Source organism: Saccopteryx bilineata, chromosome 7 (genome assembly GCF_036850765.1).
Source record: "Saccopteryx bilineata isolate mSacBil1 chromosome 7, mSacBil1_pri_phased_curated, whole genome shotgun sequence".
In the NCBI taxonomy this organism is placed as follows: Eukaryota; Metazoa; Chordata; class Mammalia; order Chiroptera; family Emballonuridae; genus Saccopteryx; species Saccopteryx bilineata.
In genome coordinates this window covers 112402955-112475043 of record NC_089496.1, presented here as the reverse complement: position 1 = coordinate 112475043, position 72089 = coordinate 112402955, and positions in this window count along the sequence as shown.

Sequence of the window (72089 nt, the reverse complement as noted above, 5' to 3'; positions counted from 1 at the left end):
CCTCCTACCCATGGACATCGTCTGTGTCTCCGTTGTCCTCATATCTGTGTGACGCCGAGTCCTCCTACCCATGGACATCGTCTGTGTCTCCGTTGTTCACGCCGAGTCCTCCTACCCATGGACATCGTCTGTGTCTCCGTTGTTCACGCCGAGTCCTCCTACCCATGGACATCGTCTGTGTCTCCATTCACATCGGTCTCCCTCCCTGAAGTCTTTCAAGAAACTTTCATTACTTTTCCTGAATCGTCTCTTTCAGATGTATTCCTTGATATTTTTTTTCAGACGTATTTTCTAAGTGCCTGCCGCTGGGGTTAGAAATGTGATTGAATTCAGTACACTGTTCCTTGTCTGGTCGGAGGTCCCGCCTGCTCGGTGAACTTCGGCCGGAGGCTGCTGCCCGGCTAGCTTCGGCTGGAAGACGTCAAACTCCTCGATCTCCTCCCAAGTCGAATTCCCCTTTTTCTCGAAGTTTGGAGAAGGTGATCCAATGCCCGGCTCCTCCGACAGTCATCTTCATGAGGCTTGAATCCAGAACCTGGCCTGTTACAGAGTCCGGAACACGCTGCTGTCTCCAGCTGCAGAGCACGTAGCTCTGCCTAGAGAGAGAGAGGGGTCAACAGAGAATACGAGAAAAGACAAGAAAAAACCCAGAAAACACTGGTTTTGGCTTTTCTGAATGCCGGTCAGTTTTTTGCCGGTCTGGTAGTGACCAGCTGCAAACTTGAACTCAGCTGGGAGAAATCACCCAGTGAGGGTTTAATTGAGTTGTCACGAGGTTTTTCTCTCGTCGACACCTGCGGCCTTTCAGAGCCTGGAGTAGGTTTCTGAACTTGTCACGGGCTTCTCCCCCCACAATTGCCTTTTCTCAGCATTCAGTTCCCCGGGACTCTCCTTAACCTTCGCCACATTCAAGGGTACGGAGTTGGAGTCGACAGCAGCAACACAAGTCATTGCACGCCCACTACTCCCCACAACACGGCCTGAGAAACCAGCTGCCCGGCCCCGGACACCACACACGGCCGCCACACCAGAGCCCATCTGCACATCACTGATCCCCAAAACTAGACCCGGGGAAGCACCCATCAGTGGGTAAAAGCTCAGGAAGAACTTGGTGCCTGAGTCCCATGCCCATCGCCCCTTGTTCCCTAGGGGCTCCAACCAACAACATACAACTAGGGAGAGGCAAGCAAAACGGTGGGGGCAGCGTGCTGGGCAGGGAGCCCTGCCCCACGAGCTGACCCAGAGGAAGAGGAGACGGAGCCTGCCTGAAGCGAGGCAGGTGCGTCCTGGAGCAAAGGGAGAGCCGGAGAGTGGAAGGTCCCGGAGAGTTCCACACGGGAGATGTGCGTGGAACTCTCTCCACAGAGAGAAGTCCTGTCCGGCTGATGCATCTTCCCCCTCCCATGTCCCTCTGGGGAACCCCCCCCTCACCCACTCCAGCCCACCTGCCCCATGCCTCTCAGGCCAGGGCCCTGCACCCGGCTCAATGCTTCGCTGTTACCATGTTTAAATTCCCAATAAGTTTTTGAATGAGATTATGTTGTTGCCCCCATCCCTGGACTTCTGACCACGCGGCCCTCTGCCCAAGGCTGTCCCTCTGTCTGGGATGTACCTCCCCTTTCTTCCTCTCCCACCCAGGTCTGCCCCAGGGGGCCCTCCCCACCCTCAGCTTCCAGAGCCCCTCTGTGCCCTCTCTCCCTGTGCCGGGAGCCAGGGTGGGCTCTATCTTACCTGCCCAGCTGTAAGTTCCCGAGAGTTCACGGGGCTGGCCTCATGGCAGACCCCGCGAGGTCAGGAAGCTCACAGGAACGTTAGAAATGCAGTCAGGAGACAGAGAGCCTGGCCCCCAAGTCCTTCCTCCTCCACCGCCTGGCTGTGCAGCTGTGGGTCCATCCTTAACCTCTCTGGGCTTCAGATCCTGAAGGGCTGATGACAGCACCCAGTTAAATTCAATGTTATATATAGCTTTTTAGTGTAAGGATGTCCCATGAAATATTTGAGGCATACTTATATTAAAAAAAAATTTTTTTTTAATCATTATTAATCTGAAATTCAAACTGGGAGGGTTTTGGTGAGATTTGCAGCTGCCCAGCAGGCTGGGAGTTGTGCTCTGGTCCCTGCACGGTTGCTATGGACCTGACCACACTTCATCCGGGGCGCTGAGGGGCGCTGGGCGGGTCTGGGCGCCAACTCCATATGTTGTCCCTGGACAGGCCAACGAGAACGTGTGCGACCACTGAACCCCTTGGCCCAGTGCCTGCGAGCACCGTGAACGTGGACATGAGCGACTTCTTTGCTGTTGGAATAGAGTTTCACGGCAGAGAAACACGTGCGGCGGAGCTGTGTGGTGACTATGGGAGACTTTGTGGCAGCTCACTCCTGCTGCACTCCGGCCTCCAGGACACATGGACGGTAGTTTCAGACCTGGTACTGGACATGGGTCAGTGGCGGACGACCTCCCCTGCAGACGCCTCCCCTGGCTGGCGGCCTTGGCTGTCCTGAACGTCACGGGCGGAGTCCCAGCCAGCACCCGCCGACCTCTGTGCTGGGGCTGCCGCATAGCCCGTCTCGTGAACTCCAGGAGACTGTCCTCCCTGACCCTGACCCCCACCCCGGGCACCCTAGCCAGGCTGAGTGAATAAACCGAAGGACACCCAGTTCAACTTGAATTTTAGGTAAATAACCACTTCTTCGGTGTAAGGACACCCCACACATGCAATGTTTGGTGCATATTTATACTAAACTATGGGTGCCGACTGTCTGAAATTCAAACTGAACCGGACATCCCACATTTTATCTGGCTTCACCCAGCCCCTCCCTCCAGGCCCTCATCGGTCTCCTCGGTTTCCTCCCCAGTCATCAGTCCGTACTCACCCGAGTCCACCCAGGCCAGCAGGAAGCACTCCACTCCCTTCTCTCCTGGCTAAGGGGCCTTCTTTGCCCTGAACCGCCCCCACCCCAGCCCCGCTCTTGCTAGCCAAGGCCATCTCCCACCTGAACTGGCCACAGGAAGTCAGACTGCACCTGGGTTAAAAGGGCAGGATGACAGAGGAAGAGGAAGAGCTCAGAGGATGACAGGAGCTCCCTTTGCTTTGCCCGTCTTGGGTGTCTCCTCCCTCCCTCCCTCCCTCCCTCCCTCCCTCCCTCCCTCCCTCCCTCCCTTCCTATTGTTAAGTGAGAGGCAGGGAGGCAGAAAGACAGACTCCCACATGCGCCCCAACCAGGATCCATCCCGCAAGCCCACTAGGGGGCAATACTGTGCCCATCTGGGGCATTGCTCAGTTGTTTGGCAATTGAGCTCTTCTTAGCACCTGAGGCTGAGGCCATGGAGCCATCCTCAGTGCCCAGGGTCAATGCACTCAAACCAATCAAGCCATGGCTGTGGGAAGGGAACAGAGAGAGAGAGAGAAAAGGGGGAGAGAGAAGGGTGGTGAAGGAAGCACATGGTCACTTCTCCCATGTGCCCTGACCAGGAATTGAACTTCAGCATCCACATGCTGGGCCAACGCTCTACCACTGAGCCAACTGGCCAGACTGTCACTTACTTTCTGTTCAGTCAAGCACTTCCCAGATGGAAGCTTTCATCTGTCTCATTGTCCATAGAGCCGTCCATTCTCACAGGAGAGCCCCCCTCATGGCCGCCCGCCTCCACCGCCCCCCAGGTCACGCTGGGAAGCCCCTATGCCTCCATCACACCCTGGGAATTGGCTTTTCCCCCAGCAGTGGCGGACTCCCCGGACATCCGTTTCCTGCCTACACAGAAGTTTCCTCCTGCGCATCAGCTCCTTAGCAGTCCCAGGAGGCCCCATCCACACCACGTGGTCACACCAGACCCATGATCCATAGTTTCCGGAAAGTCACCACCTTACCTTCAACGGGTCTTGTCAAACAGGGGGATTTCCCTCAATATTGAGCAAGAAGGGGCGACTTCATCTCCAGTAAGAATTGTACTTCAATAGTGTTAAGACTAGAGCATCCTTTTTTTTCCTTGTGGATCTCTGACATTAGAGCACATGAGGGTTGCAAAATTAAATTAACATTTTCTTAAACTGGAGATTATCGGTGAATAAGGATGGCTGAATCCCAATCAAATTTTTCATGTCAACAACAGGCCGACATCGAAGTAGAAGAAGGCTTTTAGCTTCTCAGAATGAATCTCGCCTTCAAGCGCCATCACTCCGCAGCTACAGATCATTCCATCACGCAGCCCACGCCATCTGCTCTAACTCGCATTCAAGGCAGAAAAGCCAACAGACAGACAGGAAACCTGGGACCCTGAGAAAGGCAGGGACCGGGGCTGAGCTCTGCCCTCTCCACCTCCGAGTTCCTGTCACTCACTCACGTCCCCAGGACCGACTCTGTGCCAGGCGGGGACACAGACAGTTACTCGTGAACAGCTACAACCGTTCCCTGTGGGAAGATACAAGCTGTGGCTCACGGGGGAGGTGCCTGTTCTCTCGTGCAGGGGTCCCCTGTGATTCTGCGGTGCATTTGGGGAAACTGGACCCAGGACCCTTGGCCAGGAGGGAGCTGTGTCTTGTGTCCAGGAAACCACTTGGTGTTGAAATGCTGTGAAGTGGGCCAGAGAGCACCTGCCACTTGACGCAACAGGGCAGAAGCACTGCGTCCCCAAGCAAGTGACAAGGGTGCTTCGGGTGGGGTTTGCTGCAAACAGGCCTCCTGCAGGAGGAGGCCCAGGGTGGGGCAGCTTACGTCAAAGTCTCCATGCCTGTGTCTAGCGATTCCCACCTTGGGGCAGGGATTTGCAAGGTAGGGATGGATGGCCAGAGTCATCTCTTCTCTTGACCATGAGTCTGCATTCAGTTTAACTGTGTGGAAGGAGCTGCAGATAATTAAGTTACTGAGGACCCTGCCCTAACCCCCAACAGAAGCACAACGAATACTTTTTTATTTCATGGATTGGAGCTCAGCTGAAGGAGCCGCACCTGAACTTCAGCTCCGACAGCAGAAAGCCTGGTGGAAAGCCTGGCCCCAACTGCCTGGGGCGAGGCGGGGAGACACGGGCATGACCACATGCCTGGCCCCAACCGCCTGGGGCCAGGCGGGAGACACGGGCATGACCGCATGCCTGGCCCCAACCGCCTGGGGCGAGGCGGGAGACACGGGCATGACCGCATGCCTGGCCCCGACCGCCTAGGGCGAGGCGGGAGACACGGGCATGACCGCATGCCTGGCCCCAACCGCCTGGGGCGAGGCGGGAGACACGGGCATGACCGCATGCCTGGCCCCAACCGCCTGGGGCGAGGCGGGAGACACGGGCATGACCGCATGCCTCGTCTGTTCAACAGCTCCAGGCACCTGCTGAGTCAGCCTCGGGTCCCTGCCCCGGGTTTACCTGGGCCGTCACCATCTGGACTCCCCCCAACCACTCTGCACCCCATGGGGTCCCCAAGATAACCTGCCTACCCCCAATTCACAAACATAGTCTGCATGCTTTCTTACGAAGTCGTACACTTCTCGTGTGCACAGGGAGCTCTGGTGTACACACAGTTTACACGACACATGAATACCAGCGAAGATGACCGGACGCTTCTCATCTGCACTCCGCTGTGGCGCATCGATCGCCTTGGTTAAATTCACGGAATGAAATGCACCGATCAGCCTGGAACAGGCTTGGATGCACAGCTGGGGTCAAGTTGCTGGTGTCCGGGGCAGGGTTTCTGCACTCACGCTCATGAGGGACGTGGGATCCCGTCTTACTTTCTCACAAGTCGCACTTTCTCCTATGGACCGTGTTCCTCGAGGACCGTCACGGTTCCGACCCAGCGCCCGGGCAAGGTCCTCCTCCTCCATGGAGCCGGGAGGTACTGCTCCCTCCTGTTCCTTCCGGCTTCTCCTGTGAGGTCCTCCTGTTCCTTCCGGCTTCTCCTGTGAGGTCCTTTCAGACCCACACGCAAAGAGAATATTCTTTAATTTTTTTTTAATTTGGGGATTTTTCCTGGACGTATTTCAGTCACTGATGTCTTGCCTAATTCTCTTGTAGTCAGAAAACGTGCTCTCTCCTTTTTCAGTCCTCTTACATGTACTGAGCTTTGGGGGCCCAGACCATCACCGACCTTCAGCAGTGGGCTGCATGGGTCCTGCACCTCTCCCAATGCGGCCTTCAGGGATATCATGTGGGGTCACATGGCCCAGGAATCAGCCCTGGTGGGAATGTCACACCATGGGCACTGGCTGACACGACCCCTCTGAGCTGCGGAGAGCCACTGTCGGCACCCACGATTACCTTTTTTTTTTTTACAGAGACAGAGAGAGAGAGTCAGAGAGAGGGATAGACAGGGACAGACAGACAGGAACAGAGAGATGAGAAGCATCAATCATTAGTTTTTCGTTGCGCATCGCAACACCTTAATTGTTCATTGATTGCCTTCTCATACGTGCCTTGACCGTGGGCCTTCAGCAGACCGAGTAACCCCTTGCTCGAGCCAGCAATCTTGGGCTCAAGCTGGTGAGCTATTGCTCAAACCAGATGAGCCCTCGCTCAAGCTGGCGACCTTGGGGTCTTGAACCTGGGTCTTCCGCATCCCAGTCCGACGCTCTATCCACTGCACCACCACCCAGTCAGGCTGATTACCTTCTTGAACGGCCCACATCCCTGGATTACTTCTCTCTGCAGTGAACGTAGACAGAAGTCCCTGGGACATCTCCAACCCTCCCTCTGCACCACGGAGCTCACTGTCGCCTCCCTCCTGCTTGTGTGTAACTTCTGTGCTCACATGGACAGGCGTGGCTCCCAGTACCTGGAATGTATTCACTTGTTCCTTCAGCCTCGGCACACAAGTGGAATCACTCAGGCTTGTGAACTGTGCCCCTGTGAGGGACACATCTGCCCACGGAGCACGGGCTCCCGTGAGCCCTGCTCCTCTGTAGACATCCGGTATCCGAAGAAGACACCAAGATTATTGAGCTGAGCCCCTGCTGCCCCACGGCAGTGCGGACAGACACGTCACACCTGAGCCTTCGGTGGGGAATGTCTGTCACAGTCTACATTCTGTCCCGGAGTCCCCGGGGTCCAGGTTGATTTTTCTAAATTCGCGTGCAGTAAAGCCCGCGCTCTGCGCTGCACAGTTCCACGGCTATTGAAACACACCCGAGAGAGCCACCATCTCTGACGTTCCTCGCTGGTTGCGGGGTATTCGGTCTCTATCCTGTGGCATTTCCCTGCAGACTCAATAACCCACATCAACCCTACAGCGAAGGGCTCTCAGGGGCATACCGCTGAGCTCTCCTTTGCCTGAAGCTGTCTGTATCGTACCTTCATTCTGAAGAACGTCTTCACTGAACGTAGAATTCTGAACATCTCGGGGTCGGAGGGCAAGGGGGCTTGGCTTTCACGTGTGTGTCCACTCCGCGGTGCTCACTCAGCCTCTCCCTGTCTCACGGCTCAGGCAGTATTCCTGGGGCATTGTATTCAGATATTTTCCTGTCCCACCCTCTCCTTCTCTCCCGACACTCCAATTACATGCATGCTGAATCTCTTGATAGAATGCAGTAAGCCACTCAGACTCTCTTCTTCCGAAAGGACAAAACTGTTTTCTCCGCTGTCTCCTGCATGATTCCCATTGTGTCTTCCGTTTCACTGACTCTCGCCTGTGGCACAGTCACTCGGCTGTCCGTGAATCACACGGATGGCTCTTTTCACCAGAGGTGTTCCTGTTCTGTGCAGAGATTTCCTTTAATTAAACATCATTAAAGAGGTCCCAGGCTTCAGAGGAGCAGACTTTTGTGAATTTCTCTCTTTCTCCCAGGTTCTCACTGAAGATCAGAGAAAAATTCTTACTGATTCTCACACGGGGAGGGGGAGTCTTCATTTGGAAATATGGCCAGGATGCTCTCTTCTCCTTAACCTGGCCTTCCCGCAGAGGGGACTCCTGCACCCAAGCCTGGCCAGTCTGGGGATGGAGCACAGCCAGGCAGACTCGCTACAGAACCGAGCCCTGGTCACAAGACGACAGGGCCCCCCACCCTCCCTGCCTCACCCACGGGCTCCTGTATAATCGCTGGGGTCACAGCTGGAGAGTCGCGCGCCCAGACCCCCTGCAGAGTCTCCAGGGAACCAGAAAGCAGCAGGCGAGACAAGGACAAGGTCTGCAATGGGGGGGTTGGGCTCTGACGCCACAGTGGCAGCAGTGAGCACAGCCCGCCTCCTTCAGGGCAACATCAGGCCGCACACTGAAGAAAGGCTCACCTGCACCGTCCCTTGGCCCAGCTCAACCTGCCTGGCTTGGCCAACACAACCAGGGGGCCGGCTGACGGCACGACCACAAACCGAAGTCTCAAACCAAGCAACCCACCCGGACTCTGGTGCAGTCTGCCACGATGAGACTGGGGGTATTTTCTAAAGGTACGCTCACTATATACTAAGAGCGCTAACGGGAGAAGGGACAGCATAAAGGCCAGACGGGATGACGTACACACCCTAAGAAAGTCTGAGAGGGAAAGGCTAAGAACCAGAAACAGTGTCAGAGAGGCGGAGAAAGCCTTGGACAGGCCGGGCACGGCCACAGAAAAGACTCTGAGCTTGAAGACATGTCAACAGCCACTTCCAAAACTAAGACGCAAAGAGAGAAAAGAACAGAAAGATGAAACCGCGTGTCAGGGACGGTGAGACATCATCGAGGCGCATGACACGTGTGGGGAACAGCTGGGTGAGGTACCGGGGTGGGGAGGGGCGGGAGAGAACAGACTGCATACTGGAAGTGGAAAGGGTGGAGAACTTTCCAGAATGAATAGCAGAAGCCACACCGCAGATCAGGGACTCTCGGGGAACACTGATCGTGACACATTCTTAGAGCTCTATACCTTGGTTTATCACATTCCAAACTTCGGAAAATGAAAGACCAAGAGAAAGATCCGAAAAGGTGCTGGAGATGGGGGTGGGATGGGAAACATCCCAGCTGACAAGAAAGGTAGAATAAGCAACCTTTTAAAAAAATCAAAATCATTTTAAAATTAAAAGTTAAAAATAGGCAGCCCAGGGGCTAAAGAAACAACGGTTTACAACTTGAAGGCGCTGTTATATAGTCTGGCAGCTTCACGGGGACCCCACCCCCCGTCCTCTGTTCCTCACGACACACTACCCTCCCGAGACGGCAGTGCCTGACCCTCACAACGCCGGTGGGGTGTGGGCTCGTCCGGTGCCACCTCTCTGACGGGCTTTGACTAGGAGTTCCCGTAGTAAGGGACCCACAGTGCGGAATTAGAATGCAAATCGTGCGAGACGGCTCCTCCCTGAGCCGTGCACCATGGTTTTGGGAAGTGTTGATGTGTGAGGTATGAGGCATGTTTCCGTGACAAATTAATTTGAAAATTTTCAAACGCTGTAACTATAGTTCTTTTGTGACACATCTTACTATCCAATTGCTAGTTCTGCCTTTCGAAACGCTTGTGAGACTGTTTGTGAGGCTTTATCCTCCAACCTGTGTTACTCACAACGCATCCACCGCACATCCCCTCATTCCTGATCATATTTAGATACACGACCATCTTTGTCAATTGCCAGAGGACTTCTTGTCAAATGCAGCTCTTCGAAACTTCTGACCCCCCCCCCCCCAGCTGGACTGGGTGGGTGTGAAGGAGACTGGAGACGCAGAAATGACGGTCATCTGCTTTGTGAGGTGTGAGCCTGTCATTCGGGGAAGAATCAGGCTGGTCAGCCTTCAGCATTCCCACAGGCCAGTGGGGGGACAGAGCTCGCAGGTCCTGTCCATCTGTGGCCAGGATGGTCCGGTCCAGCGAGGAGCAGAGGAGTGAGGGGGCAAGTCAGGAAACAACAGCCTCGTCTTCGGACCCAGGAATCTTCACGACTGTCGAGAGAAAACCTGATCCTTCCACAGGGTCCATGGACTGTGGGGACAGGACCAGACGGAGTGCAGCTGCGTGATGACCCCTCACGGGTGCTCAGGAATCGTGCCCCGTGACCGAGAGGCTGTGGGAAGCAGCCCCGTGGGAGGAAACGGAGGTCAGACCGGACCTCCTGTTGGGGAGTCACTTTGGGATGGACTATTCCTGCCCTGCTGCCCTGTGGAACAGTTAGCACCCCAGCCTCTGGGCTCTAAATGCCAGTGGAGTCCTCAATCCTATGACAAGCAGCCAGTCCCTGCTCATGGCCAGCTCCCCGGGCGGTGCTGGGGCCATTCTGTAGCAGCAATGAGAGGACTGACGGCAGGCGTGCGCGGACTGTCCCTGCATCAGACGCTGGCCGGCCACCTGGTCACTCCAGCAGCTGCTTCAAGGAGCTGCGTGTGGGCCGGGGGAGAGAAACACGCTTCAGGACTCTGTGTGTGTCTCCTGCAGGGAGCGTAGGGCACATTTTCATGGAGGTGTCCAGACGCTACATGGGCTGAGGATATCTGTGGGTCAACAGCTAGAGTGACCCGTCTACACTGTCCCTCCCCGTAACCCAGAGCCCTGCCGTTCTCAGATCAAGAACAACCAAGCCTGTGACCTTGGCCGCATGAGCTCTGAGAACGGAGCGGGGGGGGGGGGGGGGCCCTGGGGACAGGAAGAGGAGTTCTGCCCCAAGGGGCCCCAGAGCTCCGGGAAGCCAGGCAGAGAAGGACAAGAGGTCGCAGGAGAATGTGGAGCAAACACATTGGGGACTTCAGAAGGACCCTCAGGAGGCACAAAGCCACAGTCTCCCGGAACAGCTCCCCAGAAAAATCCCAAATCCCTGAACTGCCACAGGAAATCCGAGCCCATCGGGTTCAAGTTAGCCTTTTGAGCTGCCTCACGTGAACACATTTGGATCGAGAGGGTTCATCAGCATGTGTCCCTTACCGCGGGGACATTTCTGAGAGGCTCTGCAGAGTTGAAAAGGCTCCTGGGATCCTCCAGGGACGGGGGCTGTGTGAAGAGCCCCTGGCACGCTGCAGACAGAGGGAAGCGTGTGAGTCTGCTCACGCCAGGGAGCAGGGACTGCGCATTCACAGCAGTGGGTCAGACCAGGACAGCCCCCCACGCCCACCCCCTGGTCTCTGCCCGGAGAGGGAGCAGCATGGTCCCGGGTGAGAACGTGACATGCGGAGGTGAGGATCAAAGTCCATCCTGGGCTCCGCTGGCTGAGTTCTGAGCCACCGGACTGGTCACTGGGCGAGGCCAGTGCAGCCGCTGACGTTGAAGGGGTTTCCTGAAGGTGGCCACACGCATCGTTGCTCACGCCCCATGATGGACTGGGCTGGTTTGTGGTTAACTAATGGGACTCAACGTTTGAGGCTGCTGCCACAGCCGGCCGTAAGGACACAGTCTTGCTTTAGGAAAAGGAGGCCCCGTGGAGACCTCCCAAAAATCTTGACTGGAAACTGGAGACCCCAAAGTGTCAGGGCAGATTGTTCAACCCAACTCAGAAGAACAGCATGGATGGAGCAGGAGTCTGAGCGAGGCCAGCTCAGGGCCCGGACCCGCGGTCCGGGAGAGCACACATGATGCGAGCATTGCTGTCTGGGGGTGTCTCTCCCTCCAACCACACTGTCTCAAGTCAAAGGGGTGCTGAGTGTGCAGGGCGGGTCTGCACACAGGTCTATACTTATAAATACACACACATGTGCAGGTGTATATTGTAAGCACACCTACAAGTATGTGTATATAGTAGATATATATACGTTGGAGTGTATATGCAATACAGTATGTACCGATATAAATATACACACATGTGTGTGGATACATGTACATACACGTGAGGCCCTTGTGCACATTAGACATTAACGGCAATGGCTCTTCTCCAAATCCATCACAGACAGAGACAGCCCTCGGCCGACTCAGCAGAGTGTCCCAACGACCCTCCGAGTCCTCAGTCTGCAGGAAGGGGCGGAGGTGACCTCCCAGCCGTGGTCTTGTGCTCACAGTTGATACTTTTTTCTCTGCCTGATTTAAGAAGTTCTGATGAGCGACCCAGCAGCAGAGAGCCTCACCCGCCTCCTCTCGCAGCCCAAAGACGGTGGCCGCAGCCCGAGTCTCTCTCTCTCTCTCACACACACACACACACACACACACACACACACACACACACACGGAAGCAATCGGCATGGCTGCTCAGAGCCCGGCGGTCAGCGGTCAGTGCTTCTGTTGCAGCCTCAACTGATGAGGGAAACGCCACGCTCAGGTTGGTTTTCCCCTGGATAATAAATGAGCATGCCTTCCCCTGACCCTGCCAATAGCCAGAGAGAGAGACAGAGAGAGAGAGAGAGAGAGGGAGGGAGGGAGAGGGAGAGAGATCTGCGGAGTCGGGAGCGTGGCCGGGGTCCAGCAGCAGCAGGCCCTCGATGGGGACCTTGGTCTCCCGCCGCACAACAGAGTCGTATAAATATTTAATATTTTCACTGTGTTTTCTTAAACCAAAAGTTGACTCTTATTCAAAGTAATCATCTAAGTGATCAGTATTTGCACAGCCTGAGGAAAGAAGAAATTTGCATCTGGCTTCTCAGGGCCCAAATTAAACATTTATACCTTGTGCTCACACTGCCACCAGTGGGCCGGCTTCCCATCACGCTCCGCTTTCCCCCAGAAAAACGGTTTCTCTTTGAAACAACATCACCTGCAAACACTGCCCTTGTTCTAGGAATCATCACGTGCCCCTCGAACACCCTCTAAGCTGTCCTTTGAGGAGGAGAGTGCGGGGCAGATGTCCCTGACCTCAGGTGGACGGTCCAAGACGGGACCTCCCGCTGACCGCGCTCCAACCGTCTGCTCGCTGGTCTCGGCGTGGTTCGACCCTACAGGACAACCGCGCATCCGCATCCGGACGACTTCTTCCTCGCTGACAGCGGCGGGGGGGGGGGGGGGGGGGGGGACAGGAAGAGATAGTCGTCACAGCGAGGTCGGAAGGCAGGAAAGGGGACGGAGAGAAGTTGTAGGGCTTCCAACGCCATGGGGTTGGATTCGGGGGTCTTTCACAAGCTGGAAGTGGGAATGCTTGGGTGCCTTTCAGCCTAGAAAAATCTAACTGATGAGACCGCTAGCTATCCATTAACTCAGAATGACCTGTTCCCTACAGTTTCCACTTCACACTCGAAATTTCAAGACCAGGGGTTCCGTGTGGCCCATACACCACACGGCCCCTGCCTCCGCCCAGTCACTCCTGAGGGTCCTGAGGATGGCTGTGCAGGAAGTCCTTGGGACGTGATCTGGTGGGCTATTCACTCTGCCTATGTTTTGTTTTTTAACCATTGTATTGTTCTAAAAAATTTACCTCAATGCACAACAAGCATCGCTGTCTGCTCAATGAGCTGTTATAAAGTATGAGCCATGCATGAGTGCTGTCATGGGAGCGTGATCGGGATCCCTGGAACTTCCTAAGCCCCCTTTCTCAGCCGAGGCTCCACCCTCTCCCCTTTAACCAAAATCCAAACCTTGTTTCCATGGTAACCAATTCACTGCCTTTCTTGTGTTAGCACCACATAGCCCAGGGGTCGGGACCTTTTTGGCTAAAAGAGCCATGAACGCCACATATTTTAAAATGTAATTCTGTGAGAGCCATACAATATGTTTAACACTCAATACAAGTAAATGTATGCATTTTATATAAGACCAACACTTTTGAAGTACAATCAGTCTCTGAATTCTTTTTAATAACGTTGTTATGCTGTTGCTAACCAATGATGAATAAAGTACTTCTTACCATTAATGTGACTTCTGGCACTGCATGGTTTTGTTGATGGCTTTGTAGTCTGGTTCATACATGATGAGGTTAAGCTTCATGTAGGCGTTGAGACTTCCATCTCATAAACGTGATAGTAGGCTGGTCTTAACGTTCTTTAGATGTGAGAAAGACTGCTCACATGCATACGTAGAGCCAAACATTGTCAGTACAGCAATACTCACACGCTGCAGTGTGTGGTATGTGACAGGAAGCGCGTTCCAAGTTTTGACAATCAGCTGGTCCGCGGGTTGAAGTTTTTTTATTTCTCCCCACTTGTGCTCGCCAACTCTGCTTGCTGTCGTGCAAGTCTTTCCAAATCTTCATTTAGTGACTTGAACTTATTCACCCACATGTCTGAGGCCTTCAGGTCAGCAGCTTGTAGCTCAAAATCTCTGACAGAGACACTGGGGATGTAACTCAGGTCGGCACTGTCCACTGCACACTCATGTGGATGGGTGATGAACTTAAAAAAATGAGTGCACTCACAAAATTCTCCAAAGCGCGCTTTGAATGACTGCAGGAGATTAGATGTAAAGCCCGCTAGCTGCTGGAGATCAAGATGTTAAGCAAGGTCACTTGCTGTGCATGCATCTTTAAATTCTCCCAGTTTTTCCAAGTGTAGTAAACGACCTGTTTCAATGTTGGTGATGAAGAGTTCCAGCTTGTTTTCAAATGCAAACACTGCTTGTTGAAGGGATAAGACTGTATTTCCAACGCCTTGCATTTTCACATTGAGCTGGTTCAGATGTTCAGTCATGTCCACAAGATAGTAGAACTTCAGGAGCCACTCAGTGTTAGCTAACTCAGGATGCTCGATGTTTTTCATTTCAAGAAAAGTCTGGATTTCGCTCAAACAAGCTGCGAAATGGCTGAGCACCTTCCCTCTTGAGAACCAATGCACATTGCTGTGCAGAAGCAGACCAGGATAATTATTCCCAACTTCATCCAGCAGTGTTTTAAACTGGCAATCATTTAAAGCTCGGGCAACAATAAAGTTGACCACCCAAATGACCAGCGACATTACCTCACCAAGCTGCTCGCCACACATCTGAGCACAAAGCGCCTCCTGATGTAGGATGCAGTGAAAACTTAGGATGAGTCTCTTTTCATGTTCATGAAGAAGCGCTACGAATCTTCTGTTTTTCCCCACCATGCACGGAGCACCATCAGTACACACCGAAATAAGTTTATCTATCGGTAGATTTTTTTCTTTAGTGAACTCAGTGAAAGACTTGAATAAATCCTCCCCTTTTGTTGGCTCTTTCATAGGCAAAACAGCAAGACTTTCCTCACGTAGTGTGTCACTGACAGCATACCTTGCAATCATGCTAAACTGGGATAAATGGCTTACGTCTGTTGGCTGATCCAAAGTGAGAGAAAAGAATGGTGCTGCATTTATGTCCTTCACTTGTGTTGCCTCAGTTTGATTTGCCATCATGATGGTATGATCATGAACAGTTCTTGCCGACAGAGGCATGTCTTTTATTTGTTTGATTATCTTGTCTTTATCTGAAAAGTCATCAAAAAGTTCATTGGCAACATCAAGCATGAATGTTTTGGCATACTCCCCATCTGTGAATGGCTTTCTGTTTCTCACAATTGCTAAAGCACCAGCAAAGCTAGCCGAATTCCAGTCACCTTGTTGGGTCCAAACACGGAGTTGCTGCTGACTAGCTTGCACTCTGCACAGTAGCTCTTGACATGTTTTCTTCCTGCTGTACCCCACTGGATATTTCGATGCAAATGTAGTACGGCGTGTGTCGAAGTGCTGCTTTATATTTGACCATTTCATTGATGCAATTTTATCATTGCATATTACACACTGCAGAACCTGCTCTCTCCACAAAGGCAAATTCCTCTGTCCATTCCTGCTGAAAAGTACGATACTCCTCATCTTTCTTTCTTTTAGTCATCTTCTTCGTCAAAAGGATTTCTGCAATTAGCTAGCTGACTACTTGATTAAAAGGAGGAAAGTTTACTTCCTGACCTCACAACAACCCGTGTACATGATGCATCCAATAAAAATTTGGTGTCTCGGAGGACAGTTGTGATCGGCTCCAGCCACCCACAACCATGAACATGAGTGGTAGGAAATGAATGGATTGTAATACATGAGAATGTTGTATATTTTAATGTTATTATTTTTTTTATTAAATATTTGTCTGCAAGCCAGATGCAGCCATCAAAAGAGCCACATCTGGCTCGCAAGCCATAGGTTCTCAACCCCTGACATAGCCATTTGTCGGTAATCACGAAGTTTAGTTTGGCTGTAAATGGAACCATCCGCGATGCAATCTTTTAAGAGCCTGGCTTCTCTCTCACCACACGTCACCCCTGCGAGATCCATCTCTAGGCTGAGGTGTAGAGACGTAGTTTCTTAATTTACTTATCAAGTCCATGTTTCAACTGCTTGGAGTTTTAGCTATTGTGAATGAGTGAAGTGTTGGCATGCTTCTGTGTATTTTCAGGTGCATGTGTGCGCGGATCGCGTTTAACAGGTCTTGGAGCAGAGATACGCTGACCCATCTTCCAGTGTGCAAGTGGATCCACACGCAAGCTCAGTTCCCAGTGCTTTTACAGCCTTGCCAACACTAAGTATTTTCTTCAAGGTCTAGCCACTGGGCCCTGATATCCCATTGTTGTTTTCATTAGCAGGGGCAGAATGGCAACATTTTTTGAAACACTTTTCCTGCCTCCTTTTTATTGACTGCCAACTGTGCAGCGCGACTTAGTTGCAAGTCAGGTGATGAGGTGCAACTCTTTCCTTCCAGACTGTCTAATCCAGTGGTTCTCAACCTGTGGGTTGCGACCCCGGTGGGGGTTGAACGACCAAAACACAGGGGTCGACCCACAGGTTGAGAACCGCTGGTCTAATCTGTAACTTCCGCTTATGTTCATCCTCGTGCCAGTATGACCCTGATTCAATTACTGTAGCTTTTCTCTCTGGGAAAGCTACTGTTCCCCTCATTTTTTTGTCTCCAGGAATCCTTTGCCTGATCTTGGCTCCCTTGCGGTAGAGACAGAGCAGAGGAGGGGTGTGGACAATCTGAGAGCAAACAGGTGATGAGTCACTCTTCCCCTGAGTCTGACCAACAGCTGTCCCCTTGTGCTGGCCCACGCTAGTATAGACGGTCCACGTACAACGGCTGCCTCCACGGGCAACATTCATTCGATTCTCCCACATCCTTGCCACTTCCTGTTTTTCATTCTTCCTCGACTGCCTCACATGGGGACCACTGTCTCCTCCTGCCTGGGAAACACCATCAGTATTTCTCCCACTGTGCAGACGCCTGGGACACATCTTCTTCTGGCTGTGTTCACTTGAACCCATCCGGAAGGACAGTTTTGCCAGGTTAGCAATTATTTCCACTCCATCACGTTCCACCCTTTCCTGCTGGTTTGTTAACCGGCTGAGCAGCCGGCTGTCACCCACAGATGTTTCCTCCAGCAGCTTCTAGAGATGCCCTTTGTCCCTCGCATCTTCCAGTTTTGGGATGCATCCTCCTTCCCTCTGTGCCGTCTCCCGGGTTTGTAGACAGACATCGGTTCTCACCCGTGTTCAGCCACTGTCCTTGTCACAGCTCGCTTCTGCCTGTCAAGGTGTCTCTCTCCTCCTGGGTCTGCAGTGTTGTCTGTATTAGCTCCGCTTGCTGTAGCCTCCGTTTCTCCCACCTCCCTGTCTGTGTGTTGGATTCTTGCAGCTCATGGTGACTCATCGCCGAGAGCTTCTTTTCTGAAATATTCCGTTCATGAATTACGCCTTCATCTATGCCAAGTTCGTCGTCAAATGAGTCCACTACGCTTCTTCTCAGGTGTTAATTTTTTTGTTTTTCTCATTTCTAGAATTTCTCATCACCTCTTTTTCAAATCTACCTACTCCTTCATCGTTTCCAGCTCTCCACGACATTTCTGTTTTTGTCTTCTGCGTCTCCTTGAACAAACACACAGAGTAATTTTGCAATCTGTGTCTGATCATTAGTTAATTCTGAAGATTCCTCAGGACTTACTGTGTGGACAATCATGTCTTCTGCAGAGAAAGCAAGCTCGCCTTCCACCTCTCTCACCCCCTATGACTTTTTATCTACATTTCCCGCCACCATGCCCTGGGCAGGGCTGATGGGCCAGGAACAGGCAGCCTCCCCTGGTCCCTGACCTCAGGATAAAGCATTTTTTTATCTGTTGTTAAATGTGATATCAGCTCTTATGTTTTCGGTAGATGCCTTTTATCAGGTTGAGGAAGTTCCTTTCTTTCTGTGTTTGCTGAGGACTTTGATCACAAACAGGGGCTGAATTTTGTGAAATGTCTTGTTGGGAGCTTCCCAGATGGAAGGACAGAGAGAAAGCCCCCACCCCAAAGATGCAAACTCAGGACAAATGATGCCAAAGCAACATGCAAAGCCAGAAGCAACTTTATTTTAAACAACAAAGGAATGACAAGAGTAAACTAAGGCTTTCTTCTAAGAATTCAGGGAAAGAACAGTAAAACAAAATTATAGAGAAAGAGAAAACAGTGCAGTTAAAAGGAGAAAGGAAGGAATAAATCTCTTTAAAGTAGAAGAACTCGTACATTTTCTTTGAGGGTTTCCCATTATGGCAAAAATTGGGAATAAAGAAAAATAAATGAATTAGAAAAACACATGCATTCTAATCAAGCAGGGGGGAAAAGATAAAAATAAAAAACATGAGAAGCCTGACCAGGCGGTGGCACAGTGGATAGAGCATCAGACTGGGATGTGGAGGACCCAGGTCTGAGACCCCGAGGTCGCCAGGTTGAGCGCGGGCTCATCTGGTTTGAGCAAAAAGCTCACCAGCTTGGACCCAAGGTCGCTGGCTCAAGCAAGGGGTCACTCGGTCTGCTGAAGGCCCGCGGTCAAGGCACGTATGAGAAAACAATCAATGAATAACTAAAGTGCTACAATGAAGAATTGATGCTTCTCTTCTCTCTCCCTTCCTGTCTGTCTGTCCCCATCTATCCCTCTCTCTGACTCTCTCTCTGTCCCTGTAAAAACAAACAAACAAAAACCATGAGGAATGGAAACAGATCATCACAGACAGGCAGTAAATTTCACAAAGGTGCATTATCCTAAGAAAATACCTTATAAAATGCAGACTGATTCTCTTGAGGTTCGTAATTTTAGTGAAATCCAAACCTGTAACATTGAAGTACACCCTGATGTTAGCAGCACAAGGTCAGGGTGTTGGATCTCTGTGAGGGACTCACACGAACTCCAGAGCAGAGCCTGACACAGCTCAAGGGCTCGTAAATACTTGAATGAATGAATGGAGAAAAAAATAAGAAGAAACAAAGTCTAGATGAAATCTAAACTCTTTTAAGAATACAAATGTTTCCAAATTTGTTTAAAGAAATGCTACAAAATATAAAAAAACAACACAAGAACCATGAGAGAAATAGCACCAAAGGAAGCTAACGTTGCTTCCATTATAGAGCCCGTTATTCCGTTGTAAAATACAGAATTAGATAGAACCACGTAGATTCACGTGGAAAGATGTCTAAGGTTTATTATTAAAAGGAAAAGGCAAGTTCCATGTTGTCTTTGAATATGCACTCTAGCTTCCGACTTCCTACAAAAATAGAGCAGAGAGGAGAATTCGACGTTTCAGTTGGTGCTTTTCTGGGCTTGGAAAGACACGGAAGACACCGGGGAGGATCCGTGCCCAGAGAGCATGTTTGCTTCCGCGGAGGGAATGGGAGGGGCAGGCAGCGTGGAGGTCGTCAGCGGAGACTTTTGTTTCATCTGCATTGTTACATTACCTAAACTTGTATAACTCGTATTTACTCATATACACCTCATAGTTGAAAATTAATTTTAAAAAATGTTTAAAGTTACCCAAGAAATAATAATCTCATAAATTTGCCAGGTCCAAGCATTTTTATGAGCAAGTTCTTTCGAAACTCACAAAGAGATCATTCTGATGCTGTTTAAATTATTTCAGCACATAAAAATTTGGAACACTTCCCAGTTCACTGTATATATAACCCTGACACTAAAGTTATTTGAGAAGTATAAAAATCAAACTATACAATAATTTTATCTGGGAATAAATACTTGAAAATTCTAAATGAGAGTTAGCAAATATATAATCTAGCCAATCTATCAATATATCTAAAATAACAGAAAATGTTCAAAAATGTTTAATTCTAGGGGAAAAAAGTACATTTATTAACACAGTTTATCATAATAGGCCTAAATGAAACAGAATACGTGGTTATGATAATAAATGTCAAGAAGCAGTTGGCCAAATTCAATAGTCATTCCTGATTTTTACAAATTATTTGTAAAATAAGCATAAAAAATTACTGAGAATATGTTTAAATAAGATTTTTTTAAAAGATTTATATCAAACTATTAGCCGTTCTTATTAAAGCAAAATTTCTCATTAGCACTACTATTTCTGAAGTCATTGCAAAATTTAAAGGTGTGATGTAGCATAATATAAAGAAATTATACTGTAATTTTTTTTTATCTTAGGGAATCAAATTGAAATGTTAGAACAAATTGTTTTCATGTTTGTAATTTTAGTAGACTCCAAAGCTAGTAACAGTACTGTAGCCAATTAACAACCAGGAATAATGTAGCAATACAAAAGATCCCGTTTGCAATACCAGTGAAAGTACAGTATTCCTAGGAACAAAAGTATGCTGGCATGGGCAGGACCTGCACAAAGAATTGTTCCGATTAGGAAAGCCATTGAATGGCCTGAACCAATGAGGCTGTACCACACGTGCAGAGGAGACATTTCAATACCAGGAGGATGTCACATCTCCCCGGCTCACTATATGGATTTAATACAATTTTAATAGAAATTGCAGCTATCACTGGAATATCCAAGTAAGGGAAAGATGACTTATTCAATAAATGATGTTAAGAAAATGGGAAACCAGATGAACATAAAAACCAATGCTTATCATGCATCTGGTACCAGTAGTCACTCATTTCTGATTTAGAAAAGTCAGAAATGAAGGCATACTCAGATTTCTACTTCTACCACAGGCTGGAATCATCATGTGATGAGAGACTGTCAAAATTCTAGTAAAAATGAGAACAGCCAGCACAGCCTCTCTGGCCATAATCAGCACATCCTCTCAGATGTGTGGCCCATGTGCTAACTCATGAGGGGGAGGGGGGTAAGTTTACTTTAATGGGGGGTGTTTTAAAATCACAGAGGGGGGTGCAAATACTGCCACAAATGGAAGTGGCCGTGCAAACTCTCCCGCAGAATTAGAAAGCCTGGGCTGAAGAGTAAACACAGCTACTTAGAGACACTCAGAAAGCAGAAAACAAGGGATGAAAGCCAGAGGAAGAGTTTACGATTTTTTAAAAAACAAAAAACTGAAAGGAGTAAGAATTTGAACTTGCAGTGCTGGGGCCCTAGGGGGCGCTCCTCCACCCCGGGGCTGGCGGCAGAGATGGCAGGCAGGCGGTCTGACTACCTTGGGAGGGGAGCAGGAGGTGCAGGTCAGGACTGGGAAAAGCAGCTGGAATTTTCCAGGCGAAACCCTGGCAGTATGAGTACTGAGAGTGAAATATTTATTTATTTATTTATTTATTTTGAGAGTGAAATCTTTAAAACCAAACGTCAGCCCACCCAGATCACTGGCAGGCAGCACAGATGGGCACCAGCACAGGCCAGGGTGGGGCACCCCCTGCGGGGAGGGCTGCACAGCTGAGACCTGTCTGTCTGTCTGTCCGTCCACTGCTTTGCTGGCTGAGTGCGTCCCCCAGGCCAGCAGCTCAAGGGGCAGGAAGCTCTCACCTCGAGGCTCAGCATTCAGAGGACAGAGCTGCTGGTAACCAGGGGGACCCCTAAGGGCAGGGAAGAGAAGCCACAGAGAGGCTGGGCCCCGTACCTGACGATAATCACCCCGTATCTCTGATGGACGGCCAAATCATTTGTGCACAGGTTAATTGTCCAAACATGTGAAGAGCTATGGAAAATTGATTTTAAAGGATTACAATGAAATACAGCCTACAAGAGCAGGCAACCTGGTCGAAGCCAGAACACACGAACACAGAGCAGAGTTCTAGCAGCTGCACAAAACAAACACACCAACAAAAGCCGTTTGTAATTTGAAGCCGGGCAGCTCAACTGCATGTGTGAACAGAAAAAAATAAATACTCAGAACACAGTGGACGCCAGAACCTGTGCACCACACCATCTTCTAGTTTTTAAGCCGAAGTTACTAGACATGCAAATAAACAAAAGAAATGTCACCTATACCCAGGAGAGAAAGGCAGTCGATACAAAGTGGCTACAAATGACCTGCATGTTGGGTTTAGCAAACAGAGCTGCTTCAGAGCAGCTCCTATAAATGGAATTAAAAGATAAAGGAAAAGATAGTCTTAATAACTGGAGAGATAGGAAATCTCTACTGAGAAACACAAACGATAAAAATGGCAACTCCACAGCTGAAAAGTACGAAGCTGAAACTTATAAATTCACTAGAAGGGCAGGTAGATCCAACAACCCAGGGGGGGGAAAACCCAGTTAAATTGTATAAAGGTCAATAGAAATGAACAAGTCTGTAGAATAACAAGGAAAAATACTGAGGGCCTCGAGACAGTATCAAGCCATCCATCACACACGCTCCTCGGGTCCCATGGGGTAAAAGGAGAGAAAATGGGACAGGAGGAAACACACAGAAACTGCCCAAAGGTGAGAGGAAATGTGAGCCTGCAGCCCAAGAACAGCTGTGAACTCACCAACCAGCTCAGCACAGGAAGGAGGTCAATGCAAAAACCCACAGCTCAGTCTCCTGCGAAAGACTCAACGTTGCCGAACAAGGCGGGAGGGTCTGTTCTCACCCCTCCGCTCGGCTTCTACTGGAAGTCATGAAGGAAGCAATGAGCAAGAAAACGAGATAAAAGGCCTACAGGTTGGAAAAGAAGAGTGAAAGCTGTCTTTTATTTGCTGATACTGGGTTGTATACATGGGGAATACCGAGGAACATATCTCAGAGCTGCTGGAACTAATCAGTGAATTCAGCAATGGTCTTAAAAGCAATGTCAATATAGAAAGTCAATGGCGTTTCCACGGACAGGCATCAGACAACTGGAATGAAGTAAACAATATGTGATTTACGACAGCACGCACAATTATGAAATACCTAGGGACGAATTAAACAGAAAAATACATGAGACCCACGCACTGCAAGCTACACACCATCGCTTAAAAAAAAATTAAGACCTGGAGAAACAGAGAGATAGAACCTATTCGGTGACTGGAAAGCTGAATACAGGGAAGATGCCAGTTCTCCTCGACTGGTTTTTCCATCCAACACCAGCCCAATCAAGACTCCAGCAAGTTATTACTGTTCACATTTGCAAGATGAATAAAAAGTGTAAAGGGCCAATTAACTTGTATTAAAAGATAGAATAATTGAGTGTTTACCATCCTCCCAAGTCCTCTGAGAAGCAGATGCAGGGGGTGAGGATTGGAAATGCCTGTGGGACAGGAAGAAGGGAGGGAGTGAGGAGGGAGGAGAGGGGAGGGGAGGGAGGGGAGGGGAAGGAAGGAGGGAGGGGGGAGGAAGGAGAGGGGAGGGGAGGGAGGGGAGGGGAAGGAGGGAGGGGAAGGAAGGAGGGAGGGGAAGGAAGGAGGGAGGGGAAGGAAGGAGGGAGGGGAAGGAAGGAGGGAGGGAGGAGAGGAGAGGGGAGGGAGGAAGGGAGGGAGGAAGGGAGGGAGGGAGGGAAGGGAGGGAAAGGGAGGGAAGGGAGGGAAAGGGAAGGAAGGGGAGAGGAGGGAGCTGTAGAAGATGGTGCAGGTGGACAGGGAAGCAGCAATGAATGACCCAGCTGGAGGAGAAACCCTGGCTGCCAGGAAGTCTAAGGAAATTATTCAAGGCCAGGGTGTCCTCAAGCCAAAGCCACCATCAGTCAAGTCCTCGGCCTCCCAGGACAGGCCCTGCAGTGCTCAGCACTGGTGGGGAGCTCCTCCTGCAGACACAGCTGGACTTCTGAGCACAGCAGGCCACCACTGGGGCCCTGAATCCACCCCCTCCCTGCAGTTCGAGGCCTGTGAGCTTGTCCCTGAGGCCACCAACAGAAACAATCTGAGCATCAGACTTCCTGTGAGGCTGGGTGATGGGGACAGCTCGGTGTTGGTGGGAGGACAGGTACAGGGACCCACTGAGCAGCACAGGGAGCCCAGAGCTGACCTGTGCATGCGGCTTCCACTGACATTGGACAGAGGAGCCATGGCAACTCAGTGGGGAAAGGAACACATTGTAACAAACAGGCACCCTGGTCAGCCGGAAAGTTTCCATAGACCGAAAAGTAAAAACGAACATCACAGAGCATCCAGAGGGAGCGCGGGAGAATGTCCTTGCCCTCTCCTGTGTTCCAGGATTTTTTAGCAAGGTCGCAAATACCTCACAATTTTAACAAACCCGTGAAGCCGGTCCTTGACTACCCCCTGGGTAAATGTCAGGAATTGACTACGCAGACAAGCTGAGAACCCGCCCAAGTTCACATCCCCAAGGCCGTGGGGATGCGCACAGGGCCCCGGCCGCCCAGGGGGCACCAGGCTGGGGGGAGGGGCCGGGAGAGCACCGTAGAGCCTGAGTGAGGACCCAGCAGGATGAAGGGCGGCTCCCACATGGGTGCCAGTTGCACAGGGACAGAGATGTCACCTCTGGAAGACGTGTCTTGTCTGCCACTCCAGAGGGTGTTCAGAATCAGAGTGAGTCACTGGAGGAGTTGGTTCATTCTGCATTGAGTTTGCTGAGGGGTCCCAGCTGCCTGTCTGCACTCCACTCGGTGCTGTGTGCGGGAGGGGGGCGGAGCCCTGTGACGGCTCCATGATTTCACCAGGAAAGAACTTTGGGAGACCACAGGACCCCCAAAACAGTGGGGTTTTTTTTCCTGAAGGAATGAAAATGGTATCCACGATTACCTGCGCCCAAGGCGGAAGTGACGGGGGTTTGGGGCCACAGGTCGGTCCCCCCAACTCCAACTTTCCTCTGCTGGAATCCTGTTTTCCCGCGGTGAATAAATGTGACCATGAACACCCGAAAGAGAGGGCCCTTGTTTACGTATCCCGAGTTGCTACTCTGCCTTCAAAAAGTAAGGCGCACACTCAAAACAAGCCACAAACGAGGGCCCTGAGCCTGCTCGGTGACAGCGGTCACAGAAAACAAACCAGCTCCAGGAGCTCCCTGTGCCGTAACATAGCCCATACCTGGCTGACACGCAGGTGACGGGAGGAAATTGGTCCCCGGTGACAGCGAGCAGGACTGTATCCTAATGAAAGGACACAGACGGTCAGAGGACGAGGCCATTGTTACAGTTCAGCCCAGACGCAGCCTGACGAGCAGAAACGAGATGCGGAGGAGCCCATGACCTGCAGGCACCGGGGCTCGGTGTGCGCCCACTAGTGGCCATGACCAAAGTTTCCTGAAACGCGGTGCTCCTAAGAGTGGGGCTGAGAGGCCACTGAACTTGGAACCGCAGTGCAGGCACGTGGCCAGTGCTGAGCGAACGGGCAGGTGAGTGAAGAATGAACGAGTGAACGGACCCACCCTGATAACCAGGCGTGAGAGCTGTTCTGTTCCCGGAGCCGGCCGAGGCAGCAAGTGCACAGAGTGGCTTCTGAGGAACCCTCATGCCCCTGAAGAGCCTGTCCCTGGCCAGTGGCCCCTCAGTAGAACATTGTACAGGGATCCCTGACCCTCACAGGGTGTCTCAAGTGACAGCCAACACACAATGTCATTCCAGCCCCAAGGCAAGAGCCACACAGCTCTCTTGACCTCGGGGGGAGGGGCGTTGTGGTGGGGCCCCCCATCCTTACCGGGCTGCACTTCAGGAGTGTGGGTTCAGTCATCCCAACTCATCCCCTCTGAGTCCCGTGTCACGGCCTGTCCAGGTACCGCTCTGTGGAGGCGGGTCCCGGGGACCGTCCACCCCACTGTCCTTGGCCTGCTGCTTCCTCCCTACCCCGGAAGCCCACACTCAGCGCGCCTGTCCACCAGAGCCCACACCTTCCCCCTGGGAGAACGCTGCCCCCGTCGGAGTCAAGCGAGGCTCAGGGACCCCAGACACAGCCCAGAGCCCGTCCCTCCATCCTTTGCCCGGTGAGCCCGTAGCCAAGCTTGTGGCTGAGTCTTCCCGGAACGCATCTCGGCCATTTCCAGCAAACTCTCCGGCCATCGCTCCCTGTCAGCTTGGCCCAGATGTGCATGAAAAACGTCAGCTGCAGAGAGCTGGGTTTTGTCTGAGAAGGACGCTGTCTGCTCCTCTTGTGTCCGGAAAGGAGCACACTCAATCGTGCAGGAAGGATGAGGCTGTCTAGAGGATGCCTGGGCTCGGGATAGCACCTCTCACAGCCCCGCTTGGAGCTGGTGGCTCCCAGCGGCTGCCCTCCTGGTCAGATGACAGCCTTCTCCCAGCCGCCGGGAGCCTCTGTCTCTGTTCTGACCACAGTGTGGGCGTAAAGAGTGAGCACCTTTCTCTCGGTAATACTTCCACGGAAATGTAAATCACCTCCTGTTTGCTGTGTCCTCTCAGAGATAAATAAGCCCTCTATTCTTCATGGCCCAAGACTGGAGACAGCTCTCATGCCTGGTTATCAGGGTGGGTCCGTTCACTCATTCATTCTTCACTCGCTTTACAGGGAGTAAAGGAGGGAGGGAGGGTGGTGGGAAGCACTCAGGCTTACAGGAAAGGTCTCCTGTACCAGGAAGCGCCCCTCCCCCCCTGTTTGGCCATCCAGCTTCCCGTGGACCCCGACGTGCTGCGCCCACGCTCACTCAGCTGCATGTCCTAGTGTTAGGGTGTCAGAGGGCATCTGGGAGGAGCCAGGGATGCCACCCACCCTTTGAGATCTACTGAAGACCAAGAGTACACAGGTGCCCAACTCAGGACAACTCGGAAGGGTGGCCCAGTCCCAGCCTTCCCCCGAGTTTGGAGGGGACACAGCCTGTATGTCTGGAAAATCCTCAACACTCTACAGATGAATTACAAGAGTTAAGAGCCTGGCAAGTCAAGGTCAGGAGGTCATATCACTTGTACGATATTTCTCTAGGGCAGTAATAAAAAGATGCAACAGGAATATTTTAAAATAACATTTGTTACGGTATCAACATGACCAGGTGCAGCGTCTTAGAAAAAATCTAGCAGAAGATATAGAAGACTTCCGTAGCAAAAAAATAATAATAATAATTTTTTTTTTTTTTTTTACATTTTAAAAGAAAGAAATGAAGACTTAAGTCATGGGAAGGGAATTGTAAAGTTGACAAGCTTCTCCAAACTTGTCTCTTAATTCAGTGCACTGACAGTCCACACCTCAGCCCGTGCACGGAACCGACAAGCTGACCGTTAGGGGCGTGCAGGACTGCGGTCCGTGGAGAGCCAGGGCTCAGGTGAGGGAGAGCAACGCAGGAGCCATGCTATCCCAGAGTCCGGCCGCGTCTTAAGCTCCGAGAAGCCAGACAAGGGGGGACGGGTACAGGGAACCAGGAACCACAGACAGCCCCACAGCTGTGGGCTCTTGACTTCTGACCAGGAGCGGTGAGCTGAGGTTGCCTTTTAAATACATCGTGCCGGAACGGTCGTGGGAAAGATTAAATGGGCACCGGACCCGCACACCATATGCAGAAATCAATTCCAAGTGAGTAACAAAGGTACATGTACAAAGGACAGCAACACACTTTTGGATAGAAATATGAGTGCTACCTTCAATTCTTTGGGTAGAAAAATAGTCCATGAACAAATACACAGAAGAAACCTAACCACAGTGACAATATCCGGTCACTTGACTACACTAGAATGAACAGCAGCTCCCAACAGGCCACCGCCGTCATAGATAACACTCTTGCCCTGCCTGTTAAAGATTCAGAACATTTTAATATCTGTTGTTGGTCGAGCTGGAAGAAAAGGTGGAAAGAGTGGAAATTTTCTGGGACACGGACCTCCTGTGGGGTGAGGGTCTGAGCAGTAGTGGCGAGTGTGGGCGGGTCTGGCCTCGGTGTCATCAACACAAAGGTCAACAAAGGAGACATAGACGCCTCCGTCCTGGGGCCTGGCTTGGGTTTGGAAATGGCCCCAGAACTCACGGGAATAAGAGGTGAGTGGCTTTGTGAGTATTTTTAAGCCAGGGAAATGTGCTTCCGATACAATTCTTTTAAAAAGAAACACTGTTTCTAGGATCTGAAGTATTGGCAAGAGGTTGGTGCCTCTTGGTTCTAAAATCTTTGGTTGCGTATTGATTTTTCTGGGCCTCTCCTATCTCTACACTTTCCTCTGGGGCTGGTGTTTTCGCACCGACGTCCTCGCGTGAGATCACAGGTGTGTCCCTTGATGTGGGCCCTATCAGGAGAAAATAAACCACAGGCACATCCCGAAACCCCCCCTGACAGAAACTGCCTCTGGGTGTGCCCCGATCACGACCCCAACACATCTCTCAGCGGCACATCTGCAAGGTGGCAGCTCCTAGCCCAGCTGCGGAAGACACATCTCCACAGGCAGGACACAGGGCCGCCTGCTCTGGCCCCTGTGCGCATCAGACCTGAGGAGGACCTGCTGGCCCAACACGGCCCCTCGGGCAGCACAGCCCCACCTTGTATTCTTGTTCACATCCTTCCTTCTCTAGTGGGGAAATTACTTGTGGTTCCAATGGATTATAAATGTTATGACAGTGGAAAAAAATAAAAAGAAAGAAAAATAAAGACTTAGCACTTCCTATGTGACCCCCTCCAGTTGTGGACACATCTGTTTAGATCTCAAAATTAAAATTGCACGCCTACAAAATCCTCCAGAACATGGCAAAGGGCACCACAGAACCTCACTTCACGATGGAAAAACATTCAATCATGCCTATATTATGCCACATAAAAGTGAGCTGCTTCGTTAATTTGAGTCATCAAAATTTATTAATCGCGTATTGTGTGCAGGGCGTTGTTCTGGGGCCGCGGTTGCAGCCGGAATACAGAGAGGTGGGAGGCACGCTCCGTCTCCCATGGCAACCCCAGGTCTACCCCGGAATCTGCACAAGAGCGATTCCACTTCATTGAAATCCAATATGAGGTCAGATAACTTAAGAAGTATGTCCAAATCAGGGAAGCCAAGGAAATGCAGCAATTAATGATGAAACAAAAAAAAAGGGAAGATCTGAGCAGAGAGATAACAAAGTTACATTTCTCTCCAAAGCTCCTCACCCAGCCAATACAGTTTATCCCAAAGACAGGTGCGCCGGCCACCACGGGCCAGCCATGGCCCAGAGCATCTTCCTGGACATCCTCTCCCCCGGTCCCATGTCTGGTCTGTCACCAGGTCCTGCTTCCCCGTGCCAATCCTCCATCCAGCTGCCACTAATCTACTTCTGGTTCCTCCCATCTCCCACCCGGACTGGCCCCCACCCTCCAGGCTTGTTCCCCTGACCACCCAACCACGGAGCAAATTCTAAAAACGAGTTTGACCATGTCAGTAGCTGGACTGAAACCATTCGACAGCCCCATATTGCCCTCAAGATTTTAGTCGAGAGTCCTTACTGGTCTCTGTGGTCTTCTCTCCCTGCTCACATCCACATCATGAACATCCCTCAGCTGCCCACAGGTGCTCTGCATGGCTCTATGCTAGAAGTCTCTGCCCTGCCCCAACCTTGACTTCTCCCCATCCCACAGTGTCCAGCTCATGTGTCACCACAGAGGTCACATCCTCTGTGATCCCCAGGTCTGGTGGTGCGGCTTCCTGCATCTGTCTGCCATGGCTCCTCACTTGCCTCACCACGGTGACTCCCTCATTGCCTCACAATTGTCTGACTAGATGGGGCTCTTAGAGGCCAGAGACAATGTCTGCTCAGGCCACCATCAGCAGCCACCTAGCACAGTGCCCGACCCCTCCTAGATGTTTAGTAGATAGATAGATAGATAGATAGACAGATAGATAGATAGATAGATAACAGATAGATAGAAAGATAGATGATAGATAAATAGATAGATAGATGATAGATAAATAGATAGATGATAGATGGATAATAGATGATAGATAAATAGATAGATAGATAGATAGAAAGATAGATAGATAGATTATAGATAGAGATAGAGATAGATAATAGATAGATAGATAAATAGATGAGAGATAGATAATAGACAGAAAGATAGATAGATGATAGATAGATAAATAGATAATAGATAGATAACAGATAGAAAGATAGATGATCGATCAATAGATAGATGATAGATAAATAGATAGATGATAGATGGATAATAGATGATAGATAGATAGATAGATAGATAGAAAGATAGATAGATAGATTATAGATAGATAGATGATAGATAGAGATAGAGATAGATAATAGATAGATAGATAGATAAATAGATGAGAGATAGATAATAGACAGAAAGATAGATAGATGATAGATAGATAAATAGATAATAGATAGATAACAGATAGAAAGATAGATGATCGATAGATAGATGATAGATAGATAGATGATAGATGGATAATAGATGATAGATAGATATATAGATGAGAGATAGATAATAGACAGAAAGATAGATAGATGATAGATAGATAAATAGATAATAGATAGATAACAGATAGAAAGATAGATGATCGATAGATAGATGATAGATAGATAGATGATAGATGGATAATAGATGATAGATAGATATATAGAAAGATAGATAGATGATAGAGATAGATAATAGATAGATAGATAGATAAATAGATGATAGATAGATAGATAGATAGATAGATAGATGAATGGATGGAAGCAGAAAGGGAGGGAAAGTCTTCCCCCTGACCTGAGCTGTGAAGCATTAACACCTGACACCCAGAGGACACTGGGAAGAAGCATTCAGCAGCATGTCTGTCTTAGTCCTCTAAGGCTGCTATAACACAATACCATGGACAACGGAGATATATTTCTCTCAGCTCTGAAGGCTGGAAAACCCAAGATCAAGGTGCCAACATGGTCACACCTCTGGTGGAATTTTACCTCTTGGTTCATAGCCAGCACCTTCTCATTGGGTCCTCACATGCTGGAAAAGGCAAAACCACTCTCTGGAGCCTCTCTGACGAGGGCACTAATCCTCTTCGTGCGGGCTCCACCCTCAGGATTCAATCACCTTCCCAAAGCGCCACCAACTAAAACCATCACATTGGATGTTAGATTTCAACATATGAAGTTGGGAGGGACATAGACATTCAGATCGTAGCAATGTGCAAAGCTTCAAAACCAGAAAACATGCGCCCTCTACGGGAAATTTCAAAGGTAGGCGTTTAACGAGACATTCCAGTGGAAAGGCAGGCGGAGGCCGGATCCTAGAAAGCCCTGAATGTCAGGCGAAAGCAGCAGGAGACAGGACTTCTGCCACCATGGCCCCGGATGGGACTCCCAAAAGGACACATATAAAACAGCAGTGTTCAAGGCACTAGACCTCAGGCAAGAGTGTCTACACCAGGAAAGAAGAAAGGTCCAAATCAAGGCCCTCAACTTCCTCTTTTAACATCAGAGAAAAGAAAAGCAGATTAAAAGTAAGCATAATAAAAGGAATGAAAAGCAACATGAAAAGGAAATTAGCAATGAATAAAACCAAAAGCTGGTTCTTGGAGAAGATTGACACAATTGATACCGTGACAAAGGGACGGGGAAAAGACACAAATCGCCAATATCAGGAGCCAGAGAAGAGATAGCACGATAGATTCCACGGGGATGAAAAGGATAATAATGGGATATTATGAACACCTTTAAGCCTACTATACATCCAAATATGTGGATTAAATAAAAGATTTCTGGAAAGACATAAACTACCAAGAAAGGAGATTATGTTAACAGCCTTATATTTATTAAAGAAATTGAATCTGCAGTTCAGAATATTTACCCCACATTCCCTGCCCCCTACCCACCCACACACACAAAGAAACCTCTAGAACCAAATGGCTTTGCTATTAAATTACAGCCAACACTTAAGGAAGAAACCTATCAATTTATCACCAACATCTATAATATTGGAGAGAAAGGACACTTCCCAGGTCAGAGGCCAGCATCGCCCTGATTTTAAAATCAGATCAAGACATTCTCAGAAAGGAAGACCAGAGACCAATAGCCCTCACAGACACAGATATTGTTAAATCTAAGCCAAGTTTCATTTTAGCAAATTATCCACCAATACTATAAGAATAATAATATATCGTGACAAAGGAAACTTCTTCCCAGAAATGCAAAGTTTGCCCTAACATTTCAAAATCTATCAATCAATGCACGTCACCATATTACCAAACTAAAAAACATAGAACCATACGATCATCTCCAATGAACAGAAAAGGCATCCTACAAAACCTAACATCTGATCCCCCCTTAAATACTCTTGAGAAAACAGGAAATAAAAGTGACTTCGTGCTCAACCTGATGAGGAATATCCGTGAGGAAACTCCAGCTACAGTGACACCTGAGGGTGAATGTTTCCCCGCAGGACCAGGACCACGGCAGGGTTGGCCACCCTCACTCCATCAGTGCCCCCTGGAGATCTGTCCAGTGCACTCGGGCCAGAGGAGAAGGAGCAGCGTGCATGTGGGCAAGGAAGAGGCAAACTGCCTTTACTCTGCAATGACACGGTCGTTAGTGACCATAGTTCAATGAAATCTATAAACACTCCCGGGACAGATAAGTGAGCGTAACAAGGCTGCAGCGTAGAAATAACACCCAGTCCCCTCAGATCAATTTTATTTGTACATCAGAAATAATCAGAAACTTAAATATAAAAACGATACCATTTACGATACCATTAAAAACAGGGAAAATAGATAAGTCCAACAAAATATGCCTGTAAAATAAAATGTACAAAATATTGCTAAGAGAAATTAAAGACAAGGAGATGGGGAGATACAGGCTTTGTTCAGAGGTCAGAAGACACAACAGTGTTAAGATTGTCAATTTCCCCAAAATTTATTTAGAACTCAAACAGAATCCCATCAGAGCTTTTTGCTGAAATTGACAAACGGATTATAAAACTCACATGGAATTGCAAAAGGACCTAGAATAATGAAAAAAAGAACTGCTGAAAGAGAAGAACCCTGGAAAGGGAGCACTGCCAGACCTGAAGGCGTGTTATTAGGTCCGTAATTAAAACCATGCTTTATAATTTTCAAAATAGACAACTAGGTTGAAGAAACAACATAGAGATTCCAGCAATAGACACACGAACATGAAGACTGACTTTTGACAAAGATAAAACTGCAATTTAGTGGAAAAGATTAGTGTTCTCAGCAAACGGTGCAAAAGAAAAAAAAACCCAAACAAATAAACAAACAAAAAGCTTTGCAAGTTGCCTCATGCAAAAATACCATATACACAGTACATACACCACATACAAAGCATAACTCAAAATCTGTCATAGACCTACAAGAGAAACCTAAATTATAAAGCTTCTAGAAGAAAATAGAGATAAAGAAAAATATTTGTGACTTTCTTTAATTTAGGTAAAAATTTCTTAGCTGCCCTGGCTGGTTGGCTCAGTGGTAGAGCGTCGGCCTGGCGTGTGGGAGTCCTGGGTTCGATTCCCGGCCAGGGCACACAGAAGAAGCGCCCATCTGCTTCTCCACCCCTCCCCCTCTCCTTCTTCTCTGTCTCTCTCTTCCCCTCCCGCAGCCGAGGCTCCATTGGAGCAAAGTTTGCCGCAGCCGAGGCTCCATTGGAGCAAAGTTTGCCGGGGCACTGAGGATGGCTCTGTGGCCTCTGCCCCAGGCGCTAGACTGGCTCTGATTGCGGCAGAGCGACGCCCCAGATAGGCAGAGCATCGCCCCCTGGTGGGCATGCCGGGTAGATCCCGGTCGGGCGCATGCGGGAGTCTGTCTGACTGCCTCCCCGTTTCCAACTTAAGAAAAATACAAAAAAAAAAAAAATTCTTAGCTACCACACCCAAAACAGAATCCACAAAAGAAAAGAATTAACAATTGGGTGTTCATAAAATCTGGAAATTTCTGCTCTTTGAAAGATACTTTAAGAGAATGAAAAGATATGGAAGAAAATATTTGCAAGTCATATACTGTATCTAATAAAGAACTTGAGTCAAGAATATACTAAAGAAACAACACCCTTACAGCTCAGGAATAAAAAACAAGCCAGGAATCAAAGCATTATCATGAAATTTACATAAACATTTCCTCAGAGAAGATATACGAATAGCTAATAAGCACATGAAAAGATGCTTAATACATTCGGAAACTACTAACTAAAACTGCCATGAGCTTCCATTTCATATTTACTGGAATGGCTGCAATAATTTTTAAAAGACCACAAGAAGTGGAGAGAATGTAGCAAAATGGGACCCTCGCAGGTGGCTGGTAGGAATGTAAAATGTTGCATCCACTTGAGAAAAGCTTGTCAGTTTCTTAGAAAGCTACATATAAACGTGCCCTATGACCCAGAGAAGTGAAAATATACATTCACACTAAAGCCTCCGCTTATTTCTTTGATGTATGTTATGAACATTCATTCATAATACCCCCCAGATTGGTGACCACTTTAAATGCCCATCGATTGGTAAGGAGAGAATGGAAGATCATTCTGCAGTGAAGAGGAACACTGGCCTATCGTCTGCAGCGCGGGTGACCCTCACGGACATCACGCCGAGTGAAGACGTCAGACGCACAGCCTGTGGCTTGTTGGGTAAGAAACACCTAGAACAAGGCCACAAAGACCAAGCAGGTGAGCAGTCGTCCGGTGTGGGTCAGTGTGCACAAGCCACCCGGAGTGTCGGGGCATCACAAAGGTCCTAACACCGATGGGTGGCAACGGCTGCACAATGCGGTCCATTTATTTTAACATGTTAAAAACACATTTTAATGTACATTTAATGTTTAAATGTGTATTTTAAAATCACACCTAAATAGGATGACATATATGATAGGCAAAAAAAAAAAAAATGTCACTGTCCTGATGTGTTAAAATAAAGCAGAGAAGTGGTTCATGTCCCCAAAGCATTACACGTGTCCCTAAAGTTTTTGAGGATCTGTGATCAAAACCATATTTCAGGAAGAGAACACCTACGGTTGTTTGAAGGACGCATCAGATATGTGAGTGTGACAGAATGACTATATACCAAACCTTTTGGTCAAACACGCAGGTGCTATAAAAATATCTCCCATAGAAAAAAAAAAATTAAAACCCTGAGGTTAATCAGGCCCATTTCAAAAGCTCACATCCCAGAGCAGAGAAGAGACTGCTTGCTGCACCAGCACGACTCCCTGAATAAAACTTCCCGGCCCATCGGCCAGACAGAGAGACACACACAAGTTCGGGTCGTGGGGCGATGGCTTCCGCCCCGCACAGCGTCTCCTCTGCTCCGACACCTGACAAACGCGAATGCCCTGTTGGAATCACACTCCTGGTGCCGCAAGTCTGGTTCCTGTCCCAGCACATCCTACCCAGTGACAAGTTGGAAATGTGACAGGGCTGACGTTCAGTGCCAAACTCCATTCAGCAGGTGACGGAACTCCCGTCCCTGTCTGAATGCCAGAGCCATCTGCCAGCTGTAGGCGGTGACTCCTGAGGACCCCGGCGCGGAGCCTGAGAGAGGACGCTGTACCTGCTAGCCCTGCGGCGGACGGCGGACATGACCACCTGTCCAGCCCTCATGCACATGCCTCCTCCGAGTCAATGATACAGTTTGGGTTTTGTTTTTTTTTTTGCAACATCAAGGCTCCTACCAGGTAGAACAAAGGGGGTTTGCCACCCCCCACAACTCCCAGCTCACACCTCTAGCAGAGAATCACCCCTCAGCTTCCTCTTAAAGTCTTCCCTCAGTGCAACACGGCCTCAGAAACCTTGTATCCATTCCTGTTCCCGGTTTGTTCTTCACTGCCTTTAGCCACACGGGTTCTAAGCACCGGCTGCACCAGGCAGGTGACACGGCCATCCCGTGTCCGCTCAGGCTAATGTCACTCTCTTGCCATCACCAGAGAGGAACCAGCCCGTCCATTTGTCTGAAACCCGACTGCCACCAAGGGGGCATCGTTGTAGGTTGTGTTGAAGGCGAAAGTGAGCAGGAAACAGTGGAGCTTGGCCGTGGGCCCCTCCTCCGTGCTGTGGAGGGCGGGTCGCACCCCGCAAAGCAGTTCGAATGATGACGCTGAGCGCGGTGGACAGGCTGCAGAGGGACCGTGACCGGGAAGGACAAGGGCATGCCGGAGCCGACCGGGAGTGCCCAGGGGCCCGGCATCAGCACGGGAAGCCCCATTCGGTGGTGTACACGCTCAGGCTGAGGGAGGAAGCCATGGGGGGTTGGGCAAGGTGGCCGGAAACACTCAGGAGGCCCTTTCTCGTGTCCAGACGGCGTGCGCTGCGACAGACAGACACCCGTTGGAAGCGAAGTCACCATATGAGCATTAGATAAGGCAGCATGGGAAAGAATGGCCTTCAGTGACCTGTAATGTCCCTCAGCACACACGCTGTGACCCAGGCGTGACCGCCACGGCCGCCCCCTGCATACGTTCTGTCATTTCATGCTCATGATAAACCCGGACACTAAGTCAAGATCGTGCCAAGTCTGGGTCCCCGGAGGAACAGAGGCACGCACTCCACGTTATGATGATACGTAGAGCGTACTAACATCACAGTTCACATTGTTAAAGAGGCAAACCAGTTACTGGAGACACATACGTATAGACCGTGGCATGCCCAAGGATAAACTTACTTTCTACGATTATACAAGACAATAGTCAAAAAGGTGTTTGCCTCCAATAACAGAGATTCTTTACCTAAGGTATGAAACTCTGTAAAATTTAAGACCAATGTTGGTATAGACTTTTGCTTATTTTTCAACAATGAAAATCTGTTCAGTTTCATCAAATCTCTGCATCAGGATTGCTGCTCGGGGCAATACAGCACAATGGGTCATGCCAAAGTCAGCCTGCATCGCCCTGTGACTGTGGGGACCACGGGCTGTCTTCCAGGAGCCGGTCCACACGCTGTGCCCCACAAGGCTGCAGTGTGCCCACCGCCCGACTATAGGACCACGAGGAGCCAATGGCAAAGGACGAGGAAGGCTCATCCTTTGGGGTGGGGGGCCCACAGGGCCAGCAGTGAGTACAAGGTCTGGACATGGAGTTGGGGTGAGGGGATGGACACGCTGAATGTCCCCAGAATCACCACAGCTGTGACAGAATCTGACCAGGATGGCCACAAGGAGCAGGGCCAACACTTTGCCCCCTGCCCCCACCTCCGAAGCCGACGGGACTTCCTCCTTCACCCAACCCCATTCAGAAACCGCACAAAAGAGGGGGCTCTGGGATCACGTTCGAGTCAATGTAGCCAATTTCCCACAGAGCAAAGCACCATGCCATGTTTCTCCTGCCCCGGATCTGAAACTGTGGGGAAGGTATAACAGACGCTTTGTTGAGTACGTGCACGACCTTAAGAGAAATGACAAAAACACAAGGAGGCGACAAAGCTCACAGAGGAGATGAGGTGAGTGCCCAGACTGGTGGCCACCCAGGGTCACAGGATGACCTCCAGTGACTAAGGGTTTCCACTGTCCATCCCAGCAGGGTGACAGGAAGGCTATAAATCCAGAATCCTGACTGCAGAGCTCAATGGGTTAGAGCATCGACTCGAAGCACAGGGGTTGCTGGTTCAGTTCCCGATCAGGGCACAGGCAGGCACATACAGGAACAGATCAATGTTCCTCTCTCTCTCTCCCTTCCTCTCTCTTCGCTAAAATCAATCAATAATTTTTTTTTTAAATAAAGAGAATAAAGGTGGAGGGACAGTGAGTCAGGCAGGTTGTCAGCAACAAGGGTACCAGGAAGATGTGGCCTCAGTCCAGGCAGGGACACCCCACGGACTCCCAGGACAGAGGGCAGAGCAGCCGGGCAGCAGGAGACACTGCGGCAGGACAGGGACACCCCACGGACTCCCAGGACGGAGGGCAGAGCAGCCGGGCAGCAGGGGACACTGCGGCAGGACAGGGACACCCCACGGACTCCCAGGACGGAGGGCAGAGCAGCCGGGCAGCAGGGGACACTGCAGCAGGACAGGGACACCCCACGGACTCCCAGGACGGAGGGCAGAGCAGCCGGGCAGCAGGGGACACTGCGGCAGGACAGGGACACCCCACGGACTCCCAGGACGGAGGGCAGAGCAGCCGGGCAGCAGGAGACACTGCGGCAGGACAGGGACACCCCACGGACTCCCAGGACGGAGGGCAGAGCAGCCGGGCAGCAGGAGACACTGCGGCAGGACAGGGACACCCCACAGACTCCCAGGACGGAGGGCAGAGCAGCCGGGCAGCAGGAGACACTGCGGCAGGACAGGGACACCCCACGGACTCCCAGGACGGAGGGCAGAGCAGCCGGGCAGCAGGGGACACTGCAGCAGGACAGGGACACCCCACGGACTCCCAGGACGGAGGGCAGAGCAGCCGGGCAGCAGGAGACACTGCGGCAGGACAGGGACACCCCACGGACTCCCAGGAGGGAAGGCAGAACAGCCAGGCAGCAGGAGAGACCGCAGCAGGCAGGGAATACAGGGCACTCTACACTGACCGCTGGGCCGATGTCCTCTGCTCACCCAGCATTGTTTGGTGTTTTCCCGACCTCCTAGGAAGCCCAATGCCAACACTGCTCCGAGGCCCGACTCCTGACTGGACAACCACCTAGAGCGTGCCATGGAGAAATCTCAGGGGTGCCCCTGGTCCCAGAGTCTGCGGGCGCTGCTGCAGGAAATGCCAGTTTGTGGAAAGGAGTGAGGTGTGGGAGGGGGCTCAGCCACCTTCCTCCCCATTCAGAGCAGAATCTCTGGCCTCCCCCCACACACACCCCTCTCTGCGTGTCCGTCCCAGGGTGTGCCCAAGCCCATCAGTGTGCTGGCTCATCTTGACAGGGCACCATGGTAACTCTCAGCTTTCAGAATGGGCGCAACTCATTGGGGTGCCAGAGCCCTCCCCCCCCCCCAGAACGACGCAGGCCAGGCAGGTGGGCACATTTCCCTGAGTCTATGACCACAACCGACACACATAGCCCTGGCAACTAAGAGGAAAGACCGAGAATGTTTTGCTCGATTTAGAGTCTACTGGGTCTCATTTTTATGTCCCACCTATGTATGGAATCCTATAGTTCTTAGTTTTTTCTGATTTACTTATTTCTCTCAGTATAATGTTATCAAGGTCCATCCATGTTGTTGTAAAGGATCCGATGTCATCATTTCTTATGGCTGAGTAGTATTCCATAGTATATATGTACCAAAGCTTTTTAATCCACTCGTCCTCTGACAGACACTTGGGCTGTTTCCAGATCTTCACTATTGTGAACAATGCTGCCATAAACGTGGGGGTGCATTTCTCCTTTTGAAACAGTGCTATGGTGTTCTTAGGGTATATTCCTAAAAGTGGGATAGCTGGGTCAAAAGGCAGTTAGATTTTTAATTTTTTGAGGAATCTCCATACTGTTTTCCACAGAGGCTGCACCAGTCTGCATTCCCACCAGCAGTGTAAGAGGGTTCCCTTTTCTCCACATCCTCGCCAGCACTTATTCTGTGTTGTTTTGTTGATGAGCGCCATTCTGACTGGTGTGAGGTGATATCTCATTGTGGTTTTAATTTGCATTTCTCTAATAATTAGTGATGTTGAGCATTTTTTCATATGCCTGTTGACCATCTGTATGTCCTCTTTGGAGAAGTGTCTATTCATTTCTTTTGCCCATTTTTTGATTGGATTGTTTGTCTTCCTGGTGTTGAGTTTTACAAGTTCTTTATAAATTTTGGTTATTAATCCCTTATCAGACGCATTGTCAAATATGTTCTCCCATTGTGTAGTTTGTCTTTTTATTCTGTTCTTATTGTCTTTAGCTGTGCAAAAGCTTTTTAGTCTGATATAGTCCCATTTGTTTATCCTGTCTTTTATTTCACTTGCCCGTGTAAATAAATCGGCAAATATATTGCTGCGAGAGATGTCGGAGAGCTTACTGCCTGTTTTCTTCTAAGATGCTTATGGTTTCACGGCTTACATTTAAGTCTTTTATCTATTTTGAGTTTATTTTTGTGAATGGTGTAAGTTGGTGGTCTAGTTTCATTTTTTTGCAGGTTGCTGTCTGATTTTCTCATCACCATTTGTTAAAGAGGCTGTCTTTACTCCATTGTATGCTCTTACCTCCTTTGTCAAATATCAATTGTCCATAAAGATGTGGGTTTATTTCTGGGTTCTCTGTTCTCTTCCATTGATCTATATGCCTGTTCTTATGCCAGTACCAGGCTGTTTTGAGTACAATGGCCTTGTAGTATAACTTGATATCAGGAAGTATGAGACCTCCTGCTTTATTCTTCCTTTTTAAGATAGCTGAGGCTATTTGTGTTCTTTTTTGGTTCCATATAAATTATTGGAATATGTGTTCTATATCTTTGAAATATGTCATTGGTATTTTAATTGGTATTGCATTGAATTTGTAAATTGCTTTGGGTAATATAGACATTTTAATAATGTTTATTCTTCCTAACCATGAGCATGGTATATGCTTCCACTTGTTTGTATCTTCCTTGATTTCTTTTATCAATGTTTTATAATTTTCTGAGTACAAGTCTTTAATCTCCTTGGTTAAATTTACTCCTAGGTACTTTATTTTTTTGTTGCAATAGTGAAGGGGATTGTTTCCTTAATTTCTCTTTCTGACAGTTCATTGTTGGTATATAAAAATGCCTCTGATTTTTGAGTGTTAATTTTATATCCTGCTACCTTGCTGAATTCATTTATCAGGCCCAGTAGTTTTTTGACTGAGACTTTAGGGAAATGAATGGAGAATAAATGTCCCAAATTTAAACCTTGCAAGGGACAGTTTTCACAACAGCTGGGCTCAGTCTCATTTCGGACCCACTGTGGCGAGGAGTTACTGCTGCCGGGGGGACAGTGACTGGGATGGGGCCGCCCAGGCCACACACTCTGAAAAAGAAGCTCTCTCTCTGATGGTCACCGGGAGGGAAGGGGCGTTAATGGCGAGTCTGATGAAATGTGACCACACAGCGCAGGCCCACCGCCTCCTGGAAGCTGCACTGTCGGTCGTGCGGAGATGCCGTGCGGCCCAACGGCTCACTGGGGCGCTCAGTGGCCCTCCTGTGGTCCAGCCGTGGACCTGGGGCTGGCAGCCCGGTGGGAAGCAGGACGCGGCCCCCACACATCTGGTATGCAGCCGATTGCAGGGTGTCGGGAGGAGCACCAGGAGGGGTACCCTTCTTCTGCTCGCCCAGCACAGCCCGGGCTGGGGGACGGACCCACGACCAGACGAGCTCACGCAGCTTCCTGCACGCTGACAGCCAGCAGGTGAGGCAGGAAAGGGGCAGATGCACACAGAGAGGTTTCCTAAAGGGGTCACAGCTGCTTTACCACTCAGCAAGTTCAGTATAAAGCTGTCCCGGACAGGTCTGGCCTGGGGTGGCGCAGTGGATAAGGCATCAACCTGGAACACTGAGGTCGCCGGTTCGAAACCCTGGGCTTGTCAGGTCAAGGCAGGTTTGGGAGTTGATGCTTCCTGCTCCTCCCCCTTCTCTCTCTCTCTCTCTCTCTCCCTCCTCTCTCTCTAATAAAAATGAATAAATGAAATCTAAAGCTATCCCGGACACAGCTCAGACAGCCCTGGAAGTGATATTTTAAGCTGAAACTCGCCCAAGCCCACGGGCACAGGAAACACAGAGCCTTCCGAGCAGAGAGCTCAGCAGCTACGAGGTCTCCCGCAGGCACAGGGGCTGGGAGACGGTGGCGTGGGGGCAGCACAGTGAGCGGGGGGCGAGGCACCGGAGAAGCGGACAGGGCTGCCACCCGCGTGCTCAGGGTGACGCGGCGACACAGGGTTCTCAGCCGGGCGGCGGCCACCCCTCAACTGGACTGCCTCACTCGGGGCTGCCTGCTGGGGTGTCCAGGGGTCAGGGCGGCTCGCAGGACGCAGACGGGACCACCCACGATGGTCCAGGCAGGGCTGGAGTGAGCGTGGAGACAGACCCGACGCGGGGCTGGTGTCTGACCTCAGCAACGGCAGTCCCCGTGTGTTCACTGATGGTGGGGCAGAGGAGGGACAGGCGTCCCCTCTGGGTCTGCTCGGTGCCTTGTTTGGGGTGTTCACCATCGATGGAGGGAAACCAGGGGAAGATGATGAACTTAGTTTCAGAGACATTTGGTTCACAACTCTGGAGAGACTTCCCACAGAGGTGCCAGCAGGCTGGTCACACCAGCTCAGTGACGGAGGGCCAGTGGGACACAGCCCCCGGGCGGGAGACAGGCTGTTCCCATGAGCGTCCAGAGCAAGTCTCTGGCCAGCTCCTGCCTGACCAGCCCAGGGCACAGCAAGAGGAACGGGCATATCTACAGAGAGCTCACGACGCGGCACATGTGGAAAGTCTTAGAGTCCCATGCTGAAAAGGCGCGATTTTTACCTTCACGATTCCTAACATCAAGCAGAAATAAGAGCTTTTAGGGTCTCAGAATTGACCAGTGAATGACACAGCCGCCATCCCTGAGGCCCGACTCCATGGCATTTCACACCCACAGGGAAGGGAGGGCGGGTTGGGAGCACTTGATGGACATGGTCACATAAGTCACTAGGTTTTTAAAATATGGCCACTGGCCACACGGATGAGTGACTCCAGTGTCCACCACCCCTCAGGCCCTCTGATTCTGACCCCTGATGAGTCCACTTGCTGAAGCCCACTGGTCAGTCACTTCAAAGTCCGCTCCTAGCCACTTCTGGCCCCTGGCGGGACTTCCTCTTTTCCCAGGCCCCTCCTGGGCGGCCAGGGGACACACTCACCAGATACCCCTGAACTGGAATGCCCGAGGGACAGGGGGCAGGCCATACACACACCTCGTTTCCTACCACATGTTTACCTAAAAGGAGCAGACGACGTACAGACGTGAGGATGTTCCAAGAAGCTTAGGGATCACGGGTCCCACGGACGAGCTATGCCAAAGAGCCGAGGTCCGCGTCCGTGGGGCCATGAGGCAGCAGCCAGGACAGCGGTGGAGCGGCCACGCTTTCTGGCCTGTTTACACCTGGCTGTCCCTGGGCGTCCCCCGCTGCCCGTGGGAGATCTTACAGAGTGAGGTGACCTCCCTGGGGAGTCCGGCTCCAGCCCCACGAGGGAAGCAGAGGATAGAGACTTGGGGAGAGTGACCCTTCCATAAAAGAGTCACATTGTTTTTTTCCATTAAAATTCAAGGGAAGGTCCTGTCGCAGAAACATGGTGTCCTGCCTCATCTGAAGTCATTCAAATAAAGCAGAGGGTGCAGGCCCAGGAGCAGAAGTGGAGGCTTTGGGGTAAGGACTCCCTTGCAGGGGACAGAGCACCCCCCATAGGCACACAGCAGCCCAGGGGTCTCCATCCACCTGGCCGTGGGCCTGAGGCACCCCTGGTGACAGCGACAGACAAATCCCGCCATCCCCACACACCCCTCCATGCTCTCTGCCAGGTACCACAGTTCCGGGAACCTCCCCTGGCCAGCTGACAAGATGGCCAAGGGCCACCGGGCCTCCAGGCCTGCTGCAGAGTCAGGTAGGAACAGGTGAGCGCCCCCGGGGAGGGGAGCTTCCTGGTGGCCCCACCAGGTCCATGCTTCAGAGGCTCTGCGTGTCGCTGTGGAAAATTCAGAGTAAGCTTCCCCTTTAAAAAATAAAAAAGAGAAAGGTTTTTAGAAGGACGCGACTAAAGGGACTTGAGCCCAGTGGGAGGAGGAAGCCAACAGGCTGGGGTGCTCCCTCTTGGCCCTCACAGCTCCCCACCCCCAAACTCTCAGCCGAGGCGTGTGACAAGGAGGCTCTCCGGGACCTTTCCAGCTTTTAAAAATTCCCAGTGAACCATGCCACTCTCTAAGATGGAAGCACAGCTCATCTGTGGACTAGAGGGCGATTTAAAAGGCACCACATTTATTTCCAGAAAAAAACAATTCTTGGCCACTTTGGGGGGGGCAGAACTCATAGTCCCCCCCCTTTCTCTGCAGGAAGATTCGCTCCTTCAGGCGAGGAGTGAGCACCCCAGGGAGCTCATCTCCCGTGGGGACAGACAAACACGTCCCCAGCCTTCGAGCTCCGGGGCCAGTCGCATGCTCCCACTTACTTGTCTAACAAATCCAGTCGCATTTCTCATAAAGACTTACAGGATCAGGGCCTTCCTGAATTAGTTTCCGGAAGAAATTAGTATGGAAATAAATGCTCCTTTCTGCCGTAACGTTATCAACTTTGATTTCTAACAGGAGGCAATCAGTCGGGATTTATTTTGGGAGAACGGCTTTGGACCTGATGTCATTTCAGAAGTCCTTGGTGCCCTCCGAGGGGACGTGTTCCACTTCAGTGTGGCCAGGATGAGGTTTACCTGGGAGGGCCACCGCTCCTCATCAGTCTGGTTGGGAACTCGACAAAACGCAACCTGCCGGTCGCTAGGGAGGTTCCCAGGCATAATGTTTGCAAGCATGCAAATCACAGCTCCCGTGACAACAGGCAGGGGAATCGCGGCCCGCGGTCTCCGCCCCGAGTCTGGCCCTTGCAGCCTGCAGTCCTCGCCCCCGAGTCTGGCCCTTGCGGCCCCCCGCCTCTCTGTCCTGGGGCACAATGACCAGCTGCAAGCAGTCCCCAGCACTCTGGGTGGACCTGCTGTTGGGTGTCCAGTGCCTTGACCGGCCCCATCCTGCTGGACATGGGAACCGGGCAGCGGGCTCTCCATTCGCAGATAGGTCAGAATGACACCCCGGGTCCCCTGACACCCCTTCACGGTGTCCTCCTCTGCACACGTCTCCCGCCTGTAATTAAACTACGACACGTCATTGCTTGATCCGTGCCCGTCTGCCCACCAGAGGAGGTCTGTGACCGCACGGACTGGTCTCCTTCATCTCATTATCCTGGCAGCAAAGCGGCATCGGACACGGAGGCCACTCGATGAACGGTTGGTGAAGCGATCAATCAAGCAATGACTCAGTCCATCCAGCAATGTTTGGGGTATCGACGTTGAAGCAGGTTGGCGGAGCTGTCGGCGAATGGAGACTGGGACGCATTCTCCGTGAGGCAGTCACCCATGTCAGAGGGGGTGCACGCATTAGTTTGATGACCCCATGCGTCTGAATCCCAAAGGCAATGCCCCCCCATGACAGTGGGCGCCCCTGTGACAGTGGGCGCTAGACTCATCTGAGAGGCAGAATCCACAGCCAGGACGGACCCTGCTCCTTGGTCATCCTTGTGGGGGGGTGCAACCTGTGATGGCCAATGCAGGCCAGGGGCCGTGGGCTGGTTCTGAACTGCACTGGGTGCCAGGCCCCCACTCCCCGCAAGGTGCACGCCACACACCCTCTCCCCCCAGTGTGTGCTGCCTCCTGTGTACACGGCAGCCGAGAGGTCACAGATCTGTCTAGGAATTATAAAATTTACAGCGTAGCAAATAAAAAACACAAAGACCTTCTGTTACCCAAACAAAACAAGAAATGCCAATTTCTTTCCTCAGAAGAGGAAAAGCTATTTCCCAGCTGTCTCCATACGAGGACCGATATCACCGCTGGGTGAGGGGTTGGAAATGGAGCTCCAGTCATTAGCATATTGGCAGGTGACTCGCCCATCATGGGACGCCTCGGCCACAGAAGGCCCACACAGGGACACCCTTCAAGTGCCGCAAAGGAGCAGGCGGGGGACGCCGGCCTGGTGAACGGGTGCCACTCACGTGCCTGGGGCTCCAGGAAGAGCTCACAGTGGGGACCCTGTGCCCTGTGTGTGGAGCAGAGGGGACGCACGGTTCAGTGGGCGCGCAGTAGGTGGAGCCCACCGTCACCACACGCCGGCGTGTCATGCCCTGTGGTCCTCATCTGTGTCATTGTGCTGTCCTACTCCTGCTCGCCTCCAGCAGAAGCCCCGGTGTCCCACCAGTGGGCACTCTGGGGGGGGAGGGACACGAGAATGCCTTCGGGCCAGCGACCTCCTGCCCGAGCACACCTCTGCTGTGGGAGAGTCCCACGGGTCACACTCCCTCACCAGCTGCTTGAGACTCGAGAGGTCCTGACATTCACGAGGAGGAACATGGCTCCCTCCCTGAGAACACACTAAATATGCACAAGTGAGAAATCACAGTGCTGGGAGCGCGCGACGCTGAGAACCTAATAACAGGAGGTTAATAACCATAAAACACTCTGACCCATTTTCCTGCGGGACTCGGAAACAATACCCACCGTTCCTGCTTCCGGAAGTACGCTGGGCAGGGCAGACATGAGCCCTGGCATGCAGCAGGCGCAATCTCCCGGGGGGGGGGTGGATGTAGAGGACAGTGGGGTGGGGGCCGCTGGGGCTACGGCACCGATAACACACAGACACAGAGCAGGACAAGCCGAAAGAATGGTAATAATTTATGGAAAACCCAGTTTTGCTAAATCACATTATTTCCAGGTTTCTAAGTGTTTCCAACAAGCCCAGGAGAGTGCCTGAGGCTAGCCTGGGCCCCCGGCTGAGGCACCAACATGCCCCTCTGGCACCTGTGTGAGAGGCACCCAGCCCTGCCTGGACCCTGTGTCTCTGGCCTTGTGTGTAGGGTGACCAGGCCTTCATACTGACCAACGACAGGTACCTGCACACCCTCTGGCATTGTGTCTACACGGGACAAATCATCACAGCCGACGTGAGACACAGCAGTAAGGACACAATCTTTAGCAAGCCTGCTCGCATTTGATCCCCGAACGGCTGATGCTCTGGCGTTGTCTGGGAAGCTGTGCCCCCGCCCTCACAGAGGCGAATCTTGGTCCTCTGAGGGGGGATGGAAGGGGGCCCCAGAAGGGGGAGGGCCAGGCACGGGGGAGAGGGGCGCTGTGCCAACAGCAGGGGCGCATGAGCTGTCGGGGTCAGGCTGGCAACGCTGGGAATTCCCCCCCAGCTCATCCACAGAGGCAGCCGCCCAGTCAGGCAGGTGCCTCGTGCTAAATCCTCAATGCCCTTAGCCATGAGGGTTCCGGTGTCTTTAATGAAAACATTCTCTGAAAACCGTGCACAGTGCCAGGAGGAAATGGTTGACGGCACACTATGTTTGCACATGCACACAACACAGACACACCACACAAACACACAGCAGTACACACCACACCACACACACACACAACACACAAATACACACATATACACATCTATGCACAACATGGCTTATACATTGTACACATGACACATGCACGCAACATACACAGACTCATAACCCATACACACACAAACACACAGCATATACACAACATACCTCACACACATACAACATACAAATACACATATATACACATCTATGCACATGGCTTGTACATTGTACACATGACATGTGCATGCAACATACACAGAATCGCAACCCATACACACACAAACACACAGCATATACACAACACACCTCACACACATACAACATACAAATACACACATATACACATCTATGCACATGGCTTGTACATTGTACACGACACATGCATGCAACATACACAGACTCACAACCCATACACACACAAACACACAGCATATACACAACACACCTCACACACATACAACATACAAATACACATATATACACATCTATGCACATGGCTTGTACATTGTACACATGACATGTGCATGCAACATACACAGAATTGCAACCCATACACACACACACACACACACACACACAGCCCTGTTTGGGGATCAGGAGCAAATTCAAATCTAAAAGCACAATGTTAAGGTGACATCACCCCCCCTACCCCCAGGAGCTTAAGTGTGGGCTATGCACGGTGACTTCCTCCAGGGGAGGACATGTGGACGGGAAAGCAAGAGTAAGTTGACGTGGAGACTCCTGACAGACAGGATCTCGGGCAGGTGACCAAGGTCAGCATCCCCAGCAGTTAGTTGCATCCAAACTACACCTCCCTGACATCGTGTGATAAGAGCGGTGCTTTCTCCGGGGTCTTCCTTCTAAAATCACATTACCCCCGTCTAACCTGGAGAAAAACATCAGACAACTCCCAGCGGGGGGCGGGGGCAAGCATTCTACAAATTAGCTGTTGCAGACTCTTCAAACTGTCAAGGTCACCAGTCGTAAAGAACAGCTGAGCACCTGTCACCGCCAAAAAAAAGCCTAAGGAGACATGAGACTAAACAAAATGTGACATTTGAGGTCACGTCCTGGGACAGAAAAAGGACACTGGGTAAGAATAAAGCATGGGTTTTAATAACAACGTATCTGGATTGAGCCTTGGTTATGACAAGGCTGCCACGGAAAGTAGGGTGTCAATAGTGGGGAAACAGGGTGTGGAATGTGCTGGACCCCTCTGCCTACATCTTTGCCCCTTTCCAGTAAATCTGAAATGAGGCTAAAATGATCAGTTAATGAAAAATTTTTTAAAAAATTAAATCCTAATGACATTGTTTGCTGTGGGTGGTTTTGGAAGCCGGGAGTCCTCCGCCTCCTGATTCCGCTGGAGCCCGTGTCCCTGAGCGTTTGCTGGTGTCGGGTTGGCATCCGCAAGTTGACCTCTCCCGGGTCTCCCGGGTCATTACCGGTTGTAGAGTGGACTCGGATGTACAGTCGGCAAATTATAAATATGATCACTTAAAGTGAAATGGCTGCGTCGTGATGAAAGCCAGCAAATCAGATCTAAATAGCAAGGCAGTCCGTACCCACCACTGCCCGTGTAAGGACTCCAGCAGGGCCAGCCGGAAGCCTCGCCCACTTCTGCTCTCTTCCACTCGGACGTGCGTTTCCTCTCCCCCTGCTCCCACAGCACCTCGTCCCCAGCGAATCGGGGTCTACGCAGCACACCGCACCATTCCTCATCCTCTCCTACGTCTCCGCACAAGGAATGTGGATACTAAACATCGAGATTCTTTTTATTTCCGGGACCGTAGGGCTCTAAGTGACAAAAATAATTTTTGCCTGGATTGAATTTTTCTACATTATGACAGGTGCACACAAGTCCAACAGCAGAAATATTACTCTATATTGTCATAGATACATATTAAACACACACACAAATAACATTTTATTTAAAGCACATTATTTAATGAAATGGGGCTGAGTCTTCCAAATGGCCTGTGTGCCCTTGGATGACTCCAGTACTGATTACTAGATTGGCCCAGGGGTCACAGACTGGTTCTATTTCTATTTATTTTTATAAAAGTATAAACCGAGAAAAGTCGTTTACCCAAAACGTGTAGATAAGGATGGAGGGTTTTTTTGTTGTTGTTGTTTTTTGTACAGTGTATCGCTCAAAGCTTTGAACTTCTTCCCAGATACATGCTGAAAACCACATCGCCCGAGCTCTCTCCCTGGAGCACGCCACGCCTGTGCCCACCCCTCCCCGCTCAGGGCGCATTCCTCTCCCCTCTCTCTCCTCAGCTCCAAGCGCCTGAGCCCATCTCTTCCTCTTCTGTGACTTTCTAAATAAACTTTTGCTTGTAGAGGCGCGCGCGCGCGCACACACACACACACACACACAGCGAGCTCTCAAGCTCTCATATAAGTAAGTTGAACCCCGGGTAAACAAGTAGATCAGATCTTTGTTCCATTTGTCTGGAAACCCAATGATTGCAACCATTTCACTTGCAAAAAACAAAAACAAACAAACCCAGCTCACTCCTTAGCCTGTTTGTTTGCCCAACACTTCCACAAGCTCTTCAGGTCCCCGGACCAGCTGCCGGTCTTCTCACCTGGGTGTGTGACCAGGTGAGCCCCAGGAGGCTGAGCCCCCTGCCAAGGCCCACCTTCACCACGCAAGGTGAGATGGGCGAGTGCTGACAGGGAATGGCACTTCACAAAATCAACAGGCGAGGGAACAGGGCGGGGGTTCCGTGGACTGGGCTGAGGCTGGCTCACAGGGGTCTGGGCAGAGCGGGAGCATGGTGACCCACCTCCGCCCCAGGGCTGGTGACCCAGCTCTGACACTCGCCAAAGGTGGACTATTTCACCTCCTCCCCAAACTCAGAACCGTGGTGCGTGAGTGAGGAGAAGGGAGCCGGTGTTGTGTGAGTCAGGACCTGCCAGGACGTGGGCTGGGGTCCCCCTTCACGGGGCACACTCCTGCAAATGAGCTTGTGTCCATTCCTCTGTCCACGAAGCCTGCTTCCTGAGAATCCTACACATGAAACCCTGTAAATAGAGCAGGTGCCACCCTCCCCTCCCAGCCGTTTTCATGAACAGGGGCATTGGGTCATCAGGGGACCTGGCTCAGGGCGCAGCAGAAGGTCAAGTGTATTTGACCAGTGGTCCTGGACTTCTGCTCTGGGCCAGGTCTATAAATGACTCAGGCATAGCCCCGTCCTGGGGGTCAAATGCCAGCACCTCCCGCAGACCCTGGAGGCGGGGTCAGCAGTGGCCTCACTCTGAGCGGACATGGTGCCCATGGCTCCTGAGGTGGCACTGCCCACTCCTGCTCCTCCAGGGCACACTCGGAGGACATCTGCTGGCAGAGCTGCGGCCGCCCGTGGGGATGCACAGACTGCAGCTCGGCCCCAGACAGAGGGGCTGCAAGGGGGAAGTGTTCCAACCCCGAGCCCTCCGCTCCCTCTGCATGCAGGGACAGCTGGGTAATCACCACCTAATTACAGTTGATGGTGAGTGGTTCTGTTTCTGGAATGAAATGCAGTCGTGGTGCAGGCTTCACGGACCGAAGAGTGGACACAAGCTCATTTCCAGAAATGTGCCCCGTGAGGGTGGAGCCCTAGCCCACATCTGGCCAGAGGCTGGTCCCTGGCAGGCCCTGGGCTCACACAGCACCAGCTGGCCGTATGCCGAGGGCAGGGCCCTCACTCAAGTTTACAGGCCGAAGGGCACAGACCCACCACTCATAACAACAGACCAGCCGCCGGGGGGCCAGGCTTGCACATTTCGCAGGATCCTGGGGGTCTCTCTGGCTGACAAGTGGGGGTCGCTCATTATCATTTCTACTCATCAGCCCCTCTCTGCCAGGTGAAGGCCCCAGACACACAGCGGCACCAGACACACACTCACTTTTAGCTGAGCTACAGGTGCAGCCATGGCTGCATGAAAGCCTCCCCGACTCCGGGGCCCAGAAGAACCAGAGGACGATGACCGACCGAAAACAAAACACCAGAAAGGGCCCTGGCCAGTTGGCTCAGTGGTAGAGCGTCAGCCTGGCGTGCAGAAGTCCTGGGTTCTATTCCCGGCCAGGGCACACAGGAGAAGCGCCCATCTGCTTCTCCACCCCTCCCCCTCTCCTTCCTCTCTCTCCTTCCTCTCTCTCTCTCTCTTCCCCTCCCACAGCCAGGGCTCCATTGGAGCAAAGCTGGCCCGGTTGCTGAGGATGGCTCTATGGCCTCTGCCTCAGGCACTAGAATGGCTCTGATTGCGGCAGAGCATCGCCCCCTAGTGGGCATGCCGGGTGGATCCTGGTCGGGCGCATGTGGAAGTCTGACTGCCTCCAGTTTCCAACTTCAGAAAATATAAAAAAAAAAAAAAAACCCAGAAAGGAAGTTTATGCATATCGGTCCCTTGCCACAGAGGTCTCTGAACAGGAACAGGGCTGGAGGGACACCGGGAGAATTGTTGGGTTGTATTTCCACTGCCCTGTGTCCACATCTCTGGACTGCGCAGCCCTCTGTCTGTGCCCTGAGCCGGGGCCTGGACTGTTGAGAATGTGGCTGCTTCCCGAAGCGCCCCTGGAGTTGAGCGCTGCCGTAATTAAAATGTACAGCAGCTGCGACCAGAAACATGTGATCTATACGCAGAGCAGACACGGCCGAACAAAGAACCCGCACCGAGCCTGGCTAACCGCTACGGAACATTTCAAACAACGAAACAAACAGAGAAGAGGAAGTGGTGCCCCTCCACCAACAGGACCAGGAGATGGTCTTGGGGAGCAGGCTGGTCCCCTGCCCTCCCCCACTCAGGCTGGCGGGGAAGGGCCCAGCCGAGGGGGAGCCCTGCTCCATGCCAGCCGTCCGGATACACCTCAGAAGAAAATGGGAAGCTCTAGCCTTGGCCGGTTCTCTCTGTACCCCCCACGCCCCCCCTCCACAGCGGATCATGAGCCCGCAGCGGTCCCAGCCCAGCCTCCCCGGGAGGGCAGCCCATGGACAACAGTCACGTGCTCACAGGGCTCCTGGTTCTCAGACCCTGCCACCTGGCAGTGCCACCTGCCGAGTCTGCTTTGGCAGCACTGGTGTCAGTGGCATGGAGAGTGAGAGGGGACAGGGACGCTGACCCCAAGGACCCCACAGGTGGCTGCTCAGCCGTGGGTCCACAGCAGGCACTGATCTGGCCATGGGCCTCCCATTTTCCATATAAAACTCCCCTTGGGGCAGTGCCCAACTGACCCCAGTGCGGCCTGTGCTGTGCCCACGTTGAGCCCTGCACCCTCCTCTGCCCGCCAGAGGAGTCTGCCCCTACACCTGTCCCCAGGCCCCAGCAGGAGGACTGGAAGCCTCGCACTCCAAAGAGGGGTCAGTCTTTCTGGAAACGACAGCTGATGGTTCTCCCAGCTTTCACCATGGGGTTCAGATAAGTGCGTCCATTTGGCTTAACGTGCAACCATTAACATTTGTAAACATCAGTTCAAATAGGTGCTCCAGGATCAGGCAGCAGGAGGCCTTCCTACTCACCCTTCCCCTGTGGACCCTCACCACTCCTGCCTTAGGCCAGGCAGACCACCGGGAGTCTGTGTCCACGTCTGCCAGGGTTCCGTGGCCTCCTCACTGGACCCTCAGTGCCCCAAACAGCGCTCCACCAATACTGGTTGAGAAGGAGACAGATGGCTGTTTGGCTGTTCAGCCCCCGGCACCGCTGCCCACGGCACAAGCAAGTGTTGTGATGTCCGTTCCAGGGTGGCCTAAGCCGAGGTGACCCACGCCCTCCTCCTCACAGCAGCACTGACCCCCCTGCCCCATGTCCTGCCATTCCAGGACACTTAGGTGCTTCCTAGGCTGCAGCAGCACAAACTGTCCGGTTCTATGGATCGAGCGGGACACGGATAAGCCCCAGCCGAGTCACCAGTGCCAACCACACTCCAAGGCTCACCAGGGCGGGCTGCCCGCAGGGCCACGATCACAGCTCCCCAACGGGCCTCTGCATCCACTGGCCCGGTGCTGGCTGCCCCAGAAAACAACTTTTTCTCAAGCAAACAACGGTGTCCAGCCCACGCGGTGGATGCCTGCAGCTCCTCCCCTCACGGGCAGGCGCTGTTGACTGCCGGCTCCCACTGCATGCAAATGTGTCTGTGAATAGAGATACAATCACGGTGCATAATTGAAATTTCAAAATATTAAGAACTTCGAGTTTTAGGGATTTGGTTTTATAATGGAAATAAATAAAGCCTTGCCATATTGGCAAATAAAAGCTGACAGTTAAGAAATTAGATTTGCATACCAAGTGCTTCCTATCACGAATTAATCGGCAGCAAGCTCTGCTCTAAGTCAGCCCGTAATTGGGGTGGGGGTGGGGCTAGGCATCGACCCATAAAAACTTTCTACCTGAGATGGCCACAGATGTGGAAGACAGCTCTTCCCCACCTCCCGCCCCTGAGAACCCCAGGCGTGGGGAAGCAGCCAGGCTGTCACTGTGTCTTGAGGACAACGGAAGGAGGACATCTGAAGTGGGGTTGGCTTTTCTGCACCCGGGAGGAGTCCACAGTCAACCTGGACGCGCCTAGAAGAGCTTCTGGGCGCTCGCGCAGGGGCCCAGCTGACGAGGGCCATTCAGAGAGGTGACAGGACTCTGAGGGCACAGCCAGGAAGCTGAAGGGACAGGGAAGTAGCAGAAGTGCCCCCTTGACACACACCCCTCCTCTACACTCCCTTTCCATCGCCCACGGTCTCCCTGCACAGGGCAGCTGCCTCTGGTCACCTGGAGATAGATGCTCGCTCTGTCCCTGCAGCTGCAGGACACTGTGGCAGCCTCCAGCAGGTGGCCAGTTCTGGTCAGGTGACCAGTGACAGATGAATCTCATCCCCACCCTCCGTTTCCCTCAAGCACAGACGGGAGTCAGCACCACTTCCTCACGCAGGGGCGCCGCTCACAAAGCATCGGCATGAAGGGTCCCACCTTGAAGGGACGGAGGGGGTAGGGGACCAAAGAAACAGGCAGGTGAAGTAAGTGGGGGGTGGGGGAAAACTGGGATGTCACAAAATGTGTCCTTTTGTCACAGGAGCGGAAGCACATGAACCTTGTCACGGATGGAGGTGAGTTTTTATCTTCCTGCGGTTCAGTGGGGAGAGGAGACTTCACAGGGTTCCGTTCAGACGGCACAGGACAGCAGAGACCGGGGTCCTCCTCCCAGCAGCTCCCGTCCTCCCCCGGGGTCCTCCTCCCAGCAGCTCCCGTCCTCCCCCGGGGTCCTCCTCCCAGCAGCTCCCGTCCTCCCCCGGCGTCCTCCTCCCAGCAGCTCCCGTCCTCCCCCGGGGTCCTCCTCCCAGCAGCTCCCGTCCTCCCCCGGGGTCCTCCTCCCAGCAGCTCCCGTCCTCCCCCGGGGTCCTCGTCCCAGCAGCTCCCGTCCTCCCCCGGGGTCCTCCTCCCAGCAGCTCCCGTCCTCCCCCGGGGTCCTCCTCCCAGCAGCTCCCGTCCTCCCCCGGGGTCCTCCTCCCAGCAGCTCCCGTCCTCCCCCGGGGTCCTCCTCCCAGCAGCTCCCGTCCTCCCCCGGGGTCCTCCTCCCAGCAGCTCCCGTCCTCCCCCGGGGTCCTCCTCCCAGCAGCTCCCGTCCTCTCCCGGGGTCCTCCTCCCAGCAGCTCCCGTCCTCCCCCGGGGTCCTCCTCCCAGCAGCTCCCGTCCTCTCCCGGGGTCCTCCTCCCAGCAGCTCCCGTCCTCCCCCGGGGTCCTCCTCCCAGCAGCTCCCGTCCTCCCCCGGGGTCCTCCTCCCAGCAGCTCCCGTCCTCCCCCGGGGTCCTCCTCCCAGCAGCTCCCGTCCTCTCCCGCGGTCCTCGCGGCTTGTGGAACTGGACTGAGCTCCTGAGCAGGGGCCTCAGGACACGCGGGGCAGGGGGAGAAGACGAGGCGGACACCCCAGGCCTTCCCGTGCCACACGGCACCTGACAGTTCACAGGGCATGTCCCCGGGCCAGCTGGGACAGAGGAGGCAGGTGGCCCACATGGAGGGAGGCCAAGTGGGCAGTCCCCAGGGAGAAAGGCCTCTCTGCCACATGGCGGGTTAGCAACCGCCGTCCCCACCCCCTAAGCTTGCTGTCCTCGCAGGCCGTCTGGCCAGAGTCTGGCGGACCACCGGGCAGCAGAGAGGAAGTGCTGGGCTCCATCTTCTGCAGTCCCCAGAGCTGGAGAGAGCAGAGCAGAACGAATCCTGGGCCACGAAGGTCACATTTTGTGCAGGAGGCCGAGGACATGCCGTGCGCGTGCCCAACAGGCAGGTTGTGGTTGTGCATCATGGCTCCGTGCTGGGGGGTGGGGGGGACAGGCCAGTGAGGGTTCCACGGGAGAAGCGCAAGCCTGGTGGGCTCAGTCCAGCCAGCTGCCAGGGTGCGGAGAACTCTAGACAACTGTGAGCACTGCAGACAGAGGGGCGGAACGTTCTTGGTCCCTGGTGGGGTGCCCACTTGGAGCTCCCGTACTCCTGAGAACGGCGGCAGGCCTGGGGCTGGGGGCTCAGCAGGGAAGGGGGGCCAGCTTGGGGCGGAGAGGGGCCCTGAGCCGCGCCATGAGCAGCCCAGCCCCTCCCTCAGGACCGCAGCTTCCAGCAGCACACGTGGGCGACGCAGTTTCCTGAGCGTGCGTGTCCACGTGTCTCCGCTCCTCCCCAGGCGCCCTGGGTCCTCATCCCGCACACGGGCCGGGTGCCCTGGCTGCTCTGCGGACCGTGAAACGCACAGCCTGTCCCGGTATCGCACCAAGGGGTGGACCACGTGGTCCCCTACTCGGCAAAGAAACAGCTCCACTTCTGTAGAAGCCTCTGACGGAACGACTCTTTGGGGGTTTTCAGGAAAGCGGATGGGGAGGAAGGAGGGGAGATGCCAAGCAACACCCTTGGCTGGGCGGGGGGAGAGGGAACGACAGGGACCCCGGGGAACGCAGCCCGGAAGCCCAGACTCTGACGCCCAGCAACCCCGTGAGATCAGGGACAGAGAGGCAGTGACGACTGAACGGTCTCCCCGGCATGGGGTGACCCCTCCCGCCACACTCAGAGTTCCCAGTCTCCCCGGCATGGGGTGACCCCTCCCGCCACACTCAGAGTTCCCAGTCTCCCCGGCATGGGGTGACCCCTCCCGCCACACTCAGAGTTCCCAGCCTCCCCGGCATGGGGTGACCCCCCCGCCACACTCAGAGTTCCCAGCCTCCCCGGCATGGGGTGACCCCTCCCGCCACACTCAGAGTTCCCAGCCTCCCCGGCATGGGGTGACCCCTCCCGCCACACTCAGAGTTCCCAGCCTCCCCGGCATGGGGTGACCCCTCCCCGCCACACTCAGAGTTCCCAGCCTCCCCGGCATGGGGTGACCCCTCCCCGCCACACTCAGAGTTCCCAGTCTCCCCGGCATGGGGTGACCCCTCCCGCCACACTCAGAGTTCCCAGTCTCCCCGGCATGGGGTGACCCCCCCGCCACACTCAGAGTTCCCAGTCTCCCCGGCATGGGGTGACCCCTCCCCGCCACACTCAGAGTTCCCAGTCTCCCCGGCATGGGGTGACCCCTCCCCGCCACACTCAGAGTTCCCAGTCTCCCCGGCATGGGGTGACCCCCCCCGCCACACTCAGAGTTCCCAGTCTCCCCGGCATGGGGTGACCCCTCCCCGCCACACTCAGAGTTCCCAGTCTCCCCGGCATGGGGTGACCCCTCCCCGCCACACTCAGAGTTCCCAGTCTCCCCGGCATGGGGTGACCCCTCCCGCCACACTCAGAGTTCCCAGCCTCCCCGGCATGGGGTGACCCCCCCCGCCACACTCAGAGTTCCCAGTCTCCCCGGCATGGGGTGACCCCTCCCCGCCACACTCAGAGTTCCCAGTCTCCCCGGCATGGGGTGACCCCCCCCGCCACACTCAGAGTTCCCAGCCTCCCCGGCATGGGGTGACCCCTCCCGCCACACTCAGAGTTCCCAGTCTCCCCGGCATGGGGTGACCCCTCCCCGCCACACTCAGAGTTCCCAGTCTCCCCGGCATGGGGTGACCCCTCCCGCCACACTCAGAGTTCCCAGTCTCCCTGCCCTGGCCCTCCACACGGCAAAGCTGCCTCTCTGTATGGTCCGTCGTCGGTTAACTTCCTGCAGAGGCAGATGATCAAGTTGATGGTCACTTGAAGACACATTCAAAGTGTTTGGCCAGCAGCACACGAGCCTGAGTCGACTCTCTCTAATCACCTCCGCAGGCGGCCTGGGACCCAGCCCCATTTACTCAGGAGCTCTGGGGCCCACGAAGTAGAGCGGACGCCTAGTTGAAGTGCTGGGAGGAAACAGGGCGTGAAACCAGAACTGGAGAGCTTAGCCAAGTGAGCTCAAAATGGAAAACTCACCTTTCATTCTCATTTTTCTAAAAAAAATTGTCTTTAATTAAAACATCCCCTGGAATATTTTTTTAAATAACTGATATTTAAAAACAAATAAAAGAGTCAGAATCTAATTCTGATACCTTGGAGGAAATCAAAAGCCTGTACTCCTGAAGCCCCCTAGAGAACAGTGAACACGCCATTAAGTCCAATCTCAGAGGGCTCTTCTTCCAGGAAGCCTTCCAGTGCCTCCCCAGTCTCAGCTACTCTCCCCAGAGATCCGAATCCTGTCTTGGACAGCAGGTGTTGTGACATATGAACCTTGGCTTTCTCAGCCTGTTAGCACATGGCCATGAGGTTGGATAATAAGAGGTATTGGTCAAGAAGAAGAAGCCTCCACAAATGGAATCACAGTGCTTTTAACAGCCGGCGGCCATGATGGAAGGAGTGGGCTGGTCCCTCCTCTGCAGCCACCGCTCTCACCGCTGAGGCCTGCAGGAGCAGCGGCTGGTGGGGAGGGGCTGTCATTGTGTAGTCAGGCCGGGCACTGTCTTCAAGGTCTTGTCCAGGGCCAGACAGGGACACGCTCCTCCTCTATGCCCTGCTTTGGGAATCACAGGCTCACCTCTTGGGTTTAAAGACAGAGAAAGGGGGTTGGGGACCAGGCCATGTGCGTCAGGATGGAGGAAAGGGGCCAGCACGGCAAGGGGGAGGCCCAGACACTGGTCCCCACCTGCACCGGCAAGTGCTGCGTCCCTGGGCAAGGGGGTCACTGTCCCCACCTCGAGTGGAGGGGGAAGGAGACCACCACTGGGGGTCCTGCCTGCTCTGGGCAGAGATGGCTGCAAGCAGAGCCCGCAGGAAGTGTCTGTTACCATAACGTGGGCTCTGCTTCCTTCACAGGAAAGAAGAAAGATGAATAGATGCCCCTGGGCTGTACCCCGGGGCAGAGCGCCAGGTGCAGGGGCTGTTTATGAATATTTACTACTCTTCCTGCTATTTTTAAAATTTAATTTTATGTTCTTTCTCACAGTAAGCATAGATTACTTTCATAATTACGAAACAACATAATTTTTAAAATTCATTCATTAGGCACAAGACGAGTGAGTTCTCTTAAATTTAATTAGCAACTCTATTAGCCATGATTTGCCAGCAAAACTACCTGAACATTCATTTGGCGGCTGCTCTGTGAGCGCGTGGAAGGTCCCGGGAGCCTCCTCCGTCGGAGAGGCTTGTCCGGCGCACAGGGCGGGGCTGCCCATCTCTCCTGCCCTCTGCTCCCCCCCCACCCCTGCCCCAGAGGCACGTGCCATCTCATCTGAAATGTCCCATCACCTGAGTGCCACCCTCTGCACGTGGCGAAGTCCAGCAATGAATCCGGAGGGCGCTGGTGCCCGAGGAGGGCGTAGCCAGCCAGCTGGGGTCCGGGAAGACAAAAGCCCGCATGCTCCTACTTCTGAATGAGCCCACGCCCCACCGGCATCAACGGGAGCCCGCAGTCTCCCTGGCCTGCTGCCCGAGGGGAGCACCAGCGAGCAGCTGAGCGAGCGGACAGATGAAAGCAGACAGCCACTCCTGCTTCACACCTTCCCAGCGTCGGACTCACAGCCCCTCCAGAGGCAGCAGCACCCGAGACCCCCAGAGTGGCCCAGGTGCTGGAGCCAGGCTGGGAGCCCATGCCTGACCTCACCCAGGACCCACAGATGATGGGGACAAGAAGCAAATGACCCCAAGTCCGTCCACCCCCCGTTGAGAAGCTCCTCTCTGGCCCCAGGACGAGGCTCACCATGCAGGAAAGCTCCAGGGATGACCGGCATGCCGACCCCACCACACTCACAGTTTTGAGTGACAATGCGGGTGACACCAGCTGCCAGTCACTATGCCCATCTCATGGGACTGGGATGTCAACCCTCTTAGTTTAAAAGTTACGGACACAGTTGTTTGTCTGCATTTATTTCATGTGATGGTTCAGACCTGTGGTTATGGGGAGGTTTTGGTCAGAAAGGAGGTTAGAAATGAGAGCATGCTCTTCAGAGAGGAGACTCAGCGTGCTCAATGGCGAGCCACGTTACAGCAAGTCTCTGCTGCCTGCTAGGGTGACAAACGGCCATGTGTCACTTAGTTGTCATTTTATCTAATGGCATGCTGACTTCAGTCAACTGTTTTTGCAAATTTGATCCTTTAATTGGAGCATCTGTCTTTTTCATTATTTTTTTTGCAAACATGCCCATTGAGTGCCAGTCAAATGAAATTGGGGGAATTGGGCTAATCGCAAGTTAACAGATGCTTGTCCAGTACTAGACAACCTTAATTTCAACAGACACATATCCCTCCAACACCCCCCCCCCGCCCCCGAAGCTCTGAACTGGCGTCTCTCCACACCCACACAGAGCCATCAGGTTAGAGGATGACATTCTTACCATCTCCGGTCTCCATCCTGCAGCTTTAATTAGTAAGCGAAAGCCCCACGACTCTGAGAACGGCAGTTAATGAACGCAGGCCTCCACCAGACGCCTCACACAGGATGCGGTTTCCCGGCGCTGTTCCTCCACTGCCTCCCAGGGTCGACACCTTCACTGTCAGCCCACAGCAGGCGCTCCGAGCCGTCCACATGGGCTGGGGCACAGTGACTAGCAGCAGACGCGACGGGCAACCACGGCCAAAGAAGGTGGTGTCTTTGTTCCCGCCACAGACAGTGGGCTTCCTCTGAGTGCGTCACGCTGGCCTCTGCCTTCTGCTGCAGAGGCTCGTGGGAAACAGTTAACACCCAACTGCCCCTTCCGTGGGAAAGTGGTCTCTCTTCTCAGAAATGTTGTGACCCTGGGGCCTGTGTCTCCCCCTCCCCCGCCACCAGGGCTGGCTCTGCGTCACGGGTCTCAAAATGAAGTGGACTTTGAGTAAGAGTGAGGCCTTTTCTAAAGGACACAATGTGAGAGAAATTACATGGAGAATGAATGGGAGAGCCCTTCGGCTAAGGAATGAGATCATTAGAGCTATGAGAAAGCCCTGAGCTCACAGCGTCCCGGCTTACACCGCAAGAGCTGTCTCCCCAGTGTGGGCACCTCATGGAGGTGTTCCCCACCATCGTGCTGGAGGAAAAGCACTCTTTCTTGATTTCCTACATTCACCAGCGGACGTGACTACCGTCCCCACCCTGGTCTCTGACAACCACGGTGAACCCGGCACTCGGGGGCTGCCGTTGGAAGCCCCTCTGCTGAACAGCACCACTCCCCTTAGCAGCTCTGTGATGGGGGGCACCCTGGTGACCTCTCAGATCCTCAGAGCCTTTATCCCCAAGAGGAGGACAGTCTGGCACCTCCCTCCAGGGGTACCAAGGGGGGGAAATGAGATGCCAGGTACCAGTGCCCAGTGACAGCTGCTGTCACTTCTGTGGGAGGGTGACCCTGGGAGGGGCCACCAGACATGTCACAGGACCTGCAGGCCCTGCCATTCTGTGGCCCCATGGCTCCCTACCCCACCTCTTGTGCAGCCTCAGAACTACTCACAACCTCACTGACTACCCCACACACTTCTGTCATCAGGAACGAGGGACACTGAAGTAAGTGTCTATGGTCACACCATCTAGAAGGAAGAGATGAAGATGGTGGGAGCTCCTGATGGGCTTTGTGGCATGGTGGCACCTGTCACCTCTGCAGGGGTGCCCATGGGCCTCATCCATGTCCCTGTCTCTGTAGGATGGTGTGCAAGTCTGACACTTAGTCACATGGGAGACTGGACAGACAGCCTCGTCGGGAACAGCTGACCCTCCAGCCTGACATGGACACGTGCAAGAGGGTCTCCATCCTCAACACCCTTAAAAAAGACTCTTGAATCACATTAAATTCATTCTGAGGTGTTTTTTTTTTAAAAAAAAATCCCTATAAAGAATATCTGAGTCAATATTGAAACAACACTTCTTAACTTCCTTTTAAGTAACCATGGAAACACAGAAATGGAAGAAGAAGAAAACTACTTCTAGCAGAGAACCGAGGAAAGAACCGAAGCTTTGGAAGCCACACGAGCACCAGCGAGAGCCCACGGCCCGCCCCAGGGGACAGAGAGGGTGCTCGGCAGGCGCTGGCGGCTCAGCCGACTTCCCGGGAGACTGCCAACACGCGGGCGTCATTTGTGTTGTTAATATTACTTCCCAAGTATGCATTTTTCAAAAAAAGAATGTAAATGCCACCTTAGCAAGTGACATGAGTGTCACCTGACATGCCACCTTCTGCATTAGAACATCGGAAAGAGAAGAGCCTGAGCGGCTGCCTCCACCCGGCGTCAGGAGAGGAGAGCGCACCTGTCCGAGAAACGGGCGACTTGTAGGATCGCATCCTTCTGTCTCCAAGAGCCACCTGTCAGCGCTCCAGCAGCAGAAGGAAGCCTCCATGTTAGAAGCCGTGCCCTCAGGGTGCCCACTGGGTAGGGGGATCGCAGTGAACCCCAAGACACAAGCTGCACAGAGCACCCTGGCCTGCACTCAGGACGCCTGGACCCAGCCAGCTGCATGACGGACAAGTCTGGGACTGGGCTGTCCCCGGGCCTGTGGTCTCAAAGTCACCTTCTTGACTCTCATTTTGAGGGATCGATGCCCAAAACCACCACCATGACGCATAATTTCAGACTTCCGCAAACATCTCAGCTGAGTTTTTCTTGAGCCCCGGGAAGGGGTCATTAGGTTCCCAGAGGTAGCAGTTTATAAAGAAAACTGACACACTTCCACTGTCCCCAATCTGGCTTTCTACCCAGCAACTCAAACGCTCAAGTAAGTGAAACACGCTGATTTTCCTTCAAAAAAGTTAAAGCAATCATTCGAGCTCATTGATAAGAACTTCCTGCTGGGCCAGAGACCATGTGAGTGCCTTCTGTACATTAACCTGTTTAACCTCACCACTAGCTAGCTGAGTATCCAGAACCCAGGCAGGGAGACTGAGCCATGGGAATGTGGACATTCTTAGTGGCGGCTATGGGTGGGAGGGGAAGATTTGGATCGTGGGAGCCTATTTCCTACATCTTATGTCTTCACAAATACTGTGAACTGTCTGTCGCCAGTGTGGCCATGGATGGTGGGGGCAGCGCCCTCGCTCTGTTTAAATACCATAAAGATAGGAGTCGCCTCCTGCTGTCACCCAGCAAAGGATTATGTCATCTTTCAGACAGAAATCAATCTCCAAGGGTGAACGAGAGCTTCGTGCTCACACAGACCCGCCAGGACCACCACGTCCTGTCTCCTCCTCTCTCTACTATCCGTAATGCTCTGCTCTGGCCCCGGGATCCAAGCATGTTTACTGCTTTGCTTGACCCTAGGGAAAAAAAAAACACTCCGAATTGCTAAACCATGTTTCTGTGAGAAGGAGCCCCTAATGAGTTCACTTACTGCTCAGAGTTGCTTCTTCTGCCTTCAGCCTGAGACACGGAGTCCAGCGCATGCTCAGTCCCCCAGGCCACCAGCCCCATGTGCCCCTCGGCCTGTGGTCCTGCCCGCACACTCTGCATTCTAAAAAACCAGTCACTTTGTTTATTTTCTGTCTGTGTTCCATTCAAAACGACCCCCATCCTTGTTGATGTTATTCTATTTTTTTTTTAAGTAGATAAAATATTAAGTCTGGCTCCAAAAGTGTGACCTGCACCGTGAGACTGGCATCTCCTCCCACCCCCCACCCCCAGTCAGCACCAGATTCAGTCTCACTCCTTTAATCATGGATGAATGCAGGGGTGTTTGCTCATTTCCCCATTTTCCTCACACACCTGCTACCGCCTCCTGCTCTTAGCTTTTCCCTATGTAACAGTCTGCCCTGGGGAATCGCTCGGCAATAGTTTATAGAAACCTCTCCATTATGTTTAATGCTGTAAAGTAAATACTTCACAGTTTGGATTGTCAGGGATGACTCAACTATTCTCCTACAGTGAGCATTTAGGTTGTTTCCAATAGTCACAATTATTAACAGTGTTGCCATACTAACTTGGTAAATGTGCAGTTTTATACTTTAAACAATATTGCAATAGTAACTTTGTAAACGTGCAGCAGTTACAGTGGTAAATGTGTCGAGTTATATTTTTGGAAGTGTATCATCAGAGTGATTCCCAGAATTGAAATTGCTAGGCTTACAGAGGAGCACACCAATGGAGTTTTTTTCAGCTATTGCTGAATTCCCTTCCATGAGGGTTGTAACGATTTGCCTTCCCACCAGCATTGTGCAGGGCGCCTGCTCCCCCACAACCCAGACAACTGAATATCCATGTGGGCAATTTGTTTCTGTTAACATTTTTGTCGATCAATTAAGTGTAGTTTAATATTTCAGTCTTGCTGTAGCTTTAATGTGCATTTATTTCATTAACGTTGAATAGTTGAGAAGATTGTATCTTAGACTGCAAAATCTCTCCCCATTTAGGTAAGTCACAGGTTGTAGCACTAACTACAACATATGGACTTTGTGTCATGATAAAACTATTTAGCTGGTTATAATTAAGTTGTAGCCAGGTTCGTTAGGTGGTTCACGGCATAAAATGAAAGTCATTAGGAGTCGATTGAATATAGGCAAAGACACTCACAGCAAGCTAAATAACACAGACTTCAATTCACTCACAGGTAAGACCAGTGGCCAGCTGAGTCTAGGTCCTCGCTTCAGTGGGGCCCCAAACGAACCTGCTTGGAGGGGCGGGGTGCTTCGCAGCAGTTGCCAAGGGGTCGTGGTGGGCGCCATGGAGTCTGCGCTGCAGTCTCAGGAAACTGCCCCAGGGACTTATATATGGTGTGGCCACTAGTTTTCACATAGGGGAAATTCCACTCAGAATCACAGTTCAACACCTACGTTATCTCGGGGTCACATGCTTGGGGGAATTTCTATCTTAATCAGTGTCTTGCACACATCATTACCTTGGGACATCACACAGGGGTATAGCTGGCGGCATTCATACACTCACTATCAATTTTGACACTCTAAGCCTCGGCACACATTTTCAACATAGGGAGCTCCCTCAAAAGGCTGTAAACTGGTTTTATACCTGAGTCATCCTTAGTGTCCTTTTCACATGTTACATTAATTTGGTTTCGTGTTTACTGTAACACTTTGTCATGTTAATAAAATGTCTATCAATAACTATTCTCTTCAGTATTTTTTATCAAGATGGACGACTATATTTTGTAAGAGACTTTTTTTTCATTACCTCAGGAGAAAATTATTGTGTTTTCCCATCAGACCTATTAATGTATATTGTATTATATTCATGGGTTCTCCAATATTAAACCAAAATGGCATTAACAGAAAATTCCCACTTAGTGGGGAATATCATTTTCTTAATCTGATTTTAGACTCTGTTTATTTCTCCCTTTATCTTTATTATTTCCTTCCTTGTGAATTCTTTTAGATTGCTTTGTGGTTCCTTTGTAGATGCCACAGATTCCAATATGAAATGTTTTCATTGTCATTATTTTTTACGAATTCTGTAGCTTTGGTTTGTAGACTCCCTTCACACGAGCGTGGATAGGGCTTTAAATTTTTGATGGGAGGGCCTTTCTTACTTTGTTAATACTTTCCACTTTTACTGCATTGTGATCAGAGAGTGTTCTTCATAATGTTCCTAACTCCATAGAACTTAATACTGTTTTCTTTGTGGCCTAATAAGTGGTCAATTTTGTTAATATTTCATGTGTTGAATGTGTATTGACAATTATTGGGGTGTAAACCACAGCATATCCAGAAATCTACCTTAAGGGTTGTGTCTTTTAGATCTTCTATAGTCTGACAAATTGTAAACCTTTTATCTCATACTGAGAGTGATGTCTCAGTCTTTTTTGGTTGTTTTTTTTTAGATGAAATATAATGGGATGACACTGATCAATAAAAGTACATAGATTTCAGGTAAACATTTCTATAGCAATGTCTCTGAGTAAGTCTCCTTGAAGCTCTTAACAGCTTTTTGCCTTTTAAAGTGGGTTCTGTTCTTATTAGGAATATGAATAGAACAGTTATTATAACTTTGTTGTGAATTGTGGCTTTTAGCGGTAAAATGCAACCCTCCTCCTCACACTTAGTGCCCTGTGTATGGAATTCTCCCAGACACTCTCTATTCAAGCATCGCAACCCGACCTAAATGCGTCTCCATCCCCACCACCCCGCACGCCGCTGTCTGTCTCAGATGTGGCTCTAGCATGCAGCACACCGTTGGGGCTTATTTTTCTGAAGCAAACTAGAAATCATTTCTTCATACACTGTGAGTTCAAGTAATTCACCTGCCTTAACAGGGCTGATATGTTTGATTTAAAAACCTGTCATATTATTCCTTAACTGCTTTATTGAGGCCTAATTTACACATCATAACATTAGCCCACTTGAGTGTACACGTCAATAATTTTTAAGTAGGTTTACACAGCTGCGGAATCAGCACCACAACCCAATTCTAGAACATGTTGTCATCCCCTAAAATAACTTCATGTCCATCCTCAGCACAGGCAGCTACTGACCTGTGTCCTGTCCTTATCGATGGACCTGTTCCTGGATGCTTCAAATACGTGGGCTCGGACACTATGTGGGTTCTTCACCTCGTTTCTCACACTTAGAATAAGGATTCTGAGGTTTCCCGGGTTGTAGCAAACACAGTCCTGCCTTCCTTCCTCTTCAGTTGGGAATAACCTTCCCCTGAGTGGATAGAGCGTATTGTATCGATCTGTTCACCGGATGACGGCAACATAAGTCGTTTCCACTCTGGGGCTCTTAGGAGTACAGCTGCCATAACCCTTCACATACCAGACTCTGTGTGGACATACGTCTTCGTTTCTCTTGGATAAACACCTCAGAGTAGAATTGGAGGGTCTGGTGGTGAATTTGTCTTTACTTTTCAAGCATCTGCTCAACTGTTGTCCAAAGCCCCACACCGCTGACATCCCCACCAGCAGGGCAGGGTCTCCCTGTGTCTCCGCGCCCTCACCTCTTGGCCCTCACACAGGCCAAGAGCAGCCTGTGTGAACCGGGCTGTGGTCTCCGTCTGCTTTCACTAATGATGAGTGGTGTTCCTCAGCTTCCCCTGTGCTGCTTGGCCATCTGTGGATCTATTTTGGAGAAGCTATTCAAGGCTTTTGCCTATTTTTAATTGATGGGTGTTTTAAAATTATGACTGAGTTGTAAGAACTTTTTATATACTCCTGATACCAACCTTTTATAAAACATATAATTTGTAAATATTTTCTTCCACTTTGTGGAGTGTCTTTTTATTTTCTTACTGGTGTGTTTTGAAGTACGAAAGGTTTTCATTTTAATAAAGACTAACATAATTTTTTTTCCTGTCATGGGTCATGTGTATACTGTTTCATCTTTAAAAATTCTTTGCTTAATCCAAGTTCACAAAGACTTTTTTTAAATTTTCTTTCAAAATTTTATAGTTTTAGATCTTACATTTAGATCTGTGATCTATTTTGAGTGTTGTGAAGCATGTGACAAAGGATCTAAATTTGTATTTGTGCATGTGAACAGCCCAGTGTCCCAGCCGTATTTGTTAAAGTAATTTGTCACGTGAAATCATTATTACTGTGAGTACTGTATTTGTTGTTTAACTGATGGGTTTTCATTGCTTTTCTGTGTGTGCTTATTGTATGTATTACTCTTTAGATTTTCATTTTAGAGGTTATGTCACTCATACCTTTGTAAGTAGTTCCTTTTTTTTTTTTTTGTATTTTTCTGAAGCTGGAAATGGGGAGAGACAGTCAGACAGACTCCCGCATGCGCCCGACCGGGATCCACTCGGCACACCCACCAGGGGGCGACGCTCTGCCCACCAGGGGCGATGCTCTGCCCCTCCGGGGCGTCACTCTACCGCAACCAGAGCCACTCTAGCGCCTGGGGCAGAGGCCAAGGAGCCATCCCCGGCGCCCGAGCCATCTTTGCTCCAATGGAGCCTCGCTGCGGGAGGGGAAGAGAGAGACAGAGAGGAAGGAGAGGGAGAGAGGTGGAGAAGCAGATGGGCGCTTCTCCTGTGTGCCCTGGCCGGGAATCGAACCTGGGACTTCTGCACGCCAGGCCGACGCTCTACCACTGAGCCAACTGGCCAGGGCACATACCTATATAAGTAGTTCTTATTCTCATTTTCATATAGATACACTTTTACCATTTGTTTCTAACATAGCCAACTTTCCACTTCTTGTCCATACAACAACAATTAGCTTATTTGAGTGTTTCCTTTTTTCTCCTTTACTACTCCAATTTATATACTTTACACACACACACACACACACACACACACACATGCATATATACATGCACACACACACACGTGCATGTATGTGCCGAGGGACAGGACATTGTTTCAGTCCTAGATTTGCATATATTAAATACAGATATTAAATATATTAAATATTTACCCAAAGTCTTTGTTCTGAAGTCTCCCAGTCATCTCTCTTGGAGGATAAAGTTCACACGCTAGTGGATTCCTCAGAAGAGGCTCCTGCATATTTAAAACTGTTTATAAAATTGCTTTGACACCTGCTTAGCCAGACAGAACACCTTTGGTTCACGTTTCTTTTCTTTGGGTCCTTTGAAAATTCTGCTCCATTCTTCCCTCGATTTGCTTGTTGTGTTTGAGGAGATATATCTAATTCTCCCGTCCTTGTAAAGGCTGTTTTATCTAACAGTCTCACGGGGGCCCGGACTGGAGTTAAGTCTTAACACGCTGGTACTCAGAGGCCCTTTCCAATATGTAGACTCAAGTATCATTGAATTCCCGGAAGCATTTTTCTTATATTATAGTTTTAAATATTGGCGCTATCATATTATTTTGTTTATCTTCTTTGGGGTCTCCAATTAGATGTAAATTAGATGTAAATTGAATCGTCCTTGACCGTGTTCCATTTCAACTACTTTCTCTTTGATGCTTTTTACTTCTTTTTCATTGTGTTGTTTTCCTGTGTTTCAATGCCTGTTATGTATTCTTTCTCATCTATTCTTCTGGGATGCCTTGTCACTTGCTCTTCTTTGCCGATATTATTTTGTCTCTTTCCTTCCGTTTTTGAACTTGTGTTTCCAGGAATTTGGTACTTTCACCTCAATGTTCACACTCATTTCCATAAGGAATATCCTCTTACCTTCTCAATGACCACAATATCTTTGGCCACCTCCCCTTTTATAGTCCTGACATTTTCCTGGTATCCCCTGAGATTTATCAATGTTCAAAGAAAAAAAACAAACCTCTATAGTATATATTTATTTTCCATTTCATTAATTTATATCCTTATACTTATTTTCATCTTCTACTTCCTTTGGGTCTAATTTGACTCTTGTGGTTGGATTATTTGATGACTAATCATCTTTTATCCTAACATACAAATTTATGGTTTTAATTTTTCCTTCTAATTACAATTTAGCTTCATTAACAACCCCCCAAATTATATGCTATTGAATTTATGTAGTTTAAGACTCTATCTACCTTGAAACCCATCAGAACTTATTATTATAAGTATGTGTTTAAATATACCCATGCATTTTCCCTTCTCTTTGTTCTGAATTCTTTTCTGTATTCCTAAACTTCTCTCCTGGATCTTTTTTCTTCTGCTTAGATAGTAATAATTCTTTTATATGTTCAATCATATTTCCTACATATTTCATTAGTTCCTCCTAATACACAGGATGGGGCAAAAGTAGGTTTCCAGTTGTTCATATGAAAAATAATATGATAAGAGATAATACTACATGAAATAAACTCTGCGCCTCACATGGTCACTAATGTAAACCTGCTTTTGTCCCACCCTGTATTTGACCACGTTGGAGGTTATTTCCAGCCTTTTGCCTCTCAATGATTTGATCTGAATATGTCCTCTGAACTATCTTCAGGGTCACCGATTCTCTCTTCATGTGTCTTCTATGGTATTGCAAAATCAGCTACTAAATAGTTTATTGCAATTGTCCTTTTCTAGCATTTTCATTTTCTTCTTACCATTTCTTATCATTTTTCATAGTTTTAAAGTTCCCAACTCTGCTCATTTTTTTTTCAATCTTATCTTTTATTCACATAAATAGAAGAAGTGTGGCTATTTAAATGTTGCGCCTCATGACGCTGTAATTTCATTTCTGATCATTCTACTTCCTGGGCACCATGTGTAATTGTCTTTTGTTCTTTTTGTTTTTCATTATGCTGTATCTCCTCAGATGCTAGCTGGTGTGTGTGTGTGTGTGTTTTCAGGAAATGTAAAACTTTCCATATGAGAAATAGAGTTAATTTGGGGATTTTAATACTGTGTTTTTCTTCAGAAAGTCTCCCCTTTTTTTCTACTTTAGTTGTCTAAACTGGGATCTTAGTAATCATAGGTCACCTTAGTCCAATCAGGGACTGAGGTGACAAAGCTCTCTGTGTTGTGGGCTCCTGTTTCTGGTTCACCCTTTTCCTTGAGTTGTCAATTTCCACAGTCCCAAACCAATGCATCCGGAACCACTGGCCTGTTTGAAAGGAATGTATAATCACATGATGTGACCTCAATCGGTCCTGCCCCTCTGGGCTCCTGCACCTCCTTCCCGCCAGTGTTCAGGGTCCTCCGATGTCTGCATCATTCTGTGAGCTACACGCGCTCTTACAGCTCCTTCCACGTTGTCCCAGAGGTCACAGCTTGATCCTTCAGTTCTCAAAGTGCGACTTCCAGCATTGGCTTCTCAGTCCCTAGCACCCACTGACCACTTCCACCTCTTCCCTGTCTCCAAGCCGCCCCATCGGAAGCTGCAGACAGCACTGGGGTAACAGCCATCCAGGTGACCGACTCACGGTCCTGGGTCTCTCCCCTCCCCCACACCGTGACAGTTCTCTGCTCCTTTTGAACTAAACTTTAGATTCTCTCTCCAGCCCTTCCAGCTGTCCTCTGTGGGAGGGTCTGTCCAGACACTGTCCGCCATCACCCGATGTGCAGACATGGCCATTACATCATTTTCAGCTCTTTGCTTCATCTCTAGTTTTCTGAGTTTTCAAATGCCAGAATGAAGAACACGTATCACAAGGGACTCTGAACCAACGTAAAAATGTCTGAGAGTCACACCGAGGTCCTGCTGTGTGTTCAGCTCTGCCCTCGGCACTTGGTGTGTGTTGTTTTGCTTACTCCTCACAAGAAGGCATTGAGTTGGGACTGTTGTTATAACCTCGCTTTACAAGAGCCTGCCAAGGCCATGTGTCCGAGCTGGACAGTGGTGGACATGAACTGCAGAGTCCAACCTCAGAGCATCGCCGCTGCGCCACATCACTGTATCGGTTGGCTGGGAGACTCTTAAACATTTTTTTTTTCCTCTCTTTAAATTAAATTTATTCATGCACCATTGGTTAACGAGATCACGGAGGTTTCCAGTGTTCACCACCCGAAGTCAGGTCATCTTTCCTAGCTGTACATTTGATTCCCTTTAGCCTTGACTACTATCCCCCACTAAACGCTTCTGAAAAGCCATGCACCTTAGCATATGGTAGCATATGGCTAATAGACTTGAGCTATGAACTTGCCAGAATGGGGGAGAGAAAGGTTTGATGAGTAGCCTCTAACCAGCACCATAAAAATGCACATTAAGAAGAAGGATCCTTTCCTAAATACACTGGAACTCTAAATTATAAAAAATGCCACTGAAGAGTTCAGTAGCTATCTGATGAGGAGCAATAAAGCCATATTTATTTGGGTTTAATTCCACTCCTGTCCCAGGGGGAGACACAAGCCCTTTCATTTACTAGCTGTGGGCCCTGGGGGTCGGGGGGCAGGGATCACAGACCACTCCTTTCACTGAGTCACGGAGGAGGGAGAGGGGAACTGGCAGGAAGCTGGGAGAGGACAGAGTAGGCCCACCAGCTGGCGAGAGTCACCTCTGTCACCTGAGAGATGTCTGCTGCCTCCTGTCCCCAGCACATCAGCATAGCTGGCCTCCTGGTGGCAGCCCACAGACTGGACTGTCACCTCCTCCCACCTTGAATACAGACGTGATTGCTGAGGAGCTGGGTGCCATGCCAGCAGGTCCCCACCACAGCGGACAGACACCGACTCCCTGGCCTCCCAACCAGGACACAACCAAAAGAGACATGGGTCCCAAGAAGAAGAAAAGACCAGTGACTAGAGAAAATGACAGTGAGAAAACCAGTGAGATCACTGGTGTTTCCCGCCACCTGGAAAACACCCATGTCACATCTTCCCGAAAATGCGATAGGCTGAGATTAAGCCAAGTCCCACAGTTTTGCCAAAATGAACAATCGGGAAATGAGCTCTATGATCTTTTCCCACGCATAAACCACAGGCGGCCAATGACCAGGACCACCCTGGGCCGCCCTGGCTCCCATGACAATGGTGTGGCTGGAAGCTCCGGGTCTGGAGAACTTGGAGAGGAGACCAGCCACGTCCTGGCCTCCTCCCCTGTCCCCAGGAGAGCCCATTGACAACATACAAAGTAGCCGTTTTCAGGGAAGGTGCAGAACCCCGCCAGGGCCCGGAGACGCCAGGCCCACGATCTTTATGTTCCTGCATGGTCCCGTGGGGCCCACACACGTCTGTTCTCATATGCCTGACCCATTGTGGGCTGAGGAGGACTCGGGAAATTTTAGCCCGGGCTCCATATTTGCTTTGGAACAACAGACATGGGAAGCTTGGGGTTCGAGGGGGCTCTACGATTTGAACCTCATAACGGTGGTGATGCAGCTGTACTGACAGCAGGGGGTGAGGGGTGAGTCCTGTTGCCACCCACCCTGTGCACCCTCGGGGGAGGCCAGAAGCCACGTGGCTGTTCCACAGAGGGATGAACCCCGTGTGGAAGTGGAAAACAGGAACACCTGACCGAGGCAGAGACGCTTCCGTGGCCACCATCCTCGGCGCCAGTGAACAGGGTGCCCAGTGCCATCAACGCTCTTTAGGCGGGCAGCACCCGGAAGATGAACAGGGCCTTTTCCACACTTCATTGTCATTACAGGGTGGCATTGTCGGAAGGCCCTGAGAACAGTATTTGGAAGGAATTTTTCAGTTCACACGGTATGCAGCGGCACACAGGGAAGGTGCCATGTGAGGGGTACGGGGGGACCAGGGCCTGGTGCTTGTGCTCAGCAAACACCACCCCTCACTTCTCTGGAGCCTGAGCAAAGCTGCACTGCTCCATTTCTCAGCAGGAGGGAC